The 72,089-nt window shown below is 35.8% G+C and overlaps 4 protein-coding genes, 2 long non-coding RNA genes and 1 pseudogene across 10 annotated transcripts; 4 read left to right on the top strand and 3 right to left on the bottom strand.

The window, feature by feature from the left end:
• Positions 1-6,070: 6,070 nt before the first annotated feature.
• LOC125473001 lies at positions 6,071-6,775 on the top strand. The gene is made up of 2 exons (XR_007254940.1): positions 6,071-6,342; positions 6,485-6,775. It is a non-coding gene; the product is annotated as an uncharacterized LOC125473001 (long non-coding RNA).
• Positions 6,776-7,312: 537 nt separating this feature from the next.
• On the bottom strand, positions 7,313-11,524 carry LOC103967623 (seven transmembrane protein 1-like). Its single transcript, XM_048575389.1, has 12 exons — positions 11,072-11,524; positions 10,869-10,911; positions 10,422-10,448; positions 9,859-9,957; positions 9,621-9,727; positions 9,340-9,514; positions 8,998-9,099; positions 8,738-8,833; positions 8,514-8,534; positions 8,358-8,416; positions 8,177-8,267; positions 7,313-7,847 (listed from the first exon to the last, which is right to left on the bottom strand). The coding sequence occupies exons 1-12, from the start codon at positions 11,293-11,295 to the stop codon at positions 7,761-7,763; spliced, it is 1,131 nt and encodes a 376-aa protein (XP_048431346.1). The 5' UTR covers positions 11,296-11,524; the 3' UTR covers positions 7,313-7,760.
• Positions 11,525-25,916: 14,392 nt separating this feature from the next.
• Positions 25,917-28,337, top strand: LOC103967622 (lysM domain receptor-like kinase 4). The gene is given in 3 exon segments (XM_009380897.3): positions 25,917-26,793; positions 26,795-27,899; positions 27,902-28,337. Coding segments are annotated over 3 exon segments (1,986 nt in total). The 5' UTR covers positions 25,917-26,064; the 3' UTR covers positions 28,054-28,337.
• A 2,284-nt stretch (positions 28,338-30,621) lies between these two features.
• LOC125473106 lies at positions 30,622-32,715 on the top strand (annotated as a pseudogene).
• A 219-nt stretch (positions 32,716-32,934) lies between these two features.
• On the bottom strand, positions 32,935-35,401 carry LOC103967620 (serine/threonine receptor-like kinase NFP). Its single transcript, XM_009380896.3, is given in 2 exon segments — positions 32,935-33,337; positions 33,339-35,401. Coding segments are annotated over 2 exon segments (1,872 nt in total). The 5' UTR covers positions 34,938-35,401; the 3' UTR covers positions 32,935-33,064.
• Positions 35,402-37,686: 2,285 nt separating this feature from the next.
• LOC103967619 (protein DA1-related 1) lies at positions 37,687-42,968 on the bottom strand. Of its 4 annotated transcripts, none has more exons than XM_009380894.3 (12): positions 42,641-42,968; positions 41,557-41,692; positions 41,243-41,312; positions 40,571-40,904; positions 39,870-39,990; positions 39,629-39,712; positions 39,399-39,518; positions 39,072-39,284; positions 38,907-38,969; positions 38,695-38,813; positions 38,549-38,607; positions 37,687-38,457 (listed from the first exon to the last, which is right to left on the bottom strand). In XM_009380894.3, the coding sequence occupies exons 2-12, from the start codon at positions 41,656-41,658 to the stop codon at positions 38,117-38,119; spliced, it is 1,626 nt and encodes a 541-aa protein (XP_009379169.2). In that variant the 5' UTR covers positions 41,659-41,692; positions 42,641-42,968; the 3' UTR covers positions 37,687-38,116. The 4 variants fall into 4 exon arrangements, with proteins under 4 accessions (XP_009379169.2, XP_009379168.2, XP_009379170.2 ...); XM_009380893.3 differs by having other exon boundaries at positions 41,557-41,698; positions 42,641-42,966; XM_009380895.3 differs by having other exon boundaries at positions 40,577-40,904; positions 41,557-41,698; positions 42,641-42,961.
• A 14,637-nt stretch (positions 42,969-57,605) lies between these two features.
• Positions 57,606-60,128, top strand: LOC125473076. Of its 2 annotated transcripts, XR_007254990.1 has the most exons (3): positions 57,606-57,849; positions 57,942-58,027; positions 58,970-60,128. It is a non-coding gene; the product is annotated as an uncharacterized LOC125473076 (long non-coding RNA). The 2 variants fall into 2 exon arrangements; XR_007254989.1 differs by having other exon boundaries at positions 57,942-60,128.
• Positions 60,129-72,089: the final 11,961 nt, after the last annotated feature.

The raw sequence follows: 72,089 nt of genomic DNA, 5'->3' as shown, positions 1-72,089 counted from the left end.
AAGCCATTCTGAGACCCTTTCATTATGACAAGTGCTCATTTAGTAACTTTGAGCACGTTGTTATCAAAGTAAAACTTGTAGCCTTGTGACTCGAGAGTGCCTAGTGAGATCAAATCTTTCTTCAAATTTGGGACATACCTTACACCATGCAATTCTCGAATCACATTATCATGATGCTTCCAATCCCTTGAGTTGTACATGGGTTATCATCTCCCATATAAATAGTTTCATTCATACATTTGAAGCTTGAAAACCAATGCCTTTGAGAAGTCATATGATGGGTACAACCTGTGTCAAGCACCCATTGAAGGAAGATTTGTGAAAAACAAATTCATTTGAGCAACATCAACAACATGCAATTAACAATTAAAAGGCGGAATCATGTTTATATGCACTCAAAAACAAAACTTAACCCATGAACTTCAAAGCCTAGTAGATAGGTGAACCAAGACTCAACTCAAAACAAAGTGAGTTGAGAAATCAATACCTTTGTAGATTCCTCTTTGCATAAGCAAAGGCTAATCACCCAAAGAGAGGGCCTTCATTCCTTGCATCTTAGATCCATGGATTTGGATGGATGAAAAGGTTTCTCCAAGTTCCCAAAATTGAGAACCTCTAATGATTCATCACCAAGGCATAATGAAGAAGAAATGAGTGACCTTGGAGGAGTTTGATTGCTAGATGATCCCTCCAAGGTGGCCGAAATTTTAGAGAGAAAGGAGAGCTTGTGTTCTCATCCTTTCCCCAAAAATTACCACATGTAAATTTTAGGCTATAAAGTCCTTTATATAGTCCCTTCAAATAAGTGACCTAATGGACCAAAAGCTCTATTCTTCTATCATGGCCGGCCTATAGGGTTCATTGGGCTTTCAAGCCCTTTGTTTTTTCAAGTTGTCATACAACTTGAGTTAATGGGCTTGACATTCAAATCCCATTGGGCCTTGCGGCCCAAAACTAACCCGAGGTCTTTAACGAACTTATTCGTTTGATTAATTAACATATTAATTAATCCTAGCCTTAGATAAATAATTAAACCATTTAATTATTCTTACTCATCTCCGTTGTTTCTTCAAACTCTACCTTACTCGGTGAACGATCCATTAGGTTCCTTTTAGCGAGGCAGTGGGCGATTAAAAACTCTTTCTAATCGATTGTGAATTGAAACTTACTTTCAATTCTCCCGTTAGTGTTAATACACTTTTAGGGCTTCCACAAACCATGGTTGACGCCTAGCAGCATGTCATGGTTACCCAAGCTAATCAGAAGAGGTGGAGAACCTATTCAGTTTTAGGATTACAAATGCAATACGGTCTTTCTCTAATACAATACTCTTGACCACATTGTTTGGTTTGATAGTTTATTCATGTCTACTATCCAATGTGAATCTTGTACTTATATGATTACCTTGAATGTGATCTGGAACGCATTCCAACATCTCATTCATACTCTGGCCAGAGATTCTAAATCATATCATAGAGTATTCTCCCTCAAACAGTTTGAAGGTTAGAGATCCCTTGTTGCGCATTCACTTGCCTCCATGGCTAAGTGGCTTAACCCCGACGATGCCGTGGACACCCTGATAGAGTGACTTTGACATAATCAAAGATCAAGTACCTAACCACAAGACAGCTGTGATGCCTCAGGTCAAAGGACTACTTTGCATTATCCCAACCATGAGTTCTCATGTGACATGAATATGAGAACTCTTCGTTGATCGTGTTCAGTGAACTCATTCTCTATTGAGCACCTACGTACTTGTCTTGATGTCACACACACCAATGACTCGAGACTAGTCACTCTCCCTGAGAGAAGACATAGCACGTACTGATCTTAACGGACTGTCAATGCCCAATTGACAATCCTATGATCAGGAACGTTTAGGATGTGTCAACGAAAGAATGGTCTCATGAATCTAACTCCTTTAGATCGCATTCTTCCAATCACATATTCCTTGGACTTATCGTTTAAGCATATAACATTTATATGAGACGGCTCAAACAATAATGTTTGCCCTTAATATTAAACTAGATTAGTTTAACATGTGAAATGTCCATAAAGTATCATCATATGATTGGTTTTAGGGCACATTTCCAACACCCATTTTTTTCATATAATCCACAGTGCTTGACGCAGTTAAGGTATAGACAAATTCCTTATCCTCAACTTCAACCATATTTGCTTTCGAGTTATCCTTTTTCTTTTTAGTCTTTTCATTGATTTTAGGGTAGTCCTTCTTCCAGTGTCCTTTTTCATGACAAAAAGCACACTCATCTTTGTCCAAAAACTTTCTATTATTTGAGACTCCTCTAGTACAAGACCTAGTATTTTTCCTGTACAAACCTTTTTTTTCTTTCGATCTCCCTCTCACCATCAAAGTTTCAGAGTTATTCCTTTCTTGCCTGTCAAGGTGTCTCACCTCATGATTCATAAGAGCACTTAAGATTTCATCATACTTAATTGTCTCTCTGCCATAAATCCAAGTAGTCACGAAAGACTCATAAGATTCAGGCAATGAGTTCATTAGGATCAAGGCCTTATCTTCATCTTTGATTATCTCTTCAAGATTTTCCAGTTCAGCTAGAAGTTTGTTAAACTCTTCTAGATGGCCAATCATCTTCGTGCCTGCTTTGTACTAGAACCTGTACAACTTGCTCTTGAGATGTAGTCAATTCTCTGGACTCTTCTTCATATAATTTGTCTCTAATGCAGCCCACAATTCCTTCGCAGAAGTTATGTTCATCACACTATACTTCTGTTGCTTTCCCAAGCATAGCCAAATTGTAGAACATGCATGAGCATTCAATCTTTCTCATTCTTCTTTTTTCAACGAAAACGACATGTCTCGTAACGCAACAACCAAACCTTGTTGTATTAGGACATCTCGAACCTCACATTCCACAAATCAAAGTTGTTCGTTCCATCAAATTTCTCAATTTCAAAGCCAGCACTCTGAACTGTCGTCTTGGTTCCACTAGTGCCAGACTTTTCTTCAACATCATCACCACTGGTAGAATCACTAGTTTTCGTCATTGCTTGATAGTTACAACCCACGTAACAATACTACAAAAGGGGGCTATAGTGTCGGAGGGTGGTGTCGCTTTAATCTAATATAGTAGCGGATTAGGCAGTTGCGACACTAACTGAACATGACGTCGGATTTACTGTCGCTTATAAGCGTTATTAAATGTTTATGTCGCTTTTAAACCGACGTAAACATATATTTTAATAATTTTTAAATACTAGAATCGCTTTTAAACCGACGTAAACATTATTTTAATAATTTTTAAATACTAGTGTCGCTTTTAAGCGACATAAAGTGTGTATATATATATATATATTAAATTAAATTTTATATCCCTAAAAACTATAATAATTATATATATATATATATATATATATATATATTAAATTAAATTTTAAAAAATTGGTGATCATTGGATTGGCTTAAATATACATACGATTCAATTTCTTAAGTGTTATACATACAAAATAAATAAATTTAAATCTACTTAATATATATATACACACACACACCATTGAACTTGATTGGATACGAATTCTATGAAACTAATTTCGACAGTTATAAACGAAAAATCACGATTTAACGGTTATTTTAACTCCGATTTTGATGATTTTTTACAGCTACACTCCTGACCTTATATGAATACAATGAATGGATTCGATCTTCAAATTAAAATATTTACACAAGTGGATACCACAAAATCTTATGTTATATTTAATGAAAGTATAAATAAACTCTAAGTGTTAGTCAATCTATTGTTTTGATGGGATACAAATTCTCGGAAACTAATTTCAACGATCCCAACCGTCAAACTTGTTTGCATATGCTTCGAGATCACATCAGCAAAAAATCACAAAAAACAAACATTCAGAGATCAAGTAACGGGACAAAGCTTTTCGACGGTTATAAACGAAAAATCACGATTTAACGGTTATTTTAACTCCGATTTTGATGATTTTTTACAGCTACATTCCTTGACCCTATATGAATAGAATGAATGAATTCGATCTTCAATTTAAAATATTTACACAAGTGGATACCATAAAATCTTATGTTATACTTAATGAAAGTATAAATAAACTCTAAGTGTTAGTCAATCTATTGTTTTGATGGGATACGAATTCTCCGAAACTAATTTCAACGATCCCAACCGTCAAACTTGTTTGCATATGCTTCGAGATCACGTCAGCAAAAAATCACAAAAAACAAACATTCAGAGATCAAGTAACGAGACAAAGCTTTTCGACGGTTATAAACGAAAAATCACGATTTAACGGTTATTTTAACTCCGATTTTGATGATTTTTTACAGCTAAACTCCTTGACCCTATATGAATACAATGAATGAATTCGATCTTCAAATTAAAATATTTACACAAGTAGATACCACAAAATCTTATGTTATACTTAATGAAAGTATAAATAAACTCTAAGTATTAGTCAATCTATTGTTTTGATGAGATACGAATTCTCCGAAACTAATTTCAACGATCCCAACCGTCAAACTTGTTTGCATATGCTTCAAGATCACATCAGCAAAAAATCACAAAAAACAAACATTCAGAGATCAAGTAACGGGACAAAGCTTTTCGACGGTTATAAACGAAAAATCACGATTTAACGGTTATTTTAACTCCGATTTTGATGATTTTTTACAGCTACATTCATTGACCCTATATGAATAGAATGAATGAATTCGATCTTCAATTTAAAATATTTACACAAGTGGATACCACAAAATCTTATGTTATACTTAATGAAAGTATAAATAAACTCTAAGTGTTAGTCAATCTATTGTTTTGATGGGATACGAATTCTCCGAAACTAATTTCAACGATCCCAACCGTCAAACTTGTTTGCATATGCTTCGAGATCACGTCAGCAAAAAATCACAAAAAACAAACATTCAGAGATCAAGTAACGGGACAAAGCTTTTTGACGGTTATAAACGAAAAATCACGATTTAACGGTTATTTTAACTCCGATTTTGATGATTTTTTACAGCTACACTCCTTGACCCTATATGAATACAATGAATGAATTCGATCTTCAAATTAAAATATTTACACAAGTAGATACCACAAAATCTTATGTTATACTTAATGAAAGTATAAATAAACTCTAAGTGTTAGTCAATCTATTGTTTTGATGGGATACGAATTCTCCGAAACTAATTTCAACGATCCCAACCGTCAAACTTGTTTGCATATGCTTCAAGATCACATCAGCAAAAAATCACAAAAAACAAACATTCAGAGATCAAGTAACGGGACAAAGCTTTTCGACGGTTATAAACGAAAAATCACGATTTAACGGTTATTTTAACTCTGATTTTGATGATTTTTTACAGCTACATTCCTTGACCCTATATGAATAGAATGAATGAATTCGATCTTCAATTTAAATTAGTTTTTTTAAATATTTTGAAACCCAGTGTCGCTTTTAGCGACATATTGATTTAAATTAGTTTTTCGTTTTATAACCATCGAAAAGTTCCATAGAATTTGTATCCCATCAAGTTCAATGGTGTGTGTATATATATATATTTATTAAGTAGATTTAAATTTATTTATTTTGTATGTATAACACTTAAAGAAATTGAATGGTATGTATATTGAAACTGATCCAACGGTCACCAATTTTTAAAATATAATTTAATATATATATATATAATTATTATAGCTTTTAGGGGTATAAAATTGTTACATTAATATATATAATTATTATAGTATTTTTTAGGGTTATAAAATTAATATATATAAAATTATAGTATTTGAAATATTAGGCGGGAAATTTCCCGCTTGTTTGAATGGATGGAGAGACTTAGTGTCGGTTTTAACCGACGCTAGTGTCATTAAAGTGACGCTATGTGAATTTCAAAAAGTGTGTCAGAAGTTGGCGTCGGTTAAAAGCGACACTAGTTTCATTAAAGCGACGCAAGTTTCATTAAAGCGACGCTATGTGAATTTCAAAAAGTGTCAGAAGTTTGTGTCGGTTTAAAGCGACGCTAGTTTCATTAAAGCGACGCGAGTTTCATTAAAGTGACGCTATGTGAATTTCAAAAAAAGTGTCAGACGTTTGCGTCGGTTTTAACGGACGCAAACTAAGTACCCATATTTAAACCCCTCTCTTTCCCATTTCAACCGTGCTTTCATTTCTCCCCCAATTTCAGACTTTCTTCTTCTCCTTCCCCATTTCATCTGTGCGTCCCCTTCTTCCTCCTTTTCATTTTTTCCTCAACTCCTTCCCCGTTTGCTTTGGATCACCAGTTTGAAGATCAACATTCTGAAGAACTCCAATTCGAGGAGGAAGAGCTTGAAGGTGGTTCATTTTTAAATTATTATGATTATTAATTTTAGTTTCTATTTTGTATTCTAAATAGTTTTATGCTTAAATTGAAAATTTATTTTTGTTTCTTGGTTTTTAATTGTTTTTTTTGTATTTATGCATGTTGGATCTGAAGAGCAAGGACACTGGAAATCGCAGATCCATAATTTTTTAAAGGTATAAAACCTGAGTTTAATCTATAGAGATTAGAGCCTTAATGTTGAAGTAGTAAAGTATTGGAGCACTGATCTGATGGCAAGCATGGCAGCATGGAGTTGCTAGTATTATATATGGCACTATGGAGCTACAAAATATGTGGTCTTCGACAAAGGCAAGCACAGGAAAGCATGGAGGATGAATTTTTGTAAATTATATGGAATGTTAGATGTAAAACATTTGTATATTATGGCACTATTTTTCTTTTGAATTATTTTTATTATTGTTTGTTTTGGCCTAAAATTGAAATTTATTATTTCGATTATATAATTTTTTTGAGTTATAATTATTTGAGAACGAATACAGAAACAGATTTCGACTTTTTTTTTAATTATTATTATCAAAGGTGGTGTCGCTTTAAATCGTCACTAGTTTGCATATTTTATTTATTTAATTGTTCTCTAACGTCGCTTTAAACCGTCACTAGTTTGCATATTTTATTTAGTTAATTGTTGACTAGCGTCGCTTTAAACCGACGTTAACATCAGCGTCGCTTTAAACCGACGCTGCGTAGTGGCGGATTAAGCGAACAAAGCGACGCTGAAGCCCTTTAGTGACGGTAGCAATGGCGTCGCTATTCCAATCCGACATTGCAGTGTTTTATGTCGGATTTTTGCCAAATTTCCGACAGAAATCAGGGTTTCTTGTCGGTTTTTGGTCCGCCGGTGATAGCCTATATTGTAGTAGTGTAAGACCACTTGTTGTAAACTAAACCAAAACCAATCAAGCAATAAACAAAACACAACGATTTCAAAGTTCCTCCAATATAGGAGTACTTCTCTAATAACATAGACTTTATTGATTACCAACAAGTACAAGAGAACTCACAAACACAAAGTGTTCTCAAGTATACAAATTTATGCCTCTAAAAAACTCTCACACAAAACTCTATCCCACATCCATCTATTTATACTAATAGATGTCATAGGTTTACACAAAGTCCCTAGAATATAGGAAACCAAATCCTATACTAAAACCAAATCCCAAACCAACTAGGAAACACAAATCCAAATATCTTGCGTCCACGATGTCCTAATCCTTGTTTGATTGTTGTTTTAGTTAGGCATGTTGATTTAATGCCAAAAACAACAAACCCTAGCGATAATAGGGAGATGGAAAGATTAATTATGGTGCTCTAGATTTGGATTTGATTTCAGCATACATGCATGCAAATGTGCTTTCAAGAAGCTACACCATTATTTGCTTCCTTGGTACATGTAGTCTTCTTCACCTCTTGCAGTCCCTTTCCTCCAGTATTTATAGTAGATGAACTGCAAAATTATCTGTTATGCTTGTTAAGGCATATCAATAAAATCATAAGTATAGGTACTTATAGTTACCGATCATATTATTGATCACATTTTTAATCATATTTCTCACGTTTCACTTTGTTAAAGATATGTGAACAAAGTAATCTGTAAATCTAGTAAGTATAGTAATTACTTAATGCAATGTTAGGACTATTTTAATATGGGTTATTTGTATCATGTTTACCGATCACACCTCTCACGTTTCACTTATTTTAAAAGATATATATATATATATATATATATATATATATATATATACATATATATATATATATATATGCAGGAGGACTAGCAAAGGATACAAATAAGTCAAGTACTACGCAAACTGCAGCATCGAGCAACCATGACATGTTGGCCTTAATGTTATCCCACTCGGTGGTTCTTACAAGTATGCTGCAAATTTTGGAATATTCAAAAAATTAATTAAGAAGCATGAGAAAGTAGAGATAGGAAGATAGTGTAGTAGAGACATTGTAAACTAACCTTCCCACATAAGTGACATTTGCGATCAGTGCAAAGACGAACATTAGAGGATTCAAGCCCTGTATATACATAACCAATAGTTTTAAACTGTTCGCCTATATACATGATCATATTTAATTGAATATAATAGAAAGGAATCAAAGAGTAAAGGATTACCTCCACACTTCCTCTTTTAATCTGGCCAATGTAAATCACACCGCGATTAAGTTAGGAACGTCCAAAATAAAATCGAGATAAATAAGGTAAAATAAACGTTTTGATAGTGACAGAGATATGGATGAATAAAGTATAGTAATTAAGAGGATATACTTTAGCTATTCCTATTTAATTCAACGGCTAAGGACAACTCTTAAGTTAATTAGTAAAATATATATACGTACATTTAACCAAATCTGAGGGAGTCGACCACCCATGTATATACCAGCCATTAGCCAGCCCAGCCATTGACCCAAGGCACTATGCTCAACTGAGTGTTCCTGTACAGACACTAGTATCAGCTAATGACTATTTTGGAGGAAAAATGTTATTTTCTCAGATTGTTGGACAACATAACCCTGTGAATCTAGACCATTGATCATGTTTTTTTTCTTTTTGCATCAGCGGTATTAATAGATATGGTTTGCATGACAACCAATCATACCTGCAAGAGTTTCCTCCCAGTAACTCCCAGGTATACTTGTGCCAAACCCTTTGTTTGTGAAGGCAAGTTAAATGATGTTGCTAGAAATGTTCCGTAACCAACCTGGAATTATTTTACACAAAGTGGTGATTAAATCAAAATGATATAGTAGAACAAAACACTTGTTAATTAATTATGTAAAGTTTTTAAGACAACAGAACTACAAATATACGCCTAATATTCTCCCAAATCCTCGTTACTAATTGATGTGATATATAAACATAACAATTCATTATTAAACATGCACAATTTAGGCAATTTACTAAATGATCATAAGTAGGAAATTAGATTTTCGAGGCTCACGGATCTTGGGATTGGCCTAGGGTGGGTAACAGAGTTCTTGTTGGATGTAACCAGAGCTGACTCGTCCTCAGAAGACGAGTCACTGTCCATTATCATTGCAGAAGGACCACTTCTAGCTGCTCTCATATACGTTCGAAACGGCGGAGTTCCACTGCCAGCCATTGATCTTGCTGACCTGTGATAAGTATGTGACAAGAAACTCGTTTTATCAATCAAGTTAAGAAGATACATCCTAAAAATGGAACATATATATGTAGAAGTTGTAGGAGGAGGTTACATACGTGTAGTAGAACTCCCTTTTAGGAGTGGCTTTGGGTGAAGCAGTTGGTATTGGAATGCCTAAATCAGCCAACTTAGGATTCAATGGTTTTATATTCTCTTCTTCATCCTAATTACATGTTAATTAATTGATCATTAGACCCTCGTATTATCCAGCCAGCTTCAGTTAATAACAATTATTCAAAAAATATTTGATAGATTGAGAGGCCAAAAACCAAAATTGAAATGAAAATGTTGTACCTTCTGTCTGGCTTTGAAATTTTGGCATTTCCACCATGCATAGATGTAGTCATAATACACACTCTGCAATACTAAGACTACGGTACTTGCTGTGTAGAGCTATTAATTAAAGAAAAACAAAAGAAAATGTTACATATGATAAATTAAAGCTTAAAAAACGGTATACTAATTTAAGCTAGAATGAGTTTAAAACGTAGTGGGTTAGATTGAAAAATCATAACTAACAAAGTAATTCAGCACTTTCTTTACAAATTAAATTTATTACTCACAAAATTAAAAAAATTAATGGACCCTACTTAGTGCCTAGTGACTCCCCTAAATTGATGGGATCCTAGTTTACACCTAAATTGATGGGAATAATTTGAACAAATTTTAGATTCAAAAAACCAAGTCTTCCTATATATTCGGACATGGGCCTAAATTATCGTGCATTGTAGTGCTTACCATTTCTTCCTACAACTGCAATTAGAAGCAAAGATATATGGAAGCATAACACAGTTTAATATTTTTTTTTAAATTATATTTAGAAACGTAATACAAAGTTTTTGAAGGTGCAAAATTACCAGAGCTGTGTACAACTGGGTCGGCAACTGCATGAAAAAAATAGCTATCATTAAAATATTTAACACTAGAAATTTGCCAAAGCTACAAAAAAAAAAAAAAAAAAAAAAAAATTCTGACAATATATGGTGGAGATCCCTCATACATGAAAATAAAGATGGTGGTTTTAACCAGAGCCAATCACCTGCTGATGGTTTTCTGGACCACCAGACTAACAAACAACATAACTATGGCAAAGAGGAGAGATTTTTCAGTAACCGGCACAGGAAATGGTACATCACATGTCTCTATACAAATAGTGGGATATATGAATTAAAAAGTTAATAACTTACAAAATAAAATTTTTCACAATTTATATAAAAATATGTGGTTTACCACCCGTTTACCCTTCACAATGAAAAATTTCTCGGCAATGAAAAAGACAAGCAATATTGACTGGGTTAACTCACCGTTGCCGGTTCCAGAAAACAACCCAACAAATTAAAGACATCCCTGCATGAAACCCAAAAAATAATAAATTAATTAATTACCTTTCAATATCATTACAACTTTAAACCCTTTTTTTCTATTCAGGGACGAAGGAGAATATTCGAGAGCTGAGAAGACAAATATTACTGGACTTCTTAGTCTAATCGAGGGTCAGAAAACTAACCCGGCAACCCAGGTGCAGAGGAAGGCGAGGGAAACACCGTGGCTGGACTTGGTGTGAAAGTTTGTGATGATTTGAGGAATTTCAGCCACACCCCAACACACTAAGCTGATCAGACCCAGAGCAAACGAGATGTCATCGCTTAGGTTGCAAAGGCAGTCCTTGAAATATTTCTGAACCCAACGCACACAGGGTTTATTCTCCGCCACACAATAAGAGAGCGGCATTCTCTCTGGACGCCCCTGAGTGGCAGCTGAGTTCTGTTTTGTTGGTTGTTTTGCAATTGACAGAGCTGATGAGGGTGGTTTTAAGAGAGGGAGAGAGGGAGGAGAGACAGAGAGGCGGCAATACTTATGAAGTGAATAACACAACAGAAGGCAACATATTAAAGAGGAAGCGATGACTTGTAAGTTATATAGAAGCCTAAAGTACCTCCGAAGTCTTCCCTTTTTAGGTCAAAATGTAATTATGTAAAATAGGGCAACGCTAAACATGTGGTGTGCCTAGTTTTTAGCCTAATGTACTCAGAAGTGTATGTGTCTGTTTGTTGGAGTAAAAGAATAAACTTGGTACACTGGTTGGGGTGTGTGTGGTGGTGAGCATATTCTATAATAGCATGATGCTTTTTTTATTTCCATAGGAAAATAATATCGATAAAACAGATCCTCTGAGGTCTGAAAAGTTCATACTGGTAAAGTGTTTCTGTACAAGCGTTTCTTTAAACTGAGTAGTTGAAATGGACAAAACCATTACGCATAAGTGTTTTTGAAAAAGGCTCGAATACTTCTTTATGCTTCTAGCGCTTAGGCTAAAATGTTTTCATTAGAAATTTTTATTAAAAACAAAATTTTTTAAAAGATTTGTGGAAAAGTAGTGAACTGCTCTCTAAAAAAAAGTTAGACGCTAGTCAGGTCATAAACTGGAACATAATGCTTAGGTGAATAGGCAGAAGTCTAGATGAACTAGGTAAATTTAAGTATATTTATAATACGTCATGTAATAAGTGCTTACTTATACTAAAAAAATATAGATTGCCTTGGGATAAATAACTTGCCAAATATAATGACATATAGATTATAAAGTATTAGAACATAATAAAACATAGGTAACAAGCATATAATGTGTGTTCACCTAAGTATTCAACAAGTTTCTTACAATTTATAGAAAAAATAAAATACAAAATAAAAGTGTCTAAGTGAGAGTCGCGATCTTGGTAGGTTTAGACGGACTAGGTAGGCGCCTAGACCGTTCTTAATTTTAAACGCCTAGGGATTAATTTAGACGATAATCAGCTGCCAAGCATTTAGGCGAGACGAAAGCGACGATAAAAGTGGATTTATTTTAAAACAATACTTGTACAAAGCTTTCGAGTGCACTTTTTAATTAAAAATTTTCAATCAAACATAATTATAAGTGTTTTTGGTAATATGAAAATACTTTCAATTACTTTAAAAACATTTTCAAATAGATCTGACTACACTTGGGAATTTAGAAATTTGAACGCAAGAGAATGTGGAATTAAAATTTTAACTAGAGAAGTCATTTCTTCAACTGTTCAATTTTGTTTCTTTCTGGTGAATATGATCTCATTTTTCCCCTTAAAGAAATTAAACATCTTTGAATATACTATAATCAAACAACAACAACAATAACAAAAGGTTACAACAATCTTAAAATTAAACTGCCTTTAAAAATATAAAATTTAGGAATCCCTCGATGCGAATCTTTATTTCAGATGCCTCTCCTCATGCTTGCATGGCTTTCCTATAAACCGACATGAATTGGCGGTCGAGCTAACTCAGCACCAAAAATGGTTTAAAAATGCACGATAGGTCCAAAATGTCAAGGACATGTCAACATCCTCTTTTTCGTGTCACCGCTTACAGGTCTTTATGATAATTTATTTTATTTATTACTTGCAACAACTAGCACCTCTCTTTGATGATAACCTTGTTTGCTTTTTATGTCGAACGGAACTTGTTGCTGAAAAATCAGCAGAAACTTCTGTTATTGACAAATCATAGATGGATATGTGTTCAATTTATAATTAAAAAATTAATTATTTGGACACGTATTTATTTATGATTTGTCTGCAACGGCTCCTGCCGCAATTTTTTCAGTAATCAAGTTCTGTCTTTTTATGTTTGAGACCATAGAGAAACGGATATTAGAAAAAGAAAAGGTTGGATCATTTTCTTGGGAATCATGCGATCGTGATCGATCGTTTATTGTGTATCGTGCAGTTAGTTTTCGTTAAGTACTATTTATATTTAATTTTAAATTTTAAATTTTGAAATGATTTTTAACTGCACGATGAGGATCACGATCACGAAATTCCTAATATCCCTAAGAAAATATTCCTTTTCCTTAGAAAAAGATGTGTGGGTGTCAATCACAGTGAGAGCCGTTAAGTGGAGAGCAAAGTAGAAATGATTTTGAGAAAGAGAAATTGAATGCAAATAGGGGAGTGGGATCAGATTCTTTTTATGAGGATCTTGAGAATTCTCAAATCGTATATATTCATCGTACATCGTACGATTAATTTTTGTCAGATACTATTCATATTTAATTATAAATAAAAGTATTTAAAATGATTTCTGACCATACAATGCCCGATGAACAGACACGATGTGAGAATTCTCAGGATTCCCACCAAGAGGATCCGGAAAGGATCCTCATTCCAAATAGGGTCCCAGCAGGATAGAAGGGAAAATGTTTCTATGCCCCAATATACAAAGAGATTTTTCACTAGAATTAGAAAACAGAGCGGTATACTCCATGTCACTAATGCAATATGTATGTTAAAAAGTTAATAACTTAAAAAATAAAAAATTTCACCACTTATATAAAAATACGTGATATATCATCCGTGTTTCAGCTACAATGAAAATTTTCTTCAATATACAAATAAAGACTATTATTTCAAGAGCATACTTTCAAACAATGATCTAATTAATAATAAGTAATGATATTCATACTATATTTTTATATCATATTTATATACCAACTTAAGTGGCATTTGATATGGACAGCCACATCATTTGAAAAATTTGTAAAACCCAAGGAAATGAAGGAGAAAGACTCCTCGTATACCACAATCATCATTTAATTAACTATTTTTTCTTAATTATTAGTTTATTGAATAATAAACAAAATTTAAAAATCTGATTAATTCAAATGATATGGTTATCCACATCAAATATCACCTAAGATAGTATGAAATGTGATACAAAAACATGATATGAATAACATTACTCATTAATAATAAAAATCAATAATTGTAAATGTTGCATGAAAATGATGAAGGAGATGAGTATTTATTGAAATCATTCATCAGTGATGCCAGATCATGTTAGAGATAAAAAATTTCAAAAATTAATTACGGGAGAAGAAAACATGTCATACTTCTATCTGAACATTAAGGAAAAACATATCATCTCCAATACGTACTCGAGGCGAAGAACTAACAAAACAGCTTCAAAACGACCAAACTCGCATATATGTGATGAGACGATCAAACTTGCCTAAAGCGAGACACCAAACTCGCATGTAACGAGGCCTAATAAGTCTTACTGAGTTTCTTAAATTATTACAAAACAGATTATGAGAGAATCGTGATGCTCACAATAATAACTCGATTCCAAAATACCAACACATCAACACTAGAATCAAATAAAACCAACAATAAAAAAAAAACAACACAACTTCGCTCAGCAGGATCTACCCATTTTATCTATAAAGTTATCTTGTTTTTCCTCGTATCTGTCACAAATTTCTCATATCTTTTTGCCTCTTTTATTTTTTTTATTATTTTTTAAGAAACAATGTCTTCTACGGAGAAGGGGATGGCTTGGTCTCATAATGAGCTAGTAATAATGTAGTTCAAATTCATTTTTAGCAAAAATCAAATTTGAGATCCTCTCACTTACAAGTAAAGAGAAATACTACTATATCATAGTATTAAATAATATTTTATTTTTATAATAGAAAGTTGACAAAGGATTATCAAATGGATTCCAACTTGCTGATACAAGTTTATTTGAAATATTCAATTATCGCATGATCCAAAAATCATATTTGAGATGTTTATTTTTGCAATCTAAATATGCTTTAGAGACTAGCTAAGTCGTCCACTAGGATCTAATTATATTCATCATCGGTTTCTTTTGTTTGAGCTGTGATCTTGGCATATAGCAAATTTGTGGTATCAAACAAAGATATACTTGAATGAGTCCGGATCGTCGTCAGATTCTCTTTGTGAGAATTCCAAAGATCTGTGAATTGTATTCGTTTATCGTATATCATGCGGTCATAAATTATTTTAAATATTTTTATTTAAAAATAAACATAAACAATACTTGATAAAAATTGATCGCATGATATACGATGAACGGACACAATTCATGAATTCTCAAGATCCTTATCAAAAGAATTCGAAGAAAATTCTGTTGGTACTTGAATATCCTGCTAGCGTGGTAGTAGTACTCCACCTTCCTGCAAGTTGCAGATTACTTCAAAACAAAAAATTATGAATATCGCATAACGATAAATTTGGTTATAGGCATGGCAATTAAGAAAGTAACATAAATACAACATATCACATACAAAGGAGATGATTGGATGATGGCTTGCGAGATAGAACCGGATCGATTTTCATTATTCATCTTTGCTTCAAAATTTTCAGTACAAAAAATGTCTATAAGTAACGTGATAGCATTTATCCATCAGGAATAAACTAGCTTTTAATTTATAATTCATATGAATGAACAAGTATTCAAATAATATCATATCATTTATCAGTTCGAATCGAAAATGAAATATTTGTTTGATGTCCTTCACATTATTCAAATAGACTTGTTTTTATAGAAAATTACCTAATTCTTATTACCGTTCAATTTCTACTTTCCATTCCATGAACTAATCACCAAACTGAAACTCTGCGCGTCAAAAACTGTTGAAATTTTCTTGCTTGTAATAGCATATGACGAGTACTTTCTTGATCTGGAAACCACACATCCATACATCAGAAACATATCCATACATCAGAAGCGCATCCAAAATTGACAATCATTGTGAAATAGGGAAAAGGATCCACGCCGGATTTTTTTTATAAGGATCTTAGGTATATTGAAATCGTGATCGTTTATCGTATATTGTGCGATTAGTTTTTGTTAGTTACTATTTATATTTAATTTTAAATTTTAAATTTTAAAATAATTTTTAACTGCACAATATACGATAAATAATCATAATCACGGAATCCATATGCAAACAAATAAACTAACACAATAATCTATATGGATTGCCCAAGTCCTCAGTAATTTATTCGAATCTAGCCTCCATACTCATCCAGGTTCATCCATTTTACATTACTTGTTCTTCTTTTTTGGATTTGGAACCCATCCAAATCTCAATGGTGGGGATTATAAGGATCATCGTATCCTAACTGTTCATCGTATATCGTACGGTCAGAAATTATTTAAATTTTTTTATTTAAAATTAAATATAAATAGTATTTGACGAAAATTAACATCATTATATATGATAAATGGCTAGGATATGAAAATCCCTACGATCCCTAACATTTGGATCTGGATGGGATCCTCATCGCTTTTTTTTATATTTTCGTTTCTGTTTAGAATAAAAAAACCTGGGGTTCTTAAGGATTCTATGATTGTGATAGTTTGTCATATAGCGTGCATTCAGTTTTCATTAGATACTATTTATATTTAAATTTTAAATTTTAAAATAATTTTTAACCGTATAATATACGATGAACGGTCACGATCACAAATCTCTAATATCCTCGGAAAAAAAATCCGGCGATAATCATTTCCAAAAACCTGTACGTTGCCCTGTTCTATCTCATCAAACTTTATGACGGAGAACAGTGATGTTAAGTTTGACAAGTGTGGAATCCCTTCCGGATCAGAATTGTTTCCTTCTCCACTTACTTTCCATTTCTGAACCGTTCATTTCATGGCAAGTTAATTTAAAACTCCAAATTCTGTCATGTCACCAACAGCACCCAGCATTTTCTGCAGGCTTTCCCTCTCCCTCCTATCTGCCTTTTATGCCGCCTTTGTTTCTGAACTGTTTTTATATTTGCTCTGTTATATGGCATGTTTTTGCTGTTAAGACGAAAGTAAGAGTGCTGTTGCTGAGAAATGAAATTTTATAAGCCTGGGCTGCAGCAACAGAATCTGCAAATTGAAAATTACACACAAAAATATTTGTTTTGCAATAGTTCCTCAATTTTTCTTTTAGTTTAATTTAAGTTATTGACCTCTCAATATTCATTTCTTTAGCCATTAAACTTAACAATATATTGTACATTAATTTTTTTTTCACGAATGTTCTTTCTTTGAAATATTAGTAAAAGAAACATACAATCGAAAAAGAAAACGAAGAGAAGGAAAAAAATAAATAAATATTAAGCAGTTGTGGATGAGAATAACCCTTTAAAGTGTTGAAAAAAATAAACTCTTTAAGGCAGATCGAAAACGATAAAAAAAGAACGGAGACGGTGCGCCACAACGTGGCCACTAATCATTGGCAAGCGTATGTCAATGTTATTTCATGCTTATCCATCGATATCCTATAGTGTGTTTGCATGTTGAGATAAAGTACGAGTGTATTCTCGTACTCAATTGTATGTGCGTATATTGATTGAAGAATTTAATCGTGGAATGGATATATATGGTTAGAGTCTAAGACAGATAGGTTTGTAAAAATTTGAGATAAAGACGGCAAGCGCCCAAGGTTTTGTACAAAAAGCTGTCTATGATGAAAAAAGATGATTGTGTTTAGTCGACATCAAATAACAGGGCCGGGGGCTTAGTAAAAAAACCGACTTCGTGATTTTTCACTCAAGTGGAGCCTGCAGAGTGGTATTTACGATTTTGCTAGCTGTATATATGTATTGTCCTCGTGCATGCGTGTCTCCCCACAAAGTCTTAAGTACAAGGGTTTTAATATTATTATTTTTTTCCATCCCACCTAGACATGTAGTATTATTTTTTTTTTGAAAACTTGCAGTAGTTTTTTTTTTTTTGTATCTTAACTTTATTGTTATTTCAAGTTCATGAGAAAAGTGAATGCGTTATGACATTGAATATTCATTTCTCATGTTGCAGAACAAATGTGATTGTTAGGTTAACAACTCTATTTCATAAAAAATTTGCCTCGCGGGTCTAACTCAATCCCAAGTCTAAGACTGTCTAACTTATCAAAAGCATGTGCATGGACGCGCCAGCAGCAGCAATCCCATCTATGTTTGATTGCATACCAAGTCTTGAAATCAAGTTTTCAAAGTCAAATTTTTGGTCCCGACATTCATGAGAGCCTTGTTGAAAAAAGCATAGTTCCAAATCCACAAACCCTTTCGGCTTGGATAATGGATGGTATAAGTTAAGACAGTGAATGGGAAGAGATTTTTCAGTGTGACTATCACACGAGATGATAGTGTCTCCATATAAATGGTGGGATATATGTGTTAAAAGGTTAATAACTTAAAAATTAAAAAATTTCACCACTTAAATAAAAACACGTGGTGTACCATCTGTGTTCCCGTCACAACTAAATATGTCTCGTGAATGGGAGCCTAGATTATTGATCAAGAAAACTATAAAGAGAGAACATCCAATTAACTTTGTTTTGCCCCTGATGTAATTTGTCATCTATCTTTACAAGTGTTTGGACCCAGATTTACACCATCGGTCTGTGCAATCGAGGTCGTTGGTTAAACATAGTTCCAGATCGATGGATGGAAAGGTGAAGATAATATTATGGTTTTATCATAATAATTATCTTTTAGTAAAGAATTGTTTTTATATAAGGTAAATGGGATGCAAACTATATCTCAGGCTTTGAGACTCTTATCTGGTTAAGCAACAATTTGCGTGCAAATTAAATGTTGGTCAGATAATGACTATGAGGAGATACAAATGAGATTGAATGGGTGATTGACTGATGCCGTGCAAGAATTGGATGCCATGCGTTTGATGGAAGATGGTCTTTAAAGTATAAGATAATAAGGCATGCATGATGAGATTATATTCCATTTTATTATGCATGCATGGGATAAAGGTTACTGATGGAGTTTTGGTGATGAGGTAAGAAGCCTGGTGGGTTAGGCTTCTGATGTGATGTGATAAGCCTAGGATTTGATGGTGATGGAGTTATGATAAGAAGCCTAGGTAGGCTAGGTCTTTGGTCATGATGAGATAAGCCTAGATGGGTTTTTATTTGAAAAGTCAGCCACACGGATCATATTTCATTCTGTAAGTTAGAATTGCAGTCAAACTCCACAATTATCTAGCCATGTCAAGCAAATATCAATCCTATAAATACAAGGCGCTGTGCAATGTAAAGGCTACCTCCAATTCAACACACAACTACCCTGCGCAAACTTCTCAAACATCTTGAGATTTTTTTTTTCTTTTTTTGCTGACACATCTTCATTTTGGATAAACAGCACTGTAAAGGCAATCGGCGAATATCTTCAGTTTGGATAAATAACACTGTTGCCGTAGAATCAGCCGACCAAGGAACACCTTCGGTTTGGATAAACAGCACTGTGTCGAGGCCGACTGGTTACCTATCCAAGTCTCGAACGAGAAGGGTTTCTAAATCTTTATTGGCAGAGATCATCTTATTAGCCTTCTCAGCGAAATAAGGTGTTACGAGTTATGACATTCAACACATTGATTGCCGAGTGATTTTATGATTGGATACTCACAAGTAAGTTTCAGAGTTCGGCATTTTGACGGTCGAACCACATTTACCATCAAGACATACATCTCCTTTGAGTACTTGTGTCCATATAGTTTGGTGTCGATTCGACGTGCTTATACTCTCACGAATATAATCACTGTGACCGAATCTGGCGCCGACGATTCGTGAACTTCGCAGAACTAGCAGCCTTGTCTTCAGGCTCAAGAATCCAAAGGCCGAGACTTGTTCCTTCCTCGGCTGCAATTGCAAGATCAAGTCAACGCAACATCAACAAATTGTACTCCTCGGCCAGGCTCGGCCGACGAGTTGGCATGCCCCGCATCAACCGAAGGATGTAGTTAGTTCATTAGTTACTCGGCATGCGCTCCACGTAGACTTTGTAATTTTTAGGATCAACAACATGCTACTGAGCTATGGAGAAGTAATTCAACCGAGAAAAGATAATGTGCAAATCAAAAGTTCTTATATATAATAGAATTTCTTCTATTTTGAATCACGTACAGTTGTTTAATTAGATATTAAATTTTTGGCATCCTTATTTGAAGGTAGCAATCATTACTGTGTAGTCACAGTTTGACACGTGAATATAATTTTGTTTTTTTGTTTTTTCATAAATTATCTTTGCACGTATCAAAACTATAAATGAACGTAGAAAAGAGCCGAACAATAAAGAGAATCCATACAAATGATACATAGCTATCATTTTTTTTAATAACAACTAACGAACATATTATAGTAAAGATAATATATACTTGGTACTCACTAGTGACTACTCTATATTATATGTACTTAGGTATCATCCTTGGATAATAAAACATGTACCCTATACACCTAAGTTTAATAACATATTCATTATTTTTTAAAATAATAAAACATGCGTTAATATATTATTAGATAAAATTAAAAAGTAAATGCTACCTAATGAGTACTCAAGTGTTATCGTTATAACAAATGAAAGGCACCGAAAGTTATCTTGTTTTTACAATTAACGTACGTTGTAACTTGCAACTCTCAAACACAGAAGTTCTGATCGAGTCATTAAAAAAAGCTGTTGCACCATCTGCAAAACGCATTTTATTGCAGGTTTTTACCTTTAAAGCTTTTATTTTAGAGGGGTTCAGAAATACATTTCTTATTAGGTAAGTGTGCTGAAAAGGGTTGTCTCTCTTTATTTAGTGTTTGGTTTTCTTGCTTTAGGAGGGATACAAATTCTGTCCTCTTAACTAGGTATAAACTTATTCTTTTTTAATAGAGAACTTTAACGAATAACTCTTGTTACTGTTTACTTTAATGAAAAATTATATTTTTATATTAAAAAATCAATTCTAGTACTATTCACTTTATCCTTTATTTTGTCTTTGTCTCTAAAACTCAAAGTTTTTAAATCTTTTTATTAATTTTCCTTGTTTAATATTAATAAAATTTTCTGGTATGCCCAAGTTTTTTATATAAAAAAAATGTTGCAAAAGCACATCTGATGTCATAAGCTTGACAATTCTTCACGTAATATATATTTTTTGGCCTAAAATATTCGAGTAGCTTCAAACACCATTTCATCACCGTAGTTTCCCTACAATTTCCTCACATTGACCTGCAGCATAATTAATCAAAACTGACGCATTCACTCGCCCACAATATTTGATCAATTTCTTCCTTGACCTCGACTTCGTCTCCAACCTGGTTACGCCAATAATTTGAAACATGTAGTTTTAGTCTGGGAACCGAAAACAGAAAACCCATAAGGTAACTCCGCAGTAGTTTCTTTTGAGAACTTACTTTAATAAATATGTACTTTTGTATTGACTAAAAAAAGTTTACCTGCAGGCAGAAGAATAGAGGACTAACTGAGAGAAATTTGAAGACAAATAATACGGAAAGTGGGTGAAAAAGAGATTGACAAGAAAAAGTTAATGAGAAAATTGTGCGTTGCGGAATTTTAGAGTAGCCTATATTAAAATTATGTATATTATAGTGGTTTAACTAATATATACAGTAATTTTCAGTTGACGGATCCGTCTAATAAGATTTTTTGTAGGATCATTTTGCAATGTATTTTGACAGAAGGGGGTTGTATTTTTCAGATAGGAGTTTGATAGATACGATTTTTTTAGGAACGACCTTAAAGATATATACGATTAAATCATTGAAATACAGTGAAAATTAAACCCTACAAGATATCTTTTATTCTCTTACTTTATTGAATTCAAAGACCGTAAAAACAAATTTGTGCATGGGTAAAAAAAATTTGTGTGGAAATCATTTCCTTTTGAATGTTAAGCATTTGATCAAACCAATGACCTAGGTGATGTACACGTACTAATTTGAATTATCTTTATTTTTTATAAGAAATGTATTAATAATGCAAATAAAACAAAGTTTACAACTTCGTGCTTCTGTTGTGGGCCAGATCCTTTATCTAGGGATCCTAGGGATATTGTGATCATGATCGTTCATCGTGTATCGTGCGGTCAGAAATCATTTTAAATTTTAAATTTTAAAATTAAATATAAATAGTACTTAACGAAAATTGACCGCACGATACGATGAACAGTTACAATCACGAGATCCCTAAGATCTTTAGGAAAAGGATATTCTGGAACACAATAACAAGAAGGTTTCCACATCAACTGTAGGGAAAGAAGGTTAAAAGTTCAAATGAAAGCTCCATTAACCTTCCTGCTTTAGACATTAAAGAACACTAGTAAATTCTGAAGTTTATGTGACCAAATACCAACATAAAGCATTTTTGTTGGGTTTTTGGTATAACTTGAATCATCAAAGCGGAATCCGGATACTCTTTACGAGGATCTTGAAAAATTATAAATCATGTCCATTCATTGTATATCGTGTGGTTAGAAATTATTTAAAATTTTTAATTTAAAATTAAACACAAACAGTACTTGACGAAAACTGACCGCACGATGTACGATGAATCCCCGAATTCTCATAAAGAGGATCAGGAGAGGATTCTGTTGGATAAAGCGTATGAGAATCATCCAAATGTCAGTGACTGTCAGGACCCCTTTGGAAGTTGCCATGCCCTTCCTCTCAGACCATCTCCAGCCAAATGAGGGCTAGAAGGCTCGTTTTAGCCCTCTGGTTTTCCAAGAAATTAATATTTTAATGAATAGTGTAGGGCCATATTTCTTACCATCTCAAACTGAGGTCCAAAGGGCCATAAGGTTTGTTTTAACCCTGTCATAAAAAACCGTATTCAACCGAGAGCCAAAGGGCCAAACATAATTTATTATTTAAATTTAAAAACTACAACTTATATTTAAAAACTACAAATTAAATTTAAAAACTACAACAACTTAAATTTATGTTGTATAATTTTATGTTGTTTAATGTTATTTAATGTTGTTTCATATTGTTTAATGTTGTTTCATGTTACTTAAATTAATTTAATGTTGTTTCATGTTACTTAAATTAATTTAACATTGTTTAATAACTTAGGAAGTTATAGGAAAAAAATAGAATTTTAAAAACAATTTGAAAAAGTAAAAAAAAAAAAAAAAAAAAAAAAAAACAGTTAGCTGACGTCAGCTAGCTAGCCGTTGCAATTTGACTTCTAGCCCGGCCCGGGGCTGGCTACTTTGGGCCATAAATTATTTCAAAATTTAAATTTTAAAATTAAATATAAATAATATCTAACGAAAATTGACCGTATGATGTACAATGAACAGTTACGATTACGGGATCCCTAGAATCCTAGGAAAAGGATATTGTGGAACACAATAACAAGAAGGGATCCACATCAACTGTAGGGAAAGAAGGTTAAAAGTTCAAATGAAAGCCACATCAACCTTCCTGCTGCAGACGTTTGGACATTAAAGAACACTAGTAAATTCCAAAGTTAATGTGACCAAATACCAACATAAAGCATTTTTGTTGGGTTTTTGGTATAACTTGAATCATTAAAGAGGAATCCGGACACTCTTTACGAGAATCTTGAAAACCGTAAATCATGTTTATTCATCGTATATTGTGCAGTTAGAAATTATCTTAAAATTTTTAATTTAAAATTAAACACAAACAATACTTGACGAAAACTAACCGCACGATATACGATAAATCTGCAAATCCTCGTAAAGAGGATTAGGAGAGGATTCTGTTGGATAAAGTGTATTGGAATCATCCAAATGTAAGTGACCGTCATGGGACCCATTAGGAAGTTGCCATGCCCTTCCTCTTAGACCATCTCGAACTGAAGGAGGGCCAGATGGCTCGTTTTAGCCCTTTGGCCCTTCAAGAAATTAATATTGTAATGAACAATGCAGGGCCATATTTCTTACCATCTCCAACTGCGGGCCAAAGGGCTATAGGGCTCGTTTTAGCCATGTTACAAAAAACCGTCTCCAACCGAGAGCCAAAGGCCATAGTGTCACATCCTGGCCCGGGGCGGATCACTTCCCGGGCCCGCTTCACCACCGTAGCACGATATTGTTCGCTTTGGGCTTACCAAGCCCTCACGGTTTTGTTTTTGGGAACTCACGAGCAACTTCCCAGTGGGTCACCCATCATGGGATTGCTCTAGCCCCTTTCTCGCTTAACTTCGGAGTTCCTACGGAACCCGAAGCCAGTGAGCTCCCAAAAGGCCTCGTGCTAGGTAGGGATTGGAATATACATTTAAGGATCACTCCCCTGGGTGATGTGGGATGTCACAATCCACCCCCTTAGGGGCCTGACGTCCTTGTCGGCACATTTCCGGCCAGGGATTGGCTCTGATACCAATTTGTCACATCCCGGCCCGGGACGGATCACTTCCCGGGCCCGCTCCACCACCGTAGTACGATATTGTCCGTTTTGGGCTTACCATTCCCTCACGGTTTTGTTTTTGGGAACTCACGAGCAACTTCCCAGTGGGTCACCCATCATGGGATTGCTCTAGCCCCTTTCTCGCTTAACTTCGGAGTTCCTACGGAACCCGAAGCCAGTGAGCTCCCAAAAGACCTCGTGCTAGGTAGGGATTGAAATATACATTTAAGGATCACTCCCCTGGGCGATGTGGGATGTCACACATAGGGTCAAACATAATTTATTATTTAAATTTAAAAACTACAACAACTTAAATTTAAAAACTAAAACTTATATTTAAAAACTACAACTTAAATTTTAAAACTACAAATTAAATTTAAAAACTACAACAACTTAAATTTATGTTGTATAATTTTAATGTTGTTTAATGTTATTTAATGTTGTTTCATATTGTTTAATGTTTTCATGTTACTTAGTTTAATTTAATGTTGTTTAATGGCTTAGGAAGTTATAGGAAAAAAAAAAATAATGGCTAGCTGACCGTTGCAATTTGAATTCTAGCTTGGCTCGGGGCCGGGCGGCTGGCTGCTTTGGGACGTTCGGTTGGCCCTTTTTTGCCCAGTGAGGCCCACAAGCCCTTTGACCTGACATTTGGTTGGAGATGGTTTTCAGGCTATTTTTGACCATCTGGACCCTTCGGTTGGAGATGACCTCAGTACTCTCCACCTAAGAAGTCTGTGTAATCGAATTGTTTTCCTCGGCCCTGCAATTTCACTGCCCAACACTTTATGCTCATACGAATTAAACCCTAATTTATATTCCTCTTACTGTATAAGATGTGACACACTTTGTGAATTGTATCATAGTTTCTGGCATAGAAAATACTAATTGTCTAATTTTAGGTTCTTCTTAGCCTTTGTGTAGCTTTATTAGCCTCATCTTTCGTTACTATATATCGTCTCCTTAATAATGAAATGCGAATTTGGAGACTTGAACCTTATGTTGAGTAAGGGTTATAATTGCCCTTCTGACCTATATAATAAGCGTCATATTACAAAAGGAATTATTGGGTATAATATAAAAATTTTCATGAGAAAAATACTAATAACATAAGATAATGTGTAAACCAGAATATAGAAGTATTTAATTGCTCTTTAGTGCCTTCCCAACCAATGTTGACACGTGTCAAAGATTAGTGCCACAATACAAACCTACTTTTTTTAATAAGAACAGAATAAACTATTTTTTTAGTACTAATTGAAGATTAACTCCACTTACAGTTCATGTTCTGATAAAAGTTGAAGTCAAACAAGGCAACTAAGAAGAAGTCAACTAGACAGTCCTTCAATCCACGCTGCTTTTTGCATAAATTATGCTAATACTTCACCATAGAAATTCGATATTAGTATCTCAAGAGGCCCACAAATTTTGGAATATATTCCAAGTCCGAAGTTCCTAACTTTTCCTTGCAGAAAAACTCCACACCTTTCGATTCAAGAAAAATGAATATCCTCCCTCTCGTATCTGCTATAATTCTCACCATTTTTTGTTGCTCTTGTTTGATTTTTGCTCAGCAGCCTTACGAGGGGCAGGCCTTCTCAGATTGTCGCAACCCAGAAACTTACTCAAAATCTGTTCTTGGCTACACCTGCAATGGAGCAAGCAAGAGTTGCCAATCATTCCTCACCTTCAGATCCCGGGCGCCTTACAACACGGTCTCTTCCATCTCCAGTATGCTGGCTTCCGACCCGTCTCAGCTGGCGGAGATCAATTCGGTTTCTGAGACTGCAACGTTCGAAACCAATAAGTTGGTGATTGTTCCGATTAATTGCTCCTGCTCAGGTGAGTACTATCAGCTAAACACATCTCATGTTGTTGTCCATGGCGATACCATTTTTATCATTGCGAATAACACATTGCAAGGCCTTTCGACATGTCAAGCTATGTTGAGTCAGAATGCTAATCGAACTACAAAAGACTTGTATACTGGTGATAGACTCAATGTTCCTCTTAGATGTGCTTGTCCCACAAAGAACCAAACTGATCTAGGTTTTAAGTATCTTTTGACTTACTTAGTCACCCCAGGCGATTATGTTTCATTGATCAGCAATAGATTTGGACCATTTGGTTCAGATACAGGGAGAACTCTCGAAGCTAACGGCCTTTCGGAGCAGGAATCCACAATTTTTTCCTTCAGCACACTCTTAGTTCCTTTGAAAAACCCTCCAAATAGGTTCTCAAATTGTAGAGCCTCCCTCGTCATCACCATCACCTCCGGCAACACCTCCACCTGCCTCCAATAACTCAAACAAACCATGGGTTTACGCCCTTGTTGGGGCTCTTGGAGGAGGTGGGCTTGTATTGGTCATAGGCGTTATTATCTTCTGCACATTTTTCCGCAGAAGTACTAAGAAGGGCTTCGATCCGGTTATCGCCTCAGAGAGCTTTGAGGCACTTGAGAAATCACAAGAGAAGAAGGTGGAGGAAGAAGGATCTCGGGACTTCTTAGAGTCCTTATCTGGCATAGCTCAATCCCTCAAAGTTTACAAATTTGAGGAACTGCAACGCGCAACAGATGGTTTTAGCACTGCTTATTTGATTAAAGGGTCTATTTATCGCGCCAAAATTAATGAGGATTTGGCAGCCATTAAGGAGATGAATGGAGATGTGTCCAAAGAGATTAATTTACTAAAAAAAATCAGCCATTCCAATATCATTCGCCTCTCTGGAGTTTGCTTTAATGACGGACATTCGTATCTTATCTACGAGTATGCTGTCAATGGACCCTTGAGTGATTGGATTTACAACAGTAGCAATGACGGGAAGTTCCTGAATTGGACACAGAGAATACAGATTATGCTGGATGTGGCCTCAGGGCTTCACTATCTCCACAGCTTCACCACTCCTCCCCATGTCCACAAGGATGTAATGAGCAGTAACATTCTTCTTGACAGTGATTTCAGGGCAAAGATTGCAAACTTCGGTCTAGCAAGGTCAACAGAAGCGCCGGAAGGTGAGTTTTCTTTGACAAATCACATTGTCGGAACAATAGGTTTCATGGCTCCTGAGTACTTGGAAAATGGCCTGATATCCCCAAAGCTTGATGTCTACGCATTTGGCGTTCTCATGCTGGAAATACTCACTGGAAAAGAGGTTGCTATGTTTTACGAAAAGAATATTCTCTTGTCTGATGTTGTAAACTCTGTACTTAACAACAAAGACGGAGGTCAGAGTTTGAGGGAGTTCATGGATCCTTCTATGCAAGAGAGTTATCCTTCAGAACTTGCTGTGTTCGTGATCAAACTGATTGATAACTGCTTGAACAAAAACCCCACTGCTCGCCCGGCATGGAGGAGATTGTACAGTTTCTGTCAAGAACCATGAGCAATTCACTGAGTTGGGAATTGTCAAGCAACATCTCAGGCTACCAAACTTTAGTGGGAGTTCTTGGTAGTACCGAAACTAGAACAGGATCGCATTCAACTACTTAGTTTAAATTTGGATTTTATTGTAATTTACCTGCTTCTCTTTCTCTTTTTCCAATTAAGATTCATCTGCTGCTATTGTGTATAAGTTATGGAAAATTCTTCGGATATGCAGCAGTAAAAAGCCTCAGGCAAATTTCCATAAAAATAAGCCAATGACTGGAAGAAATGTTTTGACATAGAAAAGTGATCTGTTTCTTGCAGAATTATGTGTCTTGGCCCGATCCCGAGATACGTTCAGTTTAGGCTTTGGATTTTATTGTAATATACTGCTTCTCTTTCTCTTTTTCCATTTAAGATTCATCTGCTGCTATTGTGTATAAATTATGGAAAATTCTTCGGATATGCAGCAGTAAAAAGCCTCGGGCAAATTTCTAGTAAAAATAAGCCAATGACTGGAAGAAATGTTTTGACCAAGAAAAATGATCTGTTTCATGTAGAATTAATTATATGTGTCATGCTCCGAGATACGTTTAGGATTGACATGTAACGTCAGAGTGTACCTATTTAACTATCATGTCTCATTTCCAAGATATGACCAAAAACAATCACGGTTCAAAGTGCAGTAACTTTTTCTTTTATTTCATGATTGCATCTAACCTTTATGTTAGACTGCTTACATACTTAAGACGGATCAAGTTATTTGTAGTTCACCCTTTGTTAAGCTCCGACATTTCTCACGACATTCCTAGCAGGAAAATATAAACAAACAACTTTCGATGTAAGTAATTCACCAATATGCCTCTCCATTGTTTTTGGAAATGAGGCAGCATGCAGCATGTGAGTTCTCGTAGGACAGAGATGGAGATAGCATGCAGTACGTAGAGATTAGTGTATATATATACATACTTGTATATATATATATATATGTTGTGCGTTTATATATTTATATATATGTTAGAGAGAGAGAGAGATTTAGGAAAGAAAAGAGAGTAAAAGAAAGATATAAATGGCATTAGGAGTGATCAATGAGCTTGCTCAAGTACGTGGAGTTTAGCTATTGCAGTAATGATGTCAATTTTCGTTTTAGCTTTGGAATTTAGGTTTTGGTGATGAATATTGCTTGCTTGGCTTGGAGACCAGGTAGGGAGATCCTCACTTACCCTAGTTATGGAATTTTATGAATGTATGTATATGTAAATATACGAATGCCTGTGAAAGCTGCATGAATTTTATTGTGATAGAACCATGAGGAAACATGGTTTTGTTTTATATCATGATATGCATGTTGTTTTATGCTACAAATTAAAGTGATGACTTGAGAGTGAAGGGGCATAGCGATCCGCCTTGGGTTTTGATCCCCTAAACCTCCGAAGGGGCTACTACGAAGGGATTATTACTGCTACCCTTCTAGGAGAGGTACTAAGATATCTACGGGTAGAGCATTAAAGGACACTTTCGCTACATGCCTACATGGGGTAGTTGGTCATTGGACCGGTCATTAGGCATGTAACGATTTATTGGGATCCCTATTTTTTTTTAAAAGGAAATTGTGTGAGCATACAATCTATTTTCAAAACTAAACAAAGCTTTTGTTGTGCATCATTTTCCTATAATATATATAGTGTCATATACTATTTTCAAACCTAGCTAGGGTGGATTCTCTGAGGGGGAGCGATGATGAACATTTGTGATGCTCACCCCCTACTTTATTACATGACCTGATGCACCTACAAATAGACGTTAAGTCGGGACTAGTGTTGTTTGTTACTTGTAAACTTCTTGGTCGTTCATTGCCTCATCGTCTTGAAGGATTTTTATAGCCAAATTCAACGTTTTGCATTTTCAAATCGTACTAAAGAGTTGGTTTAGTATGATAATTACTTTAAGCACTTTGGTTTTGTTGTAAGTTGTAAACTTCATCTTTGATGTAAAAAATTTATCCAAATTCCGTTGCCCTTTTATTCTTCGTTTTACCAAAATGATTTCCACTTCCGTACTACTTAAAAATAAATTATTTTACTTCCCCTCAAATAGCCTTACATTCTATTGGGAATGTAGTGCTATAGTGTTGGAATTTAACACTATAATATTGTGTTACTAATAGAGTGTGACATTGTTATGTGCCCCTTTTTGGGGCATGACAACATAAATAATAATAATTTCCAGAAAATTCGAAGTACAACAAACTGAATTGTGAAATCCAATAACAGGATTTCATAATATGGATCGGAAATGCTTTGTGCAAAACGTCCATTCATTACAAAAGAACCGACTGTGAATACACCATAGACAATGTTGCAATGTCGTTGTATCGAACAAAACGTACGTAGCAGTAGCCAAATTATTAATATGGACTACAAGGTATTTTTATTGGCATATAAGGAGACTTGGTCTAGTCAAGAGTGCTACTAGTCATATGATTCTCCCCCACATCCCTACCCTAAACTCCCTTAATTAAGGAACTACTGCTCCTTTAAAAAAGATTAAAGTTCAATACAAGTTATATTTGGGTCCCAACCACGGATGATTTTCTGGGAAAATTCCATGTGATTAAACCTAATTAGTGAACATAAGTACAAAAAGTCAATTATTCAAAATAGTTAGAACGCGGTAATGCTGATGCTGCAGACATTGTCATTGCCATGTACTACAAAACTTCAAGACTTCAAGCTTTTCCTCTGCCAGAAGTCTTCACAGAAAGTAGAAACTTGATCATGGATTGCTCTATGTTCATGTTCTTAGTTTTGTTGCTCTTCACTCCGAAAACCAAAGCCCAACAAAGTTATTTAGAAGTACTCGCTTCTGATTGTGGCGAAAATGTTGGTACATCTCCGGCTTTTCTGTACAGCTGCAATAGAAAAAAGCAGTCATGCAAGGCTTTCTTGATTTTCCTCTCTCAACCCCCTTATGATTCCGTCTCTGCCATATCGAACCTCACAGCTTCAGACCCGTCTGAGCTTGCGCGGATCAACAATGTCTCGGATCATACTCTCTTGCTGCCTCCAAACAAAGAGGTGATTTTTCCGGTGGTCTGTTCTTGTTCAGATCAGTCCTATGAGGCCAAAGCCTCTTTTGTCATTCCCTCTATAGACCACACATACTATATAATAGCAACTCAGACATATCAGAGTTTGTCTACTTGTAATGCTCTCATGCAACAGAACAATTATAGTGCATTCCACTTGCAGCCTGGCATGAAATTAAAGGTGCCGCTGAGATGTGCTTGTCCCACAAGCAACCAAACTGCCGATGGTACTAAATTTCTAATGACTTACTTGGTCAGCTTGGATGATTCTGTCCCTGACGTGAGTAAGAGATTTAATGTAAGTATAAAGAGTGTAGCTCATGCAAATAGGTTTACAGAAGATGATCCTCCTTTGCTAGCATTTACACCCATTCTAATTCCACTGTCGGTGGAGCCTTCGAGCTCTCAAACCGTAATTCACCACCTGCCTGGGCCACCGCCATTCCTTTCTCCTCCGGTTACTTCTATTCATGGAAATAGAAGATCTAAGGATATACTTATTGGGTTGGAATTGGAATTGGAATTGGAATTCTTCTGCTAGTTCTCTGCTTGGTTATCTCTGTGGACTTCTTTCGTTGCCAGAAAAAGGGTTCTCAAAAGAATACAGAAGGAAAGAAGAAAAGGGCACTGGAGGAAGATTTATTTGTTACCATTTCTCAAGTTGATGTAGGGTTGAAAGTCTTCGAATACGGAGAATTGAAACATGCTACGGAGGATTTCAGCGAAAAGAGCTGGTTGGGGGGCTCTGTACATAAGGGTTTTCTCAACGGAAAAGCGCTAGCCATCAAGAAAATGAGCAAAGATGTGACTAAGGAGGTGAACTTACTGAAAAAGGTTAACCATTTCAATCTGATCAGCCTTTTGGGTGCATGTGAACACGGCGGGGATTTGTACCTCATGTATGAGTTCATGGAAAATGGTTCGTTACGAGATTGGATCAAGAAAAACAATTGTCCAGAAGTTCAGAGTTGGGATCGTAGGGTTCAGATCGCTTTGGACATTGCCAATGGGCTTCACTATCTGCACAACTTCACCAGTCCTGCTTACGTGCACAAGGATCTTTGCAGTACCAATGTTCTACTCAACAAAAATTTAAGGGCTAAGATTGCAAATTTCAGCCTTGCACGGTCAGCAGAGAATCAATCGAATGGGAATTCATCTATAAGGTATGCCAGGGTACCGAATGGTTACATGGCACCAGAATATATAGAATATGGATTGGTGACACCCTGCAATCGATATCTATGCCTTTGGGGTTGTTATGCTGGAGTTGGTAACAGGAAAAGAAGCTGTATTCTTGCAGGATGGAGTGGAAGTACTTCTTTCAGACACAATCTCTACAACAATGGGAGGAGAAAATGCAGAAGCTCAGCCTGATGGGCTAATAGATCCGAATTTCAATGTAGAGCACTGCGCAGAGTTTGCAGTACGAATGATAAAGCTAAGTCTTGAATGCTTGGCTCAAGAGCCAGAAAACAGACCAAGAATCCATCAAGTACTCTCGTTCCTGCAAAAAATTCAATTCGATGCAACAAAAGTAGATTCATTTTTGTAAAATACTGATCTAGTTGAAACTGTACGCATCTCATAAAGCACTGTTTTTCTGCAACATGTAAGTGTAACAATTGCATGATGAATAATTGTTTTGTTGTCAACTTTATTGCCATTCATAATAAACAATTGTAACAGTTGCATGATATGGATGATGTAATGAAATAAAGACGGTTTGAATCGTTGAAAAAAGTTACGGAATAAACATTACAAGGTGTCCCTCAAATAAATTTTTTTTGAAGGATCCCCAACGGAAGGGAAATGGTTTCTACAATATGATATTTGCATATAGCAAGAAAATTACAGATTCAGATTCCTTCATGATCAGGCAAACCTTAAATTAGTCGAAAACTTTACACTCAATTCCATCATCAAGCAAACTCTAAATTAGCTGAAAATTCAGAACTTAAAGGAATTGTACATCATTTTCTCAGTACATAATTATGAACATGTAAATACAGATCTAATTGGGCTAAAGCTTCCGGCTTCCTCCCTGAATCAACGAGCAGCGATTGGACTGATAGTTTCAAGAACTTCTGCTTCTAACGCCAAAGTCCAAGACCTTTCCAATGTCGACTGAGAAGATGAATGAGAAGATGAATGAGTAAGCACAGAGAGGTTGAACACAACTTCTCCCATACTTGGTCTAGTTGATGGCTTCTCCTGTGTGCAGGCCCTTGCCAAGGCTGTCAAGCTCAAAGCACCATCAATCGGATAGAAGTTCTCCAAATTCGGATCCATCCATTTTCTCAACCGCTCCACTTTTTCCTCATTCGGCTTCCAAAACCCACCTAACATCCTTCCACAACATGACAGCCTCTCCATTTTCTTTCGCTTCCATGCCTTTCTTTCCGGAAAGCAAGGCCAAAAGTACAACCCCAAAAGCAAAAACATCTACTTTGGGGGTGACATCGTTTGCAGCTGCTCTAGCCATGGAGAAATTTGCTATCTTGGCCTTGAATTTGGAGTCGAGAAGTATGTTACTTGTCCTGATATCCATGTGAACAATGCTTCGCTGCGTGTGTTCGTGCATGTATTGCAGGCCATTGGCGACATCTAGAGCTATACTTAGTCTCCGATTCCACGTGAGCAGCTCCGCAGATCTTGAAGTAGCCGAAGATTTGGAGTACAACCACTTATCAAGTGATCCATTTTCAGCGTATTCGTAGACCAAGAAGCGACTCCCGTCTGTTTCAGATGAGACTCCGATAAGCTTCACCAAATTTGCATGATTTACCTTCTGCAGAATATTTAGCTCCTCCGTGACATCTTCTTTAGTGTTCTTTACAGCCAAGACTTGTCCGTCAACTATGGCTCTGTATACCGACCCTCCAATTCTGCAGTGCTCGTTAAGATTCATCGTTGCTTCCATAATCGTTTTGACCTCGTACATGATTGGCTTTCCAAGATAGCTTGAAACTCCCGGAAGAAGCTTATCTTGTATAAACTTCAGGCCAAAATTCTCATCAATTTTCCCTTCTTTCATTTTGAACCATTCAGCGCTTTCCAGAGATGAACCAGGACCGTCCAAATCCTTCTTCACCTTATGTTGGCGACAAGTATACACGGCAAACATCGCGAAAAGTGAAGAAACTATTAGAACACCTCCCAAGATTATGATGAGAATGAGCCACCACCGCTGCTTGAATATGTTTCTTCCTTTGGGGGGTTTTGGTTGAACTAGAGCAGGCAAACTTGACACGGGGATCACCACCGGAAGTCCCACTGCAGCGCTGTCGTTGTGGAGGTTATTTGCAGATGAGATGTCAAGTGTTGACACACTGAACCTGGAACTCACACGCCTGATGTCATCATTGGGTTGCCATATGTATGTGATGTGATACTTGATTCCATTTTTCGTATACATCTTCGAGGGGCACTTGCAGAACAGAGGAAAGATGACTTTCTGGCCAATCTGCAAGAGGGTCGGATTCAGAGTTGGGTTCATATTTAGCACTTCATGCCAATCGGTGAGATTCTGAAATGAATTGACTGAAACTAAGTAGAAGTTATCTCCGCTCTTGATCTCATATGTGATGTTAGAAAAGTAACTGTTTCCAGAGCAACCGCAGCTGATTGGAACTAGTAAGAGTTGGCCTGCAATCAATCTGATGTGCTCAGAAACTAGATTACTCGCCTTGGCAATCGATAAGGGACTGACCCCGAATAGATGAGATATATTTTCCAGGCTCATAAACTGAGGCTGGGGGAAGTAGGACACGTACGTGTCACACGAAGGAGGTGCATCTACAGAGCACGAGAAACTAGTGCTCGAGTTGGATGGCGTTGATTGAGCTAAAATTCGGGCAGTGAAGAAGAGGAGTAGCAGAAGAATACAGAGGGGTTTGGAGAAGAGGAAGGAGATCGCCATTGTTATGACCTGCTAAAATTCTGCAGGCTTCTCAACTAGTTAATGCAACATTTGCTTACGTGATGGTGCTAAAAGTCGAAAAAAAAGCTGGAAGGCTTGCAGAGAGAGCTTTCAATCCAAATTAAAAACATATAATTCATTTCAGGTGACCATCTCTCTAGCTTCAAATTGAAGGAGTCTTAATCGTTTGATTTTATATAAACTAAAATATAATCATACAATTATTGTGCATTCGGACAGAAAATAGATTTAAATACTTCAAAATACCTTTCTGCAATGAAGTATTCAAATAAAGCAGATTAGTTTAAAACAAGCAACAAACTCTGGACGGCAAGTTGTCTCTTAATCTGACCATTTCTGTATATAAAGTCAGCCACAGGAACCATGGATGAGATCATGGTATCGAATGCGACGTGATAGATGATTGCTTATTATTTGTTGGCCTGTTGGAAAAAACCAACGCGATGGCAATCATGCTGTTGTGTTGAGGCAATCACTAGAGACAGATGATTATTTTCAATCAAAAGGGTTTCGATGTCAAGTGATTCCCAACACAACCATAAGTTAATAACCACAGATTTGATGCTGAACGGCTGCTGCTAGAGAGATACACTAACAAACTCAAGGGGCGGCCGCCCGCGGTAGTTGAATGAAAATAGCTGTATCAACGTTTTCAATAGAAGAAAATAATCAGACAATTTAAAATAACAACGTTTGTTCGATAGTGACATCAAGCGAAGTAAAAGATAACAATACATTGTAAAGGGGAAAACTACCGGCACATAACAATACAAGCAAAAACATCCGGTATCTGCAGTTATAGGACTGCCCTTAACTTCAAGATTATACGATTTCAAGTCTTCGGCTACAAAGTAAATCGTCGGTTTTACATAATTCATCTTAAAAAACTCTATTCGCCAGCAGATGAGAAACTACTGGAGTAAATAGAAAAAGCTTTGGTAAGATCTGCAGAGCTCAGCGTCCATATGCGACCCTGGCAACGTGAGAGGAAGGGTGTTGCTTACTTCCTCACAACTCTCTTCCGCAATGCAAGAGCAGCTCTCCCACATTTGCAATATGCTTGGATCAGGACTTTAAACATATAAACATCTGGCTGGACTCCACTCTGCCTAACCATTGCGAAGAGTTTCTGCACAGTTTTGATGTCCGCGTTTAGTGCAAAATGATGCATCAACCCTGAAAATGTCTGGATATCGGGAACAATTCTAGACATAATCATCTCTTCAAGCACATTCGAAGCTAACATCATCACCAACATCCTCATCATCATCACCGCTGATTATTGATATGCTCTTGGTCCCCTCACTGAGTCATTGGGCAACATTTCTCATAGAAATTCATTAAGTCTCATGTACAAACCCTGCTTTTTGAATCCGTTCCAAAGACAAACGCATAGCGTGACCCGGCAATATCCCATCAACCCGAATTTCATTAAGTAAATTCTTAACCTCGTCAAACTGTTCGACATCAACACATGCCTCTACCAAAACTGAAAACTGGTTTAAAGTTCGATTCACCCTCATCAAAGGAAGCACATTAAACACCTCCATTGCAGACTTCCCAAAAAAATTTAAAATTCTTTTTTATTTATATAATACAATTATTTATATACAATAAGGTCCGGATATTGATACGATTCCTCTAATTATTCTTTGTAATACAATACTTTAGTAAATTTTGATTAATTTATCATATTTTAGTTTTGTTTTATGAAATTTCATAAAAAATAACGAGTCTTTATGTTACGTTACATATGGCCTCGTTTCAAAAAAATTCGTCGTCTGGGGGCTTTACCAGGACTATCTAGTAAAAAGCCTAGAGCCGGAAGCGATCTTAGACACCAATCGCGCGGTGATTGGATTAATGATAAAATAGAATTCTAGATCTCAAACAATGATTCGATGGATAATAAAGAAAGAGAATTCTTGGTTCATAAGAGAATTCTTTGTTCAATTCTCCACCTTAATGACAGAAAAAATAATTGATCTCTATTGAGTTTGACTCGGTATTCAAGCTCTTATTTTTGCAACCTTAGTTGCGGCTTATATAGGCGAATCCATGAAAGATCATCATTGACTAGTTACATAATCTTAGCTTGACGCAATGTATCTGCGACTCAAGGTAATCCACTTAGGGAAGATAAATAAGGTATAAATAAAGGTATATACGCCAGAACTCAGAAGGTGCTCAATCATCACTGTCTTAAGTCCAACTATTCGGGACTGCCCCCTTCTTCAATCATCATACTAAAGTCCCTCCCCGCCTCCGAATCTTTCCTCATTTGGGCAAAAATACGCATCACAATGTTATAAGACTCGGCGCACACACGTTTCTCCGAGCTAACTCTATACTCATCCCACGTTTCTCCGAGCACATGTATCTTTAGTTTCTCACACACCCCTCTATAATTTTGGATTGCATAAATCAAATGGAACAACTAATATGATTCAAGTTGAGTGTGTGATAGAATAAAAATGGTATGTGATCATTTTCCTTAATTTAGAATGTTATGAAATGAAAAATACCTAACTGCATGTAAGAAGTCGTTATCTGTGCATAAATCACAGTTTGATAATGAGATACTTTTGTGTACGTATCAGACTGTGATTAAAGGTAATGAAGGTAATGCGCATGTAAGATGCCAAACAAAGTTCTTTCAACCATTCATATCATATTCAAGCCAACAATTTTTTTTTTGAAAATTAGTCTAGCCGACACCGTATAGAGCTCTATTTTAACCTTTTTTTTTTCGTCAATAGATATTGGCGGTGAGAAATTCAAACTCGAAACCTCACCTCAAATACAGTAGTGGACACACTACACCTAGAGGGAAACTCCCCGAGTTTTTACAAAACAAGTACATGGAAAACCAGAAGGATGGTCAAGCTTGATATCCATGGATAAAATGCCTCTAAGAGCAATCCCGTCGTAATTGTCATCTGTCTTTTAGATACAATTTCTTCTAAACAGATTTGAAGGGTAAAATGTGGTAGTATAATTTCTAAATATGTTCCACAAACTGTTTTGAGATGACAACAATCCACACAGAAATGAGCATTTTCTTTGCGTATCTCTCATGATCTACATCCTATATAGTCATTGGCAAGGCCGAGGTATGGATTTATGTGGTAAGAACTCTTTTGTATCAACTCTAAAAGTCACTCGGGAAAGTTTCCGACCAATCTAATATGGTCGAGGGTCCTCCTCAGACCATACTTGAGCACTGCTTGGTTACCTATCCTGAATCCTTCTCCGTAAGCTGTTGATGAATCCGATTCAATTTGGTGTTTGAAAAATTCACCGAGTTTCTTCTCAAAGTCAGACCGTTTACCCTTCTTAGATGATGCCGAACTAGAAGAGGATGACGAGGAAGAGGAAGAAGAGGATGATGACGAGGCAATATCACTACCCGGAGTAGAATATGTCTCAGCATCCAGCCACATATGTGCCAACACTTGGCAGATACCTTCTTCTACCTCTGGGCTCAGGTTCGGATAGCCTGCGCAACAACCTATCAGTAAATCCAACCGACCAAAAGGAAATGTTGTAAATGTCAAAAACAGAATATGGAGTGCAGGACAGGCACGCACCGTTAAGCCTCAGCCATGCATGCATCATCTCGTGAGTGAGAATTGACCCTGTCAACAACCTGCGTTCACAGAAGTTTTAGGTCGTATATATCAATTAGCAGCATGATTAATGACCATGGATAAAGAGGAATCAAGAGAAATATTACCTAGGAAGGCCATACAGTACAAGAATTGCTGTTACTTCACAGCGACGAATCAGCCTATGAGGCTCAGTAACCATGTCTATCAGCCGGTAGCCAGCTCCAATCCTTGGCCTCCGTAAAATCTGCAACATAGTAAGAGATATACAGAGAACTCTATCAATGAACTGTTAGCTTAAGAAATGTAATTGACAAAGCTGAGGGAAAAAAATTCCTACGGTAGTGACAGTCTGTTCTTCTGACAAGCAGAGTCCTCTAGTCTCCGGCATGTGATGATGACCCTGCCAACGTAAAGTAAAATTTCAACTAAACTTTTAGATTGAAGAAATGGAAAGGCACTTTTTTTTTTTCCAAAGCATGAAGCTCTAGTGCATCAGGATTACATTCTTTTCTCCCTCCATAGCCTCATTTAGAGCTTGCCTCTCGACCAAGAGCATTGGAACTTGCTGCTTCAGTTTCATGTTTAAACCTTCGTAAAAGTCTTGTATCTCAAGGTAAAGGGGTTGGCATTCGTGAGTATCCATAATTGCCGAGTCTAGACACTCCAGACATAGCTTCCGACCATCGTCAAGTAACAAATATCTTGTGTCCCGTGCCTGCAAGGTTAGAAGGCATATCATTACCAATAATAATGTCTTCTATCCTTTTCAATTCCTTCAGGATTTATTGTTTGGTTGCAAAGAGGACGAGTTGTGTTTTCATGAACTTACCTCCATTCTTTCACAGCTACAACACCGAGGAGTCCCATCGCGCTCATGAGCAGGACAGTACTTTTGTAGCCAGAAAGGATGTGCTCTATACTCAATAAGCCCAGCTGAATTTGTTGGGATCTGTATGAAAGAACCAACAAAGAAAAAACAGAAAAGTTATAAAGAGAAATCATTTTAAAGGGGCATGGAAATTCAATATCATTAAAGAACTAAATAGAAGAGAAACTTACGAAACTCTTGCAAACATCGCATTTTGGGTGATGCTTCTCCTTATAGCAGGATTTATGGTAAGGGTGATTCCCAGACATCGAATACTGTCATGGATAGGAGATCCAAAAAATTAAATTATATATATTGCTATATACAATTCATATTTCCAATTTAAATAATTCAGCTGGGAATTCAAGTATCTTGTCAGTCAATTCCAAATAAAATTCTTACTGAACAAGATGTCAAGAACCAGATTCTGACCTCATAATCAGTAATTGGAAGATTGCAAGCACGGCAACGGAAACATTCTGGATGCCAAACAGCACCCATGCAACTCAAATATCGTCCATGGCCGATTCCCAATTTGCAGCCAGCACATATCCTACAAACAACAATTTTAACAACCTTCGGAATAAAGCTATAAAATTACATGAAATGAAAGAGTCAATTCTCAAGTGGCTTCATTTTATGTAACTACCCTATGTGCATTCATACATAAAGATCATATTGATATCTTGGATCTCTGATTCGTAATGTTACAGTAAAACAACTCCAGAAAAATTATTACGCTCCTCTCTGGTTACGGAAGAAACACGTGTATACCAAAGGATAAATTTATATCAACCTATTTATCTCATGCTCAAACAAGTTACAGTTTAATAATTTGATTTTGTACCTTTTGTATCAATTCTTACTACACAGGTAGAAAACTCATCAGGCGGCTTAATATATTTAACTGAGCACGTGAGCTACAGAGCCAGTCTAAGCTCCCATATAGGCAATTCAAACTTCAATTTTCTCTTTACATCCGTTTTGTTTCACAATATTTTTCAATGTTTACCATCAAACAAAGTCTAGTCATATTCAAAGTTATTAAGAACCTATAGATAACAGAAATTGGCATATAACAGTACTTGATTGACTAGACTCGATTCAAGAGACAGCAAAGTGTCCGCATGCACCTGTACCTGGCTGGCATGAATAATGAAGGAGGTTGAAATATATTGCCATTATCACGTCGAGGAGGAGAATCCATGTTCAAACTTTCTTGAATAGCCTTTGCAAGTTGTTCATCTTCCTCCAATTGAAGTTTAGCACTTTGTTCATCTTCCTCGTAGTCAAATTTGGCAGGTTTTTCATCATCGTCCGACTGAACTTTGGCAAATCGTGCATCATCATCTGATTCAACTTTGGCAAATCGTTCATCATCGTCTGATTCAACTTTGGCTGATCGTTCATCATCGTCTGATTCAACTTTATAAGGTTGTTCGTCATCCTCTGATTGAGAATCATCTTCTGAAAAATAAGTAGGGTAATGGATTATAAGTAACTTATCAATCAAACAGAGGATAACAACCAAGATTTATGAGTATGCCCTTTAGTGGAGTTATGTAGAAGTCACACTCTATGCTTGATGGAAAATGTCACAATTCATTATGGATTTCATGAAGATTTGCACACCTACAGCATATTGCTCGATCGCTCATGTCTAACACTAGTAGCTACTAATCCTTGTACAAAAAGTGGGGGAATTCCAAGTTATTCAGTTAGTCTATTGTATCCACTGAGGAAACTCTCGTACTTATGCAGCATATGAAGTTATCAATTAGTTTTTGCATGTTGGTGAAACTTACCGATTACACTTTTCCCTTTTTGATCTAGTTCTGAAAGGGACATTGCAATAGCAACATCTATGTCTTCTTCCTGCATTCCAAGTTCCCAACAACATAAAGTTAGCATCGTATGACATAAACTAAACATCGTACAATAAAGTTAGCATCAGTATGACGAACCTTCAGAATTTGGATTATCATGGTAATTTCTGTAAATTATCTTTGTGATGGGTAGATATCGATTACCTACTATGAGCATAAAACTAGTCCACTGCAACATTAAATGTGCAGGAACAATGACAAATTCTGTTTATATTAGTCAAAAGAGTAATTACCACTGAATTACGAGGCTCGTCCCATGTTCTATCCTCTCTAAATTTCCTATGAGAATGCCCTTTATAGCTAGAACCTTTAAGAATCTTAGTCAGCCAACCCATAACAAGAAATCTTACCCGCCCCTGGTCTGGCAAACTGTTCCTGCACCAATAGTATTTCATTTAGGCACAGAGAAAGCACAGCATTAAATAAACAGCAAAGTAAAAACCAAAATGCAAAAATAGAAGATATTCAGTGGCACACATGTTAAATTGTGCTAGCTATTACTATATATAGTATTATCATATAATCACTCCACAGTTTGAACGTACATCAAACGAAAACATTAATGGATGTCATAAGGACTAGTACGATACACACTGAGAAATCAAATATAACATTACTGTTCTATTAAAGCGAAGAAATAGGACTAAAAATGGTCGTCTCTAACAAAGATAACACGATAGCATTCGCAAAGCAAGAAACTGCAAAAGTGAGATCCAAGAATATCTACGACCACCATACAATCAATAAGTCTCAACCTGGGAACAATTTCCAGATTTAGAGGGGCAACAGTTCACAGAACATGCATATGAACCAAGAGCAGATAAGCAACGAAATCATAACTAAGAGAAAGCGCAAAAACTGGAAAAAAAATGAGAGAGAGAGAGAGAGAGAGAGAGAGTCTCTAGCTAACTATTATACAAACTCAACAAGTTCATTACAGCATAGAGGAGCAACCAGATAACCATTCAACAGATTCATATAATACTGAAATGACTACGAACGGAATTTTGCTCTGTGAAATTCACACCCTGTTCCAATAACCTCAATCCAATTGAAAGAATTTAACCTATAAAGAATCAAGAATTAATAGCAATAAGCTCAATCCACCCCAGACTGAAAGTACCCAAGAAGGCGTCCTTTCCCAAAATTCCAATAGCATGCAGCAATCCATAATCCAATATCATCAAACCACATATTTATAAGAGAACACATTCCATCCACCCACCCACATCAAAATAAAGAAACCAAATTAAAGCAGGTGGAGCATTCAAATTCAATGAAGAAAAAGTAACAAAGCAGAAGTCCCTGTAAAACTACCTGACACAGATTAAGATTCTGCAAAAATAGTCGAATCTGATGAATCCCAGATAAGATGAAAGTTCCCAATTCCCCACCCTACCACCCACAGCTTTTCACCCCTGCAAATCCCCCAGCCTTTCTTTGAACAAAGTCACAACCATTTTAGTAAAGATAAAGGATACTGCTTGAATCCTGCGCAAAATTCCAAAAGGGTATAAATTAATAATATAAAATTGCAAATAGTTGGGAGAGCTCCGATCATCATCAAGGTATTATAATCTGCCTTTTTTCAAACCCCACCAAACAAAAGACAAGCTTCTTTTTTTTTTTTTTTTTTTCACCTTATTTATTTAAGGATACTAAAAGATTAGGGTTTGATCATTAGTCTATCATAGTTGCCTTATTCTCTAAACCACCATAACATGGTTAGAAAGAACCAAAACCCCGAAATTTAGTAATCAACTACAAAGTAGACTACTTCATTTCTATTCAAAGCGATTAGAAATGGCTAATTCTTTGATAGAACGACCCTATTTCCCCTATTTACATAGTTTTATTAAATAAAAAAGAGCAATAAAAAATAAACAAGCGGAGGACAAAACCAAAACCCATAAAGAAAAAATAATACATCATTCCGGAATGCGCATTAATTTCTAAAGCGGAAGCAACATGAACCATCGATGGAGGAAAATCATGCCAAACCAAAATAAGAGAAGACAAACCTATGTTAGCAAAGGTATCCGCACCAACATTTCCCTCTCAAAAGATGTGAGAGAAGCACAAAGTCATCTTGTAAATGCAGGCCAAACAAGTGCTAAAAAGCCAAGGAAGATCAATATCATTCGAATATTTACGGAAACAGCACTAGAAGAGTCACTTTTCAACCAAAAACAACGTCGGCTCCTTTGGATAAGAGAATTCAACACCAATAATAATTAGATTGTGATGGTCAATACCCTGACAGAAACCACCAAAAAATTGACCAAAATAATCCCTAAAAACGTCCCAACAAGCAACATGACCAGAATTTTCTTTAGATAAACCGTTTAATTCAAAGGAAAACTAATGAAAATGGCTTGAAAACTTTGAGTTTTAACGAGAAGGACAAAATAAAGGGTAAAGTGAACAGTATCATGATTGATTTTTTAGTTTAAAAATGTGATTTTTCGTTAAAATAAACAATATCGCAGTTTTTTTTTTTGTTAAAACTCCCTTTCAATAGTATCAAGGAAGAGGCCATAATAAGGGAAAAATAATGGGAGCCCTGCAAGGAATAAACCAAATTTTAAAGAAGAAATGATACGAGTATTAAAATCTTGAGAGTCCAAATTTCTAAAGGTTTGTGCTTTTCTTGCAGTTTTTCTACTCCTTAGTGGGTCTTTTATCAATTCTCCACCACACTCCACTAAATGTCAAAAACCCCATTATATCTTTTTTTTGGCTGACAAAGAGTCAAAAGGGTGACGTTTGGTCCTCCCATTTGGTTCCAATTGAAAGTGAGGCGGCTCTAGACTTCAGAGCCAAGCTTATCCGATAGTACCCAACCATTGCTATCACTATATTTCATGTTGCATGTCTACATTAGGTCTTATATTCAACTCACATGATTAATGACGTTTAATATTATTTTTTTCACTGCAATACCTAGTTATAATTGATTTGTTGTGAATCCAAATCCTACATATTACATTAGAATATCTCCTTAAAAAGAATGCCGATGTATCGGAAAAAAATTATATTGTTGAAGGAGAGGGGCTGGCAGCAACAGAGAGAGAAAAGACATATGTAATTCTAAGGTGTGTGTTGTATCACCCCCTTATGCCCTTATTTATAGTAGTAGGATAGGTAAAATCCTTACCCTAGTAGGATTACATCTCTAATAGGAATTAAACTACTAAAGGGAATATACAAGATACTCCTATAAACATTAGAATTAACTGTTCTACCTCATCTTCATCAGATGAGGTAGAACAGTTAATGAAGTCGTCGGTACAACGGGTGAATGTGAGTCTCAGATATAAGAAAGTAAGTATGCATTGGTAGTAAAACTCACAAAACCTTGCTATGGTAAAACCCAAGGCATGGGGAAAACTCATAGACTAAGGAGAAAAGTGAGAAGTATGCATAATGTCTAAAACAAATGTCAAACATGACAAAAGTAGTGAACTCGACGGAGTATGATCATCTCAGGATGGGTGCCTTATCAAAACCTCGTTAGGTAGCAAAAACCCAGTGAAAAAAATGCTCTTAATCATAGGAAAAAGTGTACATTAATATCAAGTGAGTATGCTTCAGGATACTCCCCATGAGTTAGACATAACTTTCAAATAAGAGAATTACAAGTAATTCAACTCATATAATTTACGCATACCGATTCCTTGGACGAGCTTTCAACCAAAAGCACTCACAATGCTTTATGTAAGGCGAGAATCTCATCATGGTTCGATGCAGTCGCAACCAGCGTTTGCTTGGTAGACCTTCAAGATATAGCGGTGTCTCCAACTGTAAAGGCATAACCTATTTGGGAATGTGCCCTATGTGGGTTAGATAGATAACCAGCATCTCCATAACTAACGAGGCAAGAATCAATGCGAGGACCGAGAGGGCGGCGACTCCTTTCAAGGATTCATAGGTGTAGAACAAGCCTAAATCCGCCGTACCCTTGAGGTAGCAGAAAATATCTTTAACACCATTCCAGTGTCTGCATGTAGGCATATTGTTGTATCTAGCCAAAAGATTAACAACGAAGGAGATGTTGGGTCTAGTGCATTGAGTCAAGTACAATAAAGCACCAATTGCACTTAGGTATGGAACTTCAGGCTCCAAAATCTCTTCCTTTGGATGGAAAGGGTCTCGTTTAGCATTTAGAGTCTGAACGACCATAGAAGTACTCGAAGGCTTTGCTTTATCCTCATAAAAATGTCGCAACACCTTTTGGGTGTAGTTCGATTGATGTACTAGGATTTCATCCGAACAATGCTCGATCTCCAAGCAGAGACAATATTTATCTGTATACTTATTTTTATTTTTTACATATTTTTTGTTAATATTTATTCTTTAATTTTTTTCAATTCATTTCGATCTGACGGTCGAAAATTAAGAAAGGTGTGTAAGAGGTAAAAATGGGTGTGAGGGTAGCATCACCCTATTTTTTTATTCAACTTTTTAATTAGGTGGTGCTTTCCATACACTCATTTTTACTTCTCATACACTCCTTGTCAACTACCATTGATCTTTTTTAATTTATTCAATTTGACAACCGAAAATTAAGATGGAGTGTGAAAGAAAAGATGTGTGGATAGCATCACCCTTCTACTTTGAGCCTTTATTTTACATTGTCCAATAGAATAACTAGAAAAAAAAAGGTGTACAGAGGTAAAAGGGTATGCAATCTTAGAAAAAGAGTCTTAAATTACTTTTGCTTTAGATTCAAACAAAATAAACACACTTTGATATTTTTTTGGTAAAACAAAATTTGATTGATCACTGAACATGGTGAAGCCATGAAGGAAATAAAGTTCTTGTTGAAGGTGTCAAGGCATTGAAATTAAAATCCATTCTTAGAAGGAGAGCCTCTTAAATGTTTAATGAAAACACAATTGCAAGTAAGAGAAATGCTAAGGAAACATTTTTAAAGTGAGACTCTACATGGATTCTCCGTCATCTCATATTTTGGGCGCAATATTTTATACTGTGGCACAGGCATTGTAAGTGTTGGACCAATTACTCTTAGTCAATGTAGGTGACCGCCTTGGCGCTGAGCGGTGGTGACCTAAGGCGTTTTCTTGCAAATCGGTTGGAAAAATTGGTTGAGCTCTAGATAGGCGGCTAGGCATTTTTTTTTAATTAAAAAAAAATCCTATCTAAGTCTAAGTAGACATACTACTTGCAAGTGAAGCTAGTATGGCTCAAGGATGGATTGTGGAGGGTGGTGATGAAGAACGTGAGCTTGGTTCGGGAATTAGAGAGACATCAAAGGTAGGTAGTTCCCTAGAGCCTAGGGGGAGTTCTAAAAATGTTGAAGTAAGAGAACTTCATGAAGAAGATTTTATATGAGATGAGGACACAGAAGAAGAAGAAGGAGATGATGAAGAAGTTGAGTTTTGAGTCCGACACGGAGAGAGTCTTGGAGGTATATGGTGAAGAGGAGTTTGATGCCTAGCCTTGTAACTTTGCAAGGATCTTACATTACTATATTTCCTTATTTTCCTCCTATTTTGTATTTTATGTGGTTTTAAATTGTGAACTTGTTGTACATGCGTCATCCTACAATACTTCTCACTATGGTTATATGGCATATATGCTTGATGTGTTTTTAAATTTTGGACTTGTTGGATACTCTTTTTGCATTTATCATTCTTTTATTATCTTATCCATGGATTTCATACAAGTATAATTTTTTGTAAGTGTCAATATGCACTTATTTACAAGATATACAAGAAATTTACCTAAATCCACCTAGGCTAACTAGGCGATTAGGCGCCAGCCCGCCACCCGACTAAAGCCTAGCGTTTTTTAGAACCTTGCTCTAAATTTAGTGGTGTATTTCTCTAGTTAGTTAGAAAATATGTATCTAAGAGTATCTTGTACATTCCCTTTAGTAGTTTAATTCTTATTAGAGATGTAATCCTATTAGGGTAATGATTCTACCTATCCTACTACTATAAATAAAGGCATAAGGGGGTGATACAACACACACCTCAGAATTACATATCTCTCTTCTCTCTCTGTTGCCACCGGTCCCTTTCCCTCTATGTCCTTTATATAGTTCAGTCAAATAGGCCTACAACATGTTATCAGCACGCTCTTGTTAGAGGCTAAGGAACTGAAAGATCGTGGAGGAGGCTTTCTTCTACAAAATTCGAATGCTTTCAATTATTTTCTCCCAATTAGGTTCTTCTAAAATAAATTAAGATATTTGAAAAAAACCTTGAAACATGAAAACATTACCCATGATGCATGAACCCCTTATATTTATATTTTCCCTTCAATTATATATATTGTATATATGTTCATATATTTTGTCAGTATATATACTTGTTCATGCAATACGTAATTATGCTATGTGGAATTTGTGAGTCAAAGCATCAAAACTAATTTAGAAGCAATTAGGGTTTTTAACCCTAGAATTAGAAAAAATAAAAAAATAAAAAATAAAAACTGGGCACTGCCGCCGCACCATCGTGGCACCATTATCGAACCATTGCGTTGGCTTGCAGCCCATCTGCATGGAGACAACATTCGAACGATGTCGTTTTTGACACCTTGGATTGACCATAGCAGCCTTTTGGGCTTGCTATCACTAAACCACAACCAGGCTTCGGCTTGGGTAGGATCACGCATACGGGGTCGAAGCCCTAGCCCACATTCTAGCATGCTTAAAGCCTGTTGGGCTTGTCTTTTGTCTTAGCCCAATCTACTAGCAAGCTTTTTGTGTTTGCTGAGCTTTGCCTTAACCCCAGCATGTGACCACCATAAGCCAGCCCAAACGACTGGGCTTGTCCCTACAGCCCACAAACTAAAGCCAAGCTTTGATGGGCTTCACGCACACCCATATCCCAGGCCACCCTGTGCTGGGCCTGTGCACCTGTGCTAGTTTTGGCCCAAAACGCCAGCAGCTTTGCTGTTGGGCCCGTCCCAGTCACTTAGCCCATGGTCTACAACCATGTTTTGGGTGCTCCGCAGCCACTCAAGACCCATACACCCTTTTAGGGCTTTGCCATACTCACGACACCCAAGCCCAATACATTGAGCTAAGGTTTTTCAAATCCAACACTAATTTTTGGCATTCTAAATATTTTTAACCTGAATGCTATAATATTATTATATTGCTTCTACAATCGACCCTTTATGGTCCAATCTATTGAATTAATTAAAATGACCAGCAGTTTATTAATCTGACAATTAATCCAAAATTATTTACCTGAATTTCACTTTTTGGCATTAACAATTCAATAAATTATTTTGTTTCCTTGAACCATTGACTATCTTTCGTAGTCCTGACGCACTCACACTTGGGTTCCTGATGCAAACCACAAATTCACTACACTTTATTGTATATTATATTATGTATTCTTGTAGGTACCCCTATATATGAACTGAACGTTCATAACTAAATTCAACCTGTAGTTTCGAATTTAGTACCTTTGAAACCCGAAGTTTTTATTCACAACTTAACACATGAAACCTGTAGCTTTCATGCTTAAATTAAACCAATACATGTTTATAAAACCCGAATGTTCTACGATATATGTCTATGGCTTTCCATATGACTAACCACGTTTTGTTGTATCCTTTGTTTTAGGGACATATCGAACTTGAACAAGCTTGATTTCACTACTCTAGAAGTCTCTGGAAGAAACTACCTAAAGTGGGTTCAAGACGTGAAATTCTATCTTAATGCAAAGAGTCTTAGAGCTATTATCGAGGAACCAATCGACGATGAACCTGTCGACGTAGCTCAGAAAGCTATTGCTATAATCTTCATCTGCAAACATATCTATAATGCACTGCAGACCGAGTACCTCACAAAAGAGGATCCACGTACCCTCTGTCTCGTTTTTTGGCCGATCGTTTCGATCATCAGAAAGACATTTACTTGCTTGAAGCAAGACACAACTGGTAGCATTTACGCTTTCAAGACTTTAAGTTTGTGAATGAATACAACTCTGAAGTTTGTAGAATCCAATCATTACATCAGTTTTGTAATGAGGACTTAACCGAACAGGATTTAGGATTTCTGGAGAATACCTATTCGACCTTCAATACCACCAATATTGTCCTTGCAACAACAATATATGACACAGAAGTTCATCAAATTTTTGGATTTGATTTTTGTTCTACTTTTCATTAAAAAGCAGAACTAGCTTTTGATGAAAATTCATCAAGCTCTACCTACTGGCTCGAACGCTCCGCCTGAAGCACATGCGACAAATTCTAGCAGCCATAACCGACAAAAACCCTATCGTGGCTGTGATAATGGACGGCAAAGCCCACCACGGGCCCAAGGTCCACAAAACAGAGGCCCACCGAAGGCAGGAAATTTGACCCATAAGTGGCAACCCCTTGCCCTTAAGGCCCTAAACTTCAAGAACAAGGGAAATGCTACCGTTCAATCGGCTTCCACTGATTTTGACATGTGCTATCGTTGTGGATCAAAAGATCATTGGTCACGCGTATGCCGAGCTAGCACCGAGACTATTGCCAAGTATCATTCCGTCGTGAGACTAACTTTGTGCATGTGGAACATCTCAAAGATGCTACTACAACTCTAGAGGTTTCAGATTTTCAGGAGGCAACCTGCTTTTATGGAAGAATAAAGTTTTATTTTTTTGAGACATGTGAGGTTGTTTTTACACCCCTAGTGGCCGAACCCTTCCTAAATTTTAGGTTTATGGTTTAATTTTCAGACAATTTTTCTAAGACTTCAGAATTATTTGTTTGGTTTTGGTTTGTTTTGAACTATGGATGATTATTTTATGGATATTATTTCTTGAATTGATTAATTGAATGAATGGAATTATATTTATGAATGTGACCGATTCAATTAATTTATTTCTATGTATGACTAGTGGGAAAGTTAGTTGTCTGGTTGATAGTGCAACCACACACACCATATTGCGTGAGAAACACTATTTTACTAACTTTGTACCTAAGAATGTACTTCTGACAACCCTCTCAGGCTCATCCAACCTGATAGAAGGATACGGCAAAGCCCGTATAATGTTGTCCAATGGTATTGAATTAACCATTAAATAGGCACTCTATTCTCCACGTTCCAAAAGAACGTTGCTGAGTTTTAGATATATTCGAGATAATCAATATCATGTTGAAACCATTAAATAGAATGGCTCTGAATTTCCTTGTATCACTTCTTACGAATATGGCCAGAAGCGTATTCACGAAAAGCTAGAACGTCTCCCAAGTGGGTTGTACATAACAACCATTCGAGCCCTCGAGACACACCACGTGGCTGGCCCTATGGCTAGGTTCCAGGACACTCTCCTGCTTTGGCATGATCGAATAGGACACACCAGAAAAGATATAATGCGCCGTATCCTCAAAGTATTTCATAGGCATCACTTAAAATCTTATCCCGACCATCCGTTTTGCAAAACATGCTCCCTGGGGAAGTTGAATAACCTTCCATTACAAAGATTATTCACGACCCCCCCCTAAATTCTTCAGAAGATTTAAGAGGATATTTGTGGATCTATCCAACCAACTTGCGGACCATTTGGATACTTTATAGTGTTGGTTGATGCATCGACATGATGGTCACATGTCTGCTTATTGTCCACAAACAATGTTGTATTTGTGAAACTCTTAGCACAAATCAATAAGCTTAGGGCTCAACACCCTAATTATCTGATCAGGTCGATTCAACTGGATAATGTTGAAAGTTTACGTCACAGACTTTTGATGATTATTGCATGTCTGTTGAGATTGATGTTGAACATCATGTACCCCATGTTCGCACTCAAAACGGCCTGGCAAAAGCTTTCATAAAGCGTCTTTAAACGATAGCTTAGACTTTGGTTATAAGAACCAACCTGCTGGTATCTGCCTAGGGCCATGCAATATTGCACGCAGCTATGTTGGTCCGCCTGAGGCCCACAGCTACCCAACCTCATTCACTGTTATAGTTGGTTACTGGATACGAGCCTTACGTCTCGCATTTACGTGTGTTTGGGTGCGTAGTCTATGTGCTAATAGCGCCGCCACTCCATTCCAAAATGGGTCCTTAGAGAAAAATGGGAATCTATGTCGGTTATAATTCGCCATCAATTATTCGCTACTTAGAGCCCTTGACAGAATATCTCTTTACCGCACGTTTTGCGAATTGTCATTTTGATGAGACAGTTTTCCCATCGTTAGGGGGAGATAAGATCACTAATGTTTCTGTAGAACACCACGTATAGTCGTGGATTACTCTCACTATGTCTCATTTAGATCCTTACACACCTCAGTCTGAAACTGAAGTACGACGTATTCTAGATCTTCAAAGCATGTCAGATGCTTTTACTAATCTAACAAAGGTGACAAGATCACATATACCCGCTACAAATGCACCTGCAAAGATGGACATACTTAACATACGCCGTAACACCACCGTGGAAGACCGGACCATCCCCGAGACTAGGGCGGCTGCACCTCCCACATAACAAGGTACACTGGCGGCTAACCAATCACCTTTTCTTACCCTGAAGCGTGGCAGACCCCTTGGTTCAAAGGATTCACAACCCAAGAAGAGGAAAACGGCACAAACTAGTGACCTTAGTCTGAATCCGACCATTGCTTACTCATATGTTCCAACGTATGAGTTTATTTTAGATTACAGTGATGTCTTAGATGAGACATACCGACCTCTCGAGAATCGCGAGATTTCGGTCTATTATGCAGTATTGGATAAGGTTTGGAATTGGAATAAAATAATTATCGATGATCTATTCGTGTATACCGTTGCTTCTGAATTATGCTTAGCAATGACATTGAACCACATTCCATTGATGAATGTCGATGTAAAACGGATTGGTTAAACTGGAAACAAGCAATCTAGGTTGAACTCGATTTGTTCGTGAAACATAAGGTGTTTGGGCTTATAGCTTCTACTCCATCATATATGAAGCCGGTGGGCTACAAGTGGGTTTTCATGAAGAAACGTAATAAGAAGAATGAAATAGTGCGATACAAAGCACGCCTCGTAGCGCAATGCTTCTCTTAACACCCTGGGATTAATTACGAGGAGACGTATTCCCCCGTAATGAACGTCATAACGTTCCACTACCTTATCAGTTTGGTAATTTCTGAAAAACTGAATATGCAGCTTATGGACGTGGCAACTGCGTATCTCTATAGGGATCTAGATACGAAAATGTACATGAAAGTTCCAGAATGACTTCCATTGACTGGTTCAAATAGTTCTAGACCACAGAACACTCTCTCGATTAGATTAAGGAGATCACTCTACGGATTAAAGCAATACGGGCTGATGTGGTATAATCGTCTTAATGAATATTTGACAAGTCAGGGTTATGTGAACAACGAACTATGTCCTATGCCTGTTCATTAATAAGTCACATTCCGGATTTGTAATTGTTGCAATTTATGTCGACGACATAAACCTCATTGTAACTCTCGCAGAGTTTGAAGAAATTACATTTCACTTGAAATCGAAATTTGAGATGAAAGATCTTGGGAAAACACAGAAAAAAATAATAATGTCCATAAGTTATTTCTCTTCGTACATGCACACTAAAAAGGGTGCATAGTGATGAAATTTTGATGGAATTTTCACTACCTACTGTATACCAGCTGTGCAGACACACAAAATCCTATTTTTCTTTCATCTTGACTTGGTTAACTTAATAAATAATTCCCAAGCACTCACTTTCTTGTGATCCCACCCAACTAATCTGGATTGTTCGGCGATCTGCAACGTCAATAATCAACCATCAATTCTAATGATTATAATATTAACCAAATTATAATTGTTATTATTCTTCTCAGGTTATCAATTGCTTTCTATTTTTAACTGACAACAGTTTGATGATGATAATGTCAAAATAATTTCGCATTATTTTGGAGAAGACGATGGAAAGAAGACAAGAGATTTTTCAATGTGTCTAGAATACGAGGTAGTATGACATACGCTATTACATAAGTAGAGGAAAGTTTTTTTTTTTTTTTTTTTTTTCCAAATGTCCCTCCAGTTTTTTTTTTTTTTTTTTATTTTTAATTTTTTCCTCCAACTGTCATTCCAATTGTATAATGTATGACATATGCTATGCACTTCGCTTATTTTTTTTCTTAATTTTTTGTATTGATTTAAGTTTTTTCAAGAATTTTGTCGACCATTCTTGCACTACACTCATAGGGATGATAATTAAATTCGATAACTGTAGATAACCACCCGAATGGATTAGATTTGGGTATGAAAATTCGGGTATATTTTGGGTATGGGAAAAAACCACTGAATATTATTCAGTTATGGTTTTGGATATGGTTATAAAGGTCCCCAATCCGTATTCGTCCCCAAATCCAAACCGAATAATATATAATATAATTATTCTTAATATTAAAGTATTAAAATACACACACACACACATATGTATATTCATTATTTGCCAAATCCCTTACTTTTGAGTGTAAATACAAAAATTGTATTATGTGAGTTGTATTTTGTGGAAAAGTTCATAAGTTTTGATATGAATCAAAATCTATGAGAATTCAATGACCCTTATGGGAGATATCAAAGATTAGCCAACATTATTAATGTTTAACTTTAATTTTTATGCTCCACAAGATCCGTTTATTAAATGGAGTTTTAACAAAACACTCCCGGTACTGTTTACTTTTAACGAAAAATCACATTTATACCTTTATTTGGTACTATTCACTATACCTTTAAAAAGAACTTTTCATTAAAAGGGAAGTTTTTTGGACTTTTCGTTAGTTTTCATTTTCTTAAATCATTTATACATCAAATATTTAATAATGAAATTAATATTTATTAAATTATCATGTGTCAATTGAACGAATGTATTTTTTGTATTAACAAAGATGGATATAACCGTTAATCGATGGAGAATCCGTTATCCGGTGGATATGGTTATGGATAATACCCGATGGTTAATTTGTAATTATGAATATGATTAATTTTCGTGATTATGAGAATGAATATAACATTTCCATCTCTAAATCGAACCATTGTCATCCCTATACACTCATGTCGCTAGATGAACATTCAAGAAACTTAATTGAGCAACATTAATGAACAATTCCATGTGTAGCATCAATGCAGTCGGGCAATTGAATTCATTGGCTTTGACGTAGATCTGCACACATAGGGATTGAATTCATTGGCTCGGTCGTAAATGCCAATGTACAGTGATTGAACAACGCATGCAACTAAAAATACTAGAGGCAGTGAGGCACCAGCATAATTTTATTCCAAAGTCAGCAAGTTATAGGTAATTGATAAGGTAATCCTATTTCACTTGCTAAAATATATGATTTAACTGCTAAAAGGGATTGATTTGGAGTTAGAGCTTCATAGACAATGATTAGTGTAGACCAACTTAAGAATTTGTCGACCTTTATGATTTAATGCTCGTAATGTTATTAGTTAAATCTGGTGACCTAAGATATGTCTAATTTCAAAACATTAGATAATTATTTAAAATGTTTTAAAATGTTGAGATTAATTTAAAATCACCCCAAAAGGTTGGATAGAATTCCTTACGTAACCCTAATTTTTATTTTTGATCTTATGAAGTTGGCAACGAATTCCATGCCCCCATATTTGACAGGACACCCTGGGTTTTGATTTCGGGCGCTGGTGAACCACAAGACAGTGATCATGGGGAGACTGAAACTGTGAGCTTCTAGGTGCCAAAAAGAGTGAAGTGTCGTAGCGAACCAATCAGGTCCCTTTTTTAAAGGAAAAAAAAAAAAAAAAAAAAACCCATCGCTTGAGGAGTTTATGGACGTATAATATCAAATTGTCTTATTCTTTTAAATATCAAGCTTCTTATACGAATCCATTTTATATTTTTGGCTAGATGTAAATTGTTTATTTTTCATGAATAATTTAATAGGAAAAAGAGGTTAACATCGCTTTCCTTTTTATATCTTAGGAAATCTTGAAAGTTTGGTCATGCCAAATATATCTGTGTAGCCAGCGCTTGTCGTGGCTCAATAATTATATTTCTCTGCATTTTTGAGCCATGAGTTATGAGCAAGGTCTAAAATATCGATAATATCGGAAATATCGGTAATTCAAAAATACGAAAATTTTAATAGAAATATCAGGATATTATCGATATTGATAAAAATTGAATAAAAATCACGGAAATTGTAAGAAAAACTTGGAAATTTTTATTGAAACTTTGCAGGATGTTTATTTAGTCAATTATCTATTAGTTTATCACAAAAAATTGGAAGGAAATGTTGGAGAACAATTTAGAAACAATAAAATAACAGATGTAGAAAACTAAAATACTTATACTTTATTATTCACAAATACTTGCAATACAGAATGTAACAACACAATAATTACAAAAATTAATATGATACTAACTTGAATGAATTGAAGGTAGAGGCTAGCGCAAACGCTATGTCCTTTGAACAGTATTTCCGTTCCACTCGTGTGCTTGTGGTTCTACAACGTCTGCTCGACCAAGATACAACTACCTAATTCTACAACCTGCATTGGATTATAGAACTCTAGCGAATTGCTTTGTGTGTTTACTCTCTGGAAAGTTTGTACTGAAGATAAGGAGGAAGAAGAAAAGATAATCAATGATGGAAATGAGGACTCCAGTTATATAGGCTCTTTCATACCTCTTTAAACATCTTTTGGATGTATCTGAAGCTATACAGCTCTTTCCAAAAAGATACAACTCTTTCCAAAGAGTTGTGTCTATTAATCAAAACGTTTTTACTTAATATTAATTAATATTAATATTATAGTATAATCATCAAACCTAATCCACACAACCATAAGGCCCAAGCCTTCAATCCATTTCCAAATGGTCCATGTTCTAATTACTAAGAAAAAGGAATAAGCCTATATAAAGGCTAGTGAAAAAATATTGTTGACCAATGTGGGACAAGAGGGTCTCAAACTCCAACAGGAAATGCATTGCAAGGTGGATTTAACTGATTTAAGTTGATTATATAGCGAGCTGACAAACATTGTGAGTGTAGAAAATATGTAGTAATTAATGAAAGAAATTTAAACACACCATAATCATTTATATATAATGAATTAGTACAATATTTTACACTTTATACATTGCATGGTAAGATACATGAGTGAATTAGTACCACATAGAGTTCCTATGAGGTTCAAAATTTTCACCATCTTCATCATCTCTATGTGTAGAGTAAGTGTATTGTGAAGAGTAGTCATCAAATGATAAATCCCCAAAACCATATATATAAATATTTTAGCATATTTTCACAAAAGCATAAGTGATATGGTGGTCAAGGTGTAGAAGGAGTAAAATGGGAGGGGTTCGAATCCCCCCTATGCGCAAGATTGAGACTTTTTAGCATTTTTCAAGTATTTTTGGGTTTTCTCTCATGATATTATCAATAATATCGCGATATATTGCTCAAATATATGCATTAAAATGCTGAAAAAATCGTTTCCGATAATATTGTGATATTATCGATATATTAACGATAAATAAGTGGATAAGTGTGAAAATATCGTCATTATCGGCGAAATATCGATATTTTAGACCTTGGTTATGAGTATCAATAAGCATCTTGGTAGAGCCATGCAATGTTTTTGGTTTGGATATTTCAAACTATTGATATGAAACTGAACGATGTTTGTCTAGGGTTAATTAGTAGATGGTTTAAAATTTGAAAACCTGAAGGTATATCATCTATTCAAGCTGAGATCATTTACGATCTTCATAAGAAGTCACTTTATATCTGGAACACAAGTTGGTACACTATATACTATAATACAAGCACTAGATGGACAATAAAAATTATATTCTTCATTGGGTTGTTCCCTTTATTATTTGGGGCGAATATTTGAGTATTTAATATATAAAAGTTCGACTTTTGCTCTTTTAACTAATTTACTTTTTATACTAAAAAAAGATAAATAAAGTACTTGCAATTCAGTTGGTTAATAATATTCATTTTTACTTTGAAATTCTCATTCTCTCCCCAATTTGGCTTGTAGAGAAATGACTTTTAGACGTATGGTTTTATGTGGACCGCATAGGAGCCAAATGTGACTAATTAACCGAACCAAACCGAAATAAAAAATAAAAAAAATATTTAATTTTAAATATATATTTGAAATTGTAACAGCCGTCTGATTTGGTTGAGATTTAATCTCAACCGTTGAATCCAAATAAAACCCTCACTGCACTCAGTCACTCTCTCAGACTCTCTCCGTCTTTCGACCTCTCCTCGACTTCACTCGTCCTCACCCTCACTCAGGCACTCTCTCTCGACCTCACCCTCACCCTCACCCTCACCCTCCTCGACCTCACCCTCACTCAGTCACTCTCTCTCTCTCGACCTCACCTCTCACCTCATCCTCCTCGCCGATTTGCCTCGATCTCTCTCCTCCTCCCACATCAGACAAGTGACTCACCCCGTACCGTGGAGCCTTCCTTCTCATCCCTCACTGTGGAGCACTGGAGCCTTCCTTCTCATCCCTCACCTCACTGTGCAACGATTCTCCCCCACATCAGGTACATTTTGGAATTAATTTAGGGTTCGAATTCACTGTGCACCGATTCTCTGGTTATTGGATAATTGGATTTGCATATGGAATGCATTGCAGTCAAACGGCTCTGCTTTTGTTCCCAAGCGTATAGATTTTTGAGATGCTGCAGATGCAAAGTGTCCAAAACCCAGTATCTATTTGTGGTACGCATACCAGTTCTGTTCTTGTTTTATATCTAAATAAATTCTTATTTTTGCATAAGTATATAGGGGCCGTATATATGTTGGAGGACTTTGGGAGATTAATAGTTCTCCAAATTATTTGAGAATGAAACAATGTCTCACTGCAGACTGGCAAAAACTATTGTGCTTCATTTGTTGGGCATTTGTTGGAGTACTATTGTGCTTCTCAGTCAGTCTTCTTCCATTAGCCGTTGTATTCGGTCTGTATTTCGGATTTGTCCCTAAATCCTGAAACTATTTCGTGATTCTCGAAATTTGGGATTTCCGGAAATTTGGTTTGGGATCGGTCTTGAAATTGGGATTTCCGAAAACTTTGGTTTGTGATCGGTCTTGAAATTGGGATTCATGAAAACTTTGATTTGGAAATCGGGACATGGTAGCAACTATTTGAAATAAAATAGCCACTAAGCAAGAATTTTATGGTATGCCATCAAATGATGGCAGTAAATCCATAAAGCTGCCCATCAATTTTTTAAATAATAATTGTTTTTTGTGTAATTCATCGAGGATTCCACTTTAACTGTAGAGTTAAACTTCAATCAAATATGATTTAACACTTAACTCTAAAGTCATATATAACTTTAATAACTTTAATTTTTTTAGTGTACTGAAAAACGATTGAATCAAATTTGAAGTCGAACACAGCTTTTGACTCCAAAAATTTTGGCCCATTGGAGATAGCCTAATACCGTTTACTATTAGAAATATAAATAACAAAAGATTTGTGTCTCGACTGCAGAGGCATTTTCTGAATCTTTCAATTCATTCTGTTGTAGTTAGGTGAATTGGTGCCGATGGCGAGTATTGATGTTAATATGAACATATGATGACTCTTCTTATCACAAGCATATGTAATCACCTTATCATTGTGGTCACTGATATTGTCATTCCCATATTGGGTAGGGTCTACTCCACTAATGTCATTGTCAGCATCTTACCATCTTCACCACCATGCTTCATCGATTTGAACCAAATTTCTTCTAGGTAAGAGGGAATTGTGATAAGGGAGTGGTTGGCTCGACGTTGAGCTCGTGGCCATGGTAGGGTGTTGATACGAGTATACCCTCGAAAATATGTTCATGTGGACTGACTCGCATTTGATCAATTTTGACGGAAAATTAGATGAAATTGACGTCAAAGATGACATTGATATGCAGCATTAGAGCATGTGGACAAAATTGATCGAATTGGAATTCGTGGAATTCGTTGTTTTCCATTATTTTCTCGTAACAGGAAAAACACATACAAGTACATTCCTTGTACGAAGGGGAAACTTAGGGTTAGGGTTAATAGCCAAGTTAATTGGAATCCTTAGCGGAAACAAAAACCCTACGTTATTAGGAATCCTTACTCAAACAGGCAAGCGCATGGTCACATCATATATATACACAAACAATCAAGGATTAAGGGCACTCAATCAATATCTCCTGGCTAATTTTGCTTGCACAGGGCCTTTAATTATTCTCTGCTAACAAAGATGGACGTAGCAACTAATCAATTAAGTCTGAAGAGTCACAGTATTAGTCCTAGTAGGTCCATAGACGCCCCACTAAACCCAACAAATGTTAGCTTTCAGAAGATCTACCCGTGGCCTGAAGCAGGACAGGTCGAAGCTGATCAGAAGTTTAAGCGTGGCTTGTTCAGCTTCAGCTTCCACTAATAATTTGCAGTACGAAAGGTTAGCTTCCAGAAAAAGATTCCTCGGAAGCTACCCGTTTTGCAAGAAAGAACCGACACCGTCCTTTGCGAAAAGAATCAAGAATGGTTCAAGAGCAACATGGACAAGGATAAGATCACTATTACTATAGGACGTGCCTGCATGCATCTCTAAGACTGGTCGGCTACTGAATTTTGCTTGCTTTGCCGCGGATTCCGGAAGGCGTTTTATAGTTTTCGATCTAAAGTTAGATTGTAATTATTCGATGTAATGTTTTTTTTCTGCATTATTTAATACCGAGTGTAAGATTGAATTTTTATTTTGTTCAATTTATTAGGTACATTTTTTTAGTATAAAGTTTATAAACTTATCTGTGACATCCTAAATAAAATATTCATAGGTATATATATTGTTCTGGCATGAATTTATCCTTTTTTTTTTTGGCTTACAACTAGATCTTGGGAATGTTTATTAATTTTTATTATTTTAATGATTTGGGCTACATTTAGAAGATGCACCTCAGAGAATTTGTTTTGTATATAATTAAGGCATCTTTGGCATTTTTTTAGAACGATAGCGTTAATGATTTAAATAGTGAGTTGTTGGGGAAGAAAAATCCTTGGGAATGGACCATCCCCAAGGTTCACCTCAAATAATTTGTATTCTAATAACATTTATTAAAGGCATTTTGTTTTGATACAAGCGATATTCCTACTTTAAATTACACCACAAAGAGGGGAGGATTTTAACCTGAGAGGTATTAGGTTGGAAAGGAAAGCCTAATAATCAGGGCAATCCACCACTTGCTTTATTGCAACATCTTCGTATTGCCTTCTTTTGTGCTTTTGTGGTTTTCTTTCCTTGTACTGTTTGCAGGATATAAATTTTCTTAGGTACAATTTGCGATAGGGTTTCAATGTGAGATTAAGTTTTAACTATCGAACTAATTAGCTCTTAGTCTAATGATATATAATTCTTTTTCTCAAGGTGGCAAGATATCTCAAATGAGAAACCCTTCTCTTATGTGGATAATCCATGGAAATTGGCAATTCATTGCATAAATGGGCTATTTTGTGATTCAAATTGTAGTGTAGGCCCAAGTAAGCCCATTAGTACTTTCTTTTTTTTTTTTTTTTTGGACAAATCCATTAATACTTTCTCTAACCTAAACATTAAGGCAAGTGTGGATCTGTGGATTCATGAGTCAAGACAACCCCATTAGAAATATGAGAGAAAATGTACTCAACCTAAAGCCCATTTCCAATGTCTTAAGGTGGGATTTCTCCACCCACATTTTTTTCATGAGTAAACAGTTAAGATTTAACAAAGCTCTATAGTAAAAGGCATGAGGCATTCTACTTTCTTTATGTAAAAGATTAAGGGAATAATGAATGGAGGATGCCAGTTTGGAGTCCTATTAACAGTTCCTAAGTGAAAATTCCTTTGCTAATTAAACTTTGAATTTGATCTTTGCAGTCAATTTTCCTGAAACATGTACCCATCCACATCACTTACTATCCTCTATTACTCATTCTTTTTCAGTGGGTAATCGATAAACACTTGGTACCTCTATTCGTTATAGTATTGCTTATGGATCATACAAACTGTGACAATTCAAATACTGTATCTTAAAGTTGGACACAACTATAACCTGCATATAGACAAACATCTAGAAGACTAGAACTTTAGAACAACGACTATGTGTGTTTCTCTTTGTTATTGCTGCTTTGTTTATTAATGTGCATGTTTGATGTATTTGGGTATTACCTAATTGATTGAACTTATATGAGTTTTATAAGTATTTTCATTCAAAATTTCCAACAAAACATGATCAATTTCCATCCTCCAAAATAGAACAACGACTATGTGTGTTTCTCTTTGTTATTGCTGCTTTGTTTATTAATGTGCATGTTTGATGTATTTAGGTATTACCTAATTGATTGAACTTATATGAGTTTTATAAGTATTTTCATTCAAAATTTCCAACAAAACATGATCAATTTCCATCCTCCAAAATATAAACATAAAGAACTATCACCAAAATTTTCATGTAAAATTACATTAATTTTTCACAAAATAGCTGAAGATTTTTTAAAATCTGAGAGCATGCATGATTAAGAAAGAAATGTGTTCAAATAATAGTTAAATTTCGAAGTAAAAATCAACCAAAACCCTAGTTTCTCCAAACCCCAAAATTGGTCCATGTCTGTCCTGATGTCCATCCAAATAACTGAAGCTCTTGAAAAGAGTTTTTGTAGTTCTCTTTAGTCTTGAACCAAAACAAGACCGACCCCGCAAGGCTGCAAACTCACTTTCTCCAGTCTCTACCCACTTTTAACACATCAAAAAATAAAACAAAATGAGAGTAGAAAAAGGAAAAAAAAAAAAATCAAAAAAATTAAAGCATCACTCTCACCCACGCCAAAACCCTACAGCCTGTCTCCCCCCTTTTCCCACCACGTGTCACATTTCAGGCACACCTCCATTTCCTTGGACCACTGCTCCCACGTGGCTTTGGGCACCCCTGCCTGCCCAGCCACGTGTACCCCTTCTTCTACCATTGGTGCCAATAGGACCACCTTGCAGATACACACACACACACATACAAATTGCATTCGAAAATCATGCCAGGGGCAGCTGCATTTCGTTTCAGATCATCACCCACAATTGCTAAATGTTCACTGCCACTGCTCTCTGCCTCTCTTTGCTTTCAATAATTTCGGGTCGTTTTCTGCATGGGGCCAACCCCATCATGCCCAAAAGGCCTCCAAGCCCAAGGCTGCTGGCACCCATAATTTTTAATGCTTTTTCTATCTTTTTCTTTTCCCTTTTTATCACCTTATTATATCATGCATGCTTCAGTTTTTTATTTTAATTTTTAATTTTTTTAATTCTTTTGAGAGAAAAATGTGGATGAATTATGAAACAGGAAAAGTAAGAAAGTGGAAAAAGGGGTAAAATTCTCGAAAAGGGTGGAGGCTCAGCTCATGCTATACCATGAGAATGTTGGTCCCTTTGTGAAATGACCCACTTGAGAAGGACATCGCTGTTTTTTTCTCTGTCCCAAGAGACAAAAAACAACCACCAAACCCTAAAGATTATATTCTACATTACCCATATTTTGCATATATATTGCCTCTCAGCTTAATTGTTTGATTAAGTTTTTTCTAATCTCGGTTTAATTAGCTTTGTCATCTATATTGTAAATATTATATGTTCGTCAAACACTCTAGAAATGAGCTTTCGGCTTTTTTTTCCACTAGGGTCTATTAAATTTGACAGAAATCGAACATTTTAAAAATATTCTTGATATGTTATTTTTATGGATTTAAAGTTATGAATACATATAAATCAAGTTTACATCCTCCTCACCTTGTTTTATTCTATTGGATTCTCTTGCCTTTGCCGAAATTTGAAGCATATATTTAATTAAACATGGACTATTAGGTTTCTTATCTCTGGTGACTAGGAAAGTAGAAAAAAAGTGTTCAAGGTGTCCCCATTTGTTCACATTTCAATTAAGTTTAATTTTTTTTAACACACATATGTTTAAATTCAATTGTTTTACTTAGTCCACAATCATATCCATTAATTAATTCTACCTATATTATTTACTATAATATCTTATACCAATAATTAATAGCTTGGAAAACTTTTTGGACTATGAAAGGTGATGATCAACAGTTCCCAATATAGAGGACTAACATTTCTTATGTTGCTCATTTGTTTCTCTAAATACTAATTTGCTTGTTTCTTTCTCTAAAATAACCACAAATCTTCAAAACTTGCGTCTGACACGAAAGAAACCTTTGAAATAGACAGCCTTAGACACTAATCTAATCTTAGTATACGTTTTAACCTTAATTGATTCAACTTATTCGACCAATGGGAGGACAACTGAGACATTAAAAATACTAGGGTTTGGTGGAGTGAGTGAGTCACGAGGCTTAATTTTTAAGCAAAAATGTACAAGGGTTTAGGGAATTAAGGAAGATGTTGGTTGGGGCATAACATCATTAGGTAAGAGTTGCCCTTTTTTAAATTTAAAGTTTTTATTTTTGTTTTTAGATGAGCATGAACAAACAAGCAGGGTACAACTACAATTAAATTAGACAAAAAATACAAATACTAATTAATTAATTTTGCTTGGCAACATATATATATATATATATATATATATAGATAGATAATGTGGCACAAGAGGAGCATGGAGTTCCTACGTACGATATATACTGGCTGATTAGAGAGAGATATGTCATCTTCATTTGGATACGATTGGTATCTTTGGGTGGTGTACGTCAACTTGCTCAAGTCTTTGTGGCCTTTATACAAATTTTGTCTTTTATATATTTGACATAGGTTGCATGGAGATTTCTTGCATTCATTTTGTAATTGTGGCAGAAAATAACAAAAATGCGACCATATTTATATCATTTCTCTAATGGAGATGAGACTAGTGTTAGTGAGCACTACCTTTATTAGAGAGGTGATACAAATATGACATGAACAATGTGATAAGTATAACATTAATCAGAAAACAATAATTGTTTGGTATCATGATAAAAATAAAAAAATAAAAAACCGCATTTCTGAGAAGGTATGAGAGTCACCAATGATCAGCATTAGGGTTTAGCGAGGGAAGCTCTAGAATTCCTCAAATTCTTTGCTGTAATAGTACTACATGTTCTTTAATTTGGCCAATATTGAAATTCATTAGAACCCTAGATTACCTGTTGGCTTCCAGATATAATTGATAAGATTGGGTTGGATATTATTTCCTCTTGCATTTGGTTTGGTGTTGGAAATAAGTTTTGGATATATGATCCCGTTTGAAAAAAAAAAAAAAAAAAAAAAGAGGGTTTATTTACGTTTTTTATTTTGTGTACAAAAATATGAAAAGGTTATGGCAATAGGCCAACAACCATGCATAGACATTGTAACAAGAGTGGTGGTTGTATGCAGTAATAGTGGTGGTGACATTAGTAGTGATATCGATCATCTAGCAAGTAAAATTTCTGTGTTATTAACATTTATTTTATAATATGAATGAGCGATATATTGATATTGCAGAAAACTTATATATGATACCATTTATATGAGAAATTCAAATTAAATATAGCCTTATCCAACTGTGCGGGTCAAATATTACTAGTTATGGATGTGTCAAACACAAATCACAGCAAGCTATAATAATTTGCTATGTGTTTAGGGTCTCAATGTCAGCTATGTGTAAGAACCAGAATATGAACAAAGTTGTGACACGATTTGTTCCTACGTAGGGTCCATTTCCAGTCGAGTAAATCACCATCACTTGGAGCTAGTTTCACATACTTCTGCATGCAGCCTCTGGTGTGGTGAAAAACCTGAAAAGAGCCCCGGCTGTATGCATCACGCATGGACTCTGTTTATAACAGTTATAGTTTGGTTTTAACCTGAAAATATTCTTTTGTAGAGTATTATTCTAACAAAGAATCTAATTTTATGATATTGTAAAATCAAGATTATTGATCAAATTGATTTTTGTCAGATATGTTGCCTGAATTCATACTCGTACAAGTTAAGTATATGTTTGATAAAATAAAAGAAGAAAAAGATATGTAACCAATGACATACAATGATTCTTCAAAAAATTACTTTTGGAATGATTCTTCAAAAATTACTTATAGGCAATGGAAAATATATTACAATCGATTTACAAGTTGTTGGTGATAGTATAGAGGTCGTCTGTGTACATGGATAGGGTAGAACCCAACCACCACCATCACCACCACCACCCCATCTCCCTTCCTTTTCATTGGACGCAGAAGATTGCAGGGTAATTTTGAGCATTGACTACGGCCAATCTGGTAGCTTTCGTGAAGAAAAAAAACTAAAGATTGTCATACATGTTTTCATGTATTTTAAATGTAATTCACCCCCTATATTATGCTTAGTAGCCCACCCACACCCACGCCAGTTGAGCTTAAGAAGGTCATTATTCACTCAAATTTGCAGGAAACAAGACAACTTAGAGCGTAATTTGTTAACTCAAATATATAAAATCATCCCTTAATTATCATTTTTGAATTCTTCCTCTTTTACTTCTTCCTAATTACTAAAATTGTGCTTTGATTTTTCGTTAAACTTATGTTACCAACAAGCTAGCCAACTTAAATTACAGCTAGTCCATCCATTCAAAAATTTCTAGTTCCGCCCTTAATTTTTTAGTATGTTATTATTGTAGAATTATCAAAGAAACAGATCGAGGTTCCACTTCCAACAACACTGATACTGTCTCCAACTTAGTAATTATCATCTGCACAATCCGTCAGGTGTAAGGTTTTATCACAAAAGGCGTAATTATCACCTGCACAATTTGTGTCATGTGTGGGGTTTCTTGGTATTAGTTAGAGTAGGGTTAATGTATTTAAACTATTACTTCTCTTTTTCTAGAGCCGATGTGGGATTCAAAACGTCCCCTCACGTGGGACCCAATTAGTGGGTCACACATGAGAGATCTGCACATCGGTGGAGCCAATGAGACTCACCCTACACGTGGGCCCAAGGAGACCCACCCATCACGTGGTAGTACAGATGGGCCCGTGCCCTGACTCTAATACCATGTAGAATTATCAAAGAGACGGACCGAGGGCCCACTTTCAACAATACCGATACTATTAGTTAGACTGAGATTTTATCACAAAAAACGTCAGTATTAGTTGAAGTGAAATTAATGTATTTAAACTATTACTTCTCTTTTTCTAGAGCGGATGTGGAATTCAACAATTGTACATATATAGACAACTTTAGAATCTGAACTAGATGACTACAGTAAAGTCCTAGCTAGTGGTTGGTTCGCAATCTTTCAAAATCTAGTAATCAAAACAAAATATATTTTTAATTGCCGTTAATTTAGTTATTTTAATATAATAGCTAATGACATAAAATTTATCATTATAGAAGTTATTAATCGTATAGTTTGTTTGAGTCGGACCGGAACCAATAATTTATTATCATAGATATAATTTTATTTTATCTACCTGCAACTTGGTCGTAGTTGAGATCACGCAATCAAAAGTACCATTTTCTTCCTATATATACTAATAGCAACAAGTGGAAGAAATGAAATGGTGGGAGCTACACATAATTTGTTAGTTCGATACGTTAATATTTTGAACTTATATACTAAATCCATGGTTGATCTTTTAGCCTAAAAAGGCTTGGTAGATTTCTACACCACAAAACGTAAAGGGTGGTGCCACATAAACCAAATTTATGCACTAAATTTTTGCACCAAATAATGTGGCACATTTTTCATCATATAAATTTTTATGATAATTATTAATCTAAATTGAACTTAAATTAAAGTACAAATTTGATTGGTTCCATATCATCGGGTGCACAAATTTTTTAGGGAGTTGACCATTAATGTGTATCTAGATGTGTGGAGTTCTATAATAAAAAGTTTATTTTGAAATTATGAAAGTTTTTCATTTTAATATAACTTCTTATAAGCACACGTCTTAAGAGTGTGCTTACGAGAAGTTATATTAAAGTTTATTTAGAAATTAAGAAAATTATCATTTAAAAATAAAAAGTTTATTTAATGCGTAACAATTATAAATTAGGAATCTATATCTTTGTTCACCACACGTTTTAAGAGTATCCATGCGATGTCGAACTCTGCGAACAGAAGATTTTATATGTTCAAATGCTACCTCATTAGGAGTCCACTAATACATTCTCATATACCAAAAACGCTGCAAAGTGATAGGTTCAAGGAGTACAAAAGATAAATCTCAAAACCGCTAGAGCTTGTAGTGGTCAGCCGACTCAGCCCTAAACTTGCTCTTTGCAAGTGCGTTCGAAAGCGAGGAAAAAAAAAAAGGGGGAAGCATCCAAAAAAGAAAGGAATAATATGATGGCCATCAAAAGGACAAAGAGAATCGAGGGACCATCAATAATGAATAGTGAACATATGAATTGTCAATCGTCATATGCTACTCAATCAGTATTATTAGGATAATGTTACTTACACGCCTATTTTTACTTTTTACATATTTTTGTTAATTTTTTATCATTAATCTTTTTCAATTCATTTAATCTGACGATTAAAAATTGAAAAACGTGTGTGAAAAGTAAAATTACATGTGTAAATAACACTACCATATTATTATTAGTGTCTATCTGTCTATATTGAAATAAACAAAAAAAAGGGAAATAATTCTTCCAGTGTATGTACTACTGAGTGATAAAAAATTAACTGTTGAATTTTACATATAAGAATCTAATGAATCTTTATAACTGCTAAATTTTGCATAAAACTCATCATACTGTGTGACACATACTAATGTAGCCGAACAAAAAAAAAAAAAAAAAAAAAAAAAGAGAGAAAAAGGGTTGAGAGTGAGTCCTGTTTTGTCCCTAACCCTTTTGCTTTGCAATTTTCATCAGTACATTTCCTTTTCCCATCTCTAGCTCAGTCTACTGAGCAAAAGAGACAGTTACAAATTGGCGTTGACGCTTCCTCGTACATCAATCACCTCAAACACTACATTCTTTACCATCCTTTTCTTCCTGCATGTAATCCCCCTCTGTTATTTTTACTTTCCCCTCCCTCTCTTTCTTTTTAAATTTTTGTATAAACACAGAAAGGGTGCATAAATCTTATCTTTGATATTGTGTTTTGTATACAAAAGAAAAAAAAATGCCATGTTAGAGTAGGATGTGACATAAATAGTGGAGCAGCATGCTCCCTATTATCAGGTCTAGGGTTAGGACCGCCCTCTTTTATGTGTAGAATCGCTCACAAGTCACAATAACATTAATTGAGGTCAATATTAGTTGAAAATTAGAGTACGCAAAACAAATCAACAAATGAATTGCAAAAAGTATTACTACAAAAGAAAAAAAAAAACACTTAGCCAGACAAAATTACTTCATTGTCCAAAAGTTGTATCCATCGCCACAGAGTTTAGCCAACGAAGGTTCGTCAAGTAAAACCCGTCACCCGAAACCTTAAACAACAAAAACTCAAATTTGTCTGGCAAATTTCAGGTAACCCAACATACATCTTCGTCGGGCGGATATGCGTTGACTGAATTGACCCAACAAATGATTTCTCGTCGGCTAGCACATAATTAAATAATGCAATGAACTTGACCTAATGGCCTAGTCGCCGGGCCAACTGTAAGAAACCAAATTTAAAATATATTAAAATTTTTGAGCGACAAAAGGTTCGTCGGACTGACACTGTTTAATTTAAAAAACTATTTATATTAAATAATTTATTCAATTCTAATTTTAAAAAAAAATATTTATAATAAATATTAAAAACAATATTTACAATCAAAATAAAATTGTTCGTACAATTATATTACAAAAACTAAACACAAAAAAAAAAAAAAAAAAAAAAAGCAAAATACTGGGGTGGTTGGGGAAATGGCTGCAAAAGCTTGACCAAGGGCTCGGGAATCTTGATGCCAGAATCTGACAAGGAGTCGGCTGCAACAGTGAAGTATATGCGCACTAATTCTTTGCCTTTTGCAGCAGCTTATGCCAAGCACGCCGCTTCTTCTTTTAGGTGCTCCCCTTCTTCCATTTGGCATGCTAGCTCTATCTCCACCCGCTGAAGTCTGGAATTAGTTTGAGTAAATGGATTAGAGCTCACTGACGAAGAATACTTTCCGAGTTCACAAACCCGATCTGTTTTTGCCTTTCTGTAGCCCAGCCTTGTCCATCAGCAACGAGAGAGACACAGTTAGATTAGGTTTCAGCTCCTCCATAGGTACGTTTGTTGCTACTGGGAGAGGTTGGCAGGGTACTCGTCATTCTTCTGAATTATAACAGCCTACCAAAAAAAAAAAAAATCAATTATTATCGAATATATTTTAAACCTTATTATTGTAATGATATTTACAATTAAAACACATAAATGAACACTTATGTAAATTTCGTCCGCGACCTCGTTGCCATAATTGACATGCGTTTCACTTGAAACCTCCACCTTCGCCGGCTGATCCTCAACCTGGTCAGATAGGGGTCAAGAACCGAAGTGGTGAAGGTATGGTTTTTCTATTGGTTACCTTTATTTCCCAGTCCATTAAAAAATATTAATTCAACTTAACTAAAAATATAGCAATTAAACTAAAATTTAATTACCTAATTTTTTTTTTAACTCTGAAAATGAGTGCACAGTCACTACAATTCGTCCACCTTCTCCGCGAACTCGGGTAAATCTATAGGAGTTGCCTTAAGCGATGCACATGTCTCATAATACTTGTGCAACTTTACTTCCATTCCTTATATCAGCTGCTCTACAATGGTCTATGTAATCAACACAAGCCATTCCACGCTCGTCCCACTTGAAGTTGGCTTGAAATTTGCAAAAAAAAAAAAAAAAAAAAAAAAAAGGGAGAAATTTAAAACCACATAAAATAAGTAAGGTGTTGCAGTCATATTTAGAATAGGAATGTGATTGTGTAAATCCTAGGGAATCTGGGAATGTATCTTATATTCCTATTAGGAGTAGATTACCTATTCAATGTTGTAATCCTAAAGGGAAAAGTTTTTACCTATCCTACTACTATATATAAAGGCACAACGGAGTGAATCAAAGACACCTCACAATTAAATCAATCTCTCTTCTCTCTCAATATTGCGGAACCCATCTCTCTCTCTAAACCCTAGATCATTCAATCAAATAGGCCTACAACACGTTATCAGGACGCTCTTGCCAGAAGCTAAGGAATTGATGCATCGTAGGAGGAGGCTATCATCCACCACATTCAAAGGCTTATTCGTTTTCTGCTAATCAGGTACGCTTAAAATAAAGGAAGATATTTGAAACGTCCACGAAGCATGAAAACATTCCCCATGATGCATGAACCTCTCTATGTTTATATTTTTCTTTCGATATATATATTGTATATGTTCATATATTTGTCAAAATATATATTTGTTTCATGCATCGCACAATTAAATTGTTATGTGGAATTTGTGACTCAAAATATATAAAATAAATTAGAAGCATATTTAGGGTTTCCTAAACCCTAAGGGATTTTGAAAACTATATGGGAATGGGATATGGTGCGGCATACCACCGCACCATCACTCTAGACACAGCATCAGGCCACAGCCTAGATTTCAACTCGGCAGGGCCTAAAGCCCTACGCCCAAAACGCTGCCAACCCAAATTGGCTGGGTCCACTCCTACATGCCGCAGCCTTTATGGTTGCTGGGATTACTGCCTACCCCAACCTACATCCAATCCAGCCTAGTTAGCTGGGACTTTCCCACAGCCCGCGTCCCATGCAGCCAGCCCTTGCGGCTGGGTTTCCCCCGCCAAACCCGCAAGCTTTTGAGCTTGCTCCTGTGTCCCCCTCCCTTGGTCCAACTTTGAAACACAACTGCGGCTGGGGTTTTCCTTCCTCACCCGTGGCCTGCAGCCATCACTCGAGGTCCTTTGGGCCTTGCCTTATGCTTAAGGCACCCAAACCTGTGCCATATTACCCACGGTACTAAGCCCAAATTATTTTGGGGGTATATTTTTTGACCAATAATATTATTATTTTCTTATTATTTTGCTTCTACAATCGACCTCGTACGGCTTGATTTATTGAATTAATTAAAAGTGACATGCAGTCCATTAATCTGATAATGAATCCAAAATTATTGACCTGAAGATCACTTTTGGATATTAACAATTCAATAATTTATTTTTATACTTTGAACCGTCACATGCTTTCGTAGTAACGAAGCTCTCACACTTGAGTTCCCGAAGAACCTCAAATCCACTATATCCAAATTAGTATATTGCATTCTGTGTTTCTTGCAGGAACCTCTCATTATGAACTAATTGTTCATAAAAACTAAATTGAACCTGTAGTTTCAAATTTAGTGTCTTTGAAACCTGAAGTTTTCATTCAAAATATACCATATGAAACCCATAGTTTTCATGCACAAATTAAACCACTACATGTCTATAGAACCTGTATGTTCTACGATATATGTCTATAGCTTACCATATGACTAATCACGTTTACTCCCTCCGTTTTAGGGACATGTCAAACTTGAACAAACTCGATTTCTCCGCTCTAGAAGTATTTGAAAGAAACTATCTGAAGTAGGTACAAGACGTGAAGCTCCATTTAACTGCAAAAGGCATTCGAGCCACCATTGAGGCACATATCGCCGATAAACCTGTTAACGAAACTCAAAAGGCTACTGCAATAATCTTCATTCAAAGACACATTCATGATGCACTGCAGACTGAGTATCTCGCTGAGGAGGACCCACACATCCTCTGGCTTGCTCTGGCCAATTGTTTCGATCACTAGAAAGACATATACTTGCCTAAAGCAAGACACGACTAACAATATATTTGCT

The sequence above is a fragment of a genome, unplaced genomic scaffold (genome assembly GCF_019419815.1).
Source record: "Pyrus x bretschneideri cultivar Hongxiangsu unplaced genomic scaffold, Pyrus_bretschneideri_v1 Contig8, whole genome shotgun sequence".
NCBI lineage: Eukaryota > Viridiplantae > Streptophyta > Magnoliopsida > Rosales > Rosaceae > Pyrus > Pyrus x bretschneideri.
Note: the sequence above shows the minus strand (reverse complement) of the source record. Positions and strands in the feature narration are given on the sequence as shown.

Bases quoted from the DNA above. Each gene is read 5' to 3' on its own strand.
- LOC103967623 (XM_048575389.1), bottom strand. From the start codon at position 11,295: ATGCCGCTCTCTTATTGTGTGGCGGAGAATAAACCCTGTGTGCGTTGG. The intron at 10,912-11,071 runs GTTAGTTTTCTG...GGTTTCATGCAG, and splicing joins CTCTGCACCTGGGTTGCCGG to GGATGTCTTTAATTTGTTGG. The intron at 8,834-8,997 runs GTATGATTGGTT...GTGTCTGTACAG, and splicing joins CTGGGAGGAAACTCTTGCAG to GAACACTCAGTTGAGCATAG.
- LOC103967619 (XM_009380894.3), bottom strand. From the start codon at position 41,658: ATGGGTTGGCTGACTAAGATTCTTAAAGGTTCTAGCTATAAAGGGCAT. The intron at 38,814-38,906 runs GTAGGAATTTTT...ACTATGTTGCAG, and splicing joins AAGAACAGACTGTCACTACC to ATTTTACGGAGGCCAAGGAT. The intron at 38,458-38,548 runs GTGCGTGCCTGT...GTTGTTGCGCAG, and splicing joins TGCATGGCTGAGGCTTAACG to GCTATCCGAACCTGAGCCCA.